The sequence below is a fragment of the Lathyrus oleraceus genome, chromosome 1 (assembly GCF_024323335.1).
Source record: "Lathyrus oleraceus cultivar Zhongwan6 chromosome 1, CAAS_Psat_ZW6_1.0, whole genome shotgun sequence".
Lineage (NCBI taxonomy): Eukaryota > Viridiplantae > Streptophyta > Magnoliopsida > Fabales > Fabaceae > Lathyrus > Lathyrus oleraceus.
In genome coordinates, this window is record NC_066579.1 from 302,463,450 (window position 1) to 302,535,538 (window position 72,089).

Sequence of the window (72,089 nt, forward strand, 5' to 3'; positions counted from 1 at the left end):
AACCTCAGCAGAAGCTTCCAAGACATTTACTTGTTTCAAAAGTTTTTTAAGGTCAAGGTGAGCAAGGGAGTTCTCTTCCAAAATCTTGAACAAATCGACATCAAGGATTTTTGTTTTAATTTTGTTCAAGATGTGGCCAAGTGATGGTGCTTCAGAAGTGGCCCCAGAAGTGGTCGAACTGCTCTGAGAAGAATCTTGGAAGTTAAAACGGGCGCTAAGCATAGCCTTCAGATACTCTAAGGGCCTTTGCACTTTGAGATTTTCAAGCTCCTCGCGAGAGAAACTAGTCGAACCAGTTGATTTGCCACTCCCTCGGGTCTGGCCAGGAGCGGGTTGAATGTTTCGTTCTAAGGTTTGCTCAGCCTCTGTATGTTTCGACGGGTCATCCCCATCTTTGGCAGCTTCGTCTTCATGATCATCTTCGACCCTAGCCCCCATGTCAGCATCATCACCATGAGTGGCAACATCTAATCCCGGATGAGGAGGAGATTCATCCTCAGAGGTTTCACCCACTGTAGTATCGAATTCTGCTATAGTTTGCCTGACAGGATCACCTGCGAGGATATCTTCTTCTGGGATTGTTTCCTCCAGAATTTTCTCAGGTGTCCTTTCGACAACCACGTGTTCCTAAAAACAATTCTAAGATTTAGAAGAAGAAAAGATGCAAGGAAGGTAAATAGATACTGTCGAAATAGGAAGCTCACCTCAGGAATCTCAGTATTAAAGCTGGATCTCCCACTTTCCGTGTCTTTCGATTGAAATTTAAGAGTGGGGGTACTCGCGAGATCTTTCCTGGTCGATTTAACTATAGATCTCTGAGAAGAGACCTTTGTAAGTTTCTTTTTCTTCTGAGGAGGGGGGATTAGTTCTGGAGATTCGTCACCAGATTCTTCAGCAGGAACATTATCTTTTTCTTTCTCCTCTTCACTTTTTCTCTTTTGGACTATCGCGGGTTTTTGACTTACCTAGTCGTGCAGACCATAGTCAGTTAGTATCAGAAGGGAGAAAACGAATAAGGAGAATAAAAGTTTTGTACCTTTGTCGATTGTTTCCTGGCAACACTGGGTGAGGCTTCGACAGAAGCTTTCTTGGCAGGGATCTTCACAGCTAAGGAAAGAAAGAAGATTCAGAAACAAGTATAAGAGATACATGATAATACAGTTAGAATAACAAAAGAAAAAATCGTGTTTTCTGTGAACACCTTCAAGAATGGGATCCTCCACGCGAACGTGTTCTATTCCAATATGAAGGTGTCCTGGGTATTCGCCCAGATGATACTTAGTCGGAACCACACGCTCAGCAGGTTTTTTATACTGTTGACGGAGAATTTTCATAAAGTCCCCACAAACAAACCAATCTGAAAATGGAGGGCTGAAGGCCACCCCAAATTCAGCAGTTGGCAGAGGAGGAAACTTTGGTGGATGGCAATTGAAAGCCAGGTCATAGCGCGCCTCTGGTCGAAGATTTGAAGGCAATGACAGTTTTTCAAACTTCTCCGTCAGTTTACGTTTTAATTCAGCTGCTGCTTCGTGTATGGTTCGACTAAGATCATCAGGTCTATACGCAGTTTCAAAATATTTTTGAAATCTCTGTATCTCCCTAATGTGTCTTTGAATACCTTTTTTGGTCCGATCCTGCACAAAAGCGAAAGCATTTGTCAAATGTGTAGCAAAGGCAGTTACGTCGAAAAATCTGTTGGAGTAGTAATCTTTCCACCATTCGTCAAACTCAGGAGTGCATAGGAATGATGGTCGAAATATAACTGGTCGAATGTCGAGAGAACCATCAGCTAGTTTCTTTGACAGCTCTTTGCCTTCATCTTCAGTATGAAGTGAATTATAAAAGATGATGGACCCTTTCTTGGGGAATATAGGTCGAGGTTTGATTTGGATTAGACCAAACTGTCTAGAAACAAGGTTGGGTTGATAAACTATCAAAGCAACTTGAGTTTTAGTGGTGTTACGGTAAGAAAAAAGGAGCCTAGGGGTTAAGAATGATTCCCAAACATTCAGAAATGTATTTTCATCTTTCTGCATTTCCAAAGGCAGTTGTTGGGTAAACCACTTAGGTCCAATTTTCCTATCAGCAAAAGGCGCCATGGTCGAAGTGAACTGATACCTCTTGGCGAACATCATGACATAGCTTTTGAAAGCTTGTCGAAGGCTGATCCCTTCGTCAGTTGGTGTTAGTTGCACCAACCTTGGCCATTCGACAGTCCTGTTTTTTACTTCCTCTTCGTCTATCTCTGGCTCTATAGGGAGAGAAGCCTCAAAAGTGGCATTAAGCCATAGTTGCAAGAGCCAGAAAGGTCCTGATAAGTTAATTTTACCCTGGGTTTTGGCGTTTTTCAAAAAATGTACACTCTCACTCGGAGATTCGTAAAGGTTCGCTAGGATCATTTCGCTCAAACGTAGTTTCGTGCCTGCATGAAGCTGATTGGCCATGGTGATAAATCTCTTGGCAACTTGAAGAGAGCGAGAGCAGAACACATATTTGGATAACCATAAAGTCAGAAAAGCTATGTGTTCGACGTCTGAAACTTCAGCGGTGCTCTTGTCATGAAAATGAGACGTAAATAAGGAATAGGGAGCAAGGCTAGTTTCGAAAGCAATGGTATCCCCACTGAGGACAGTAGGGTCGAAATCTACACCATTGGGATGAAGGCCAACAATGGCTGCTGCGTCGAAAAGGGTCGGCGTAACCATCCCACAAGGGAGGTGAAAAGTGTTGTAAGTACTATCCCAAAAGTAGAGAGCAGCCAAAAGCATATTTGGACAGATATTGGGTCCTACTCTCGACAATTGAATAAGGTCGAAAATGCCTACTTCTTTCCAAAAAGCCCCTTTAACCTTTTCGACTTTATCTAACCAAGATACGTAGTCAGAAGGGTCTTTCGACCATGGACAGGTTCTAAATATCCTATTGTAATTTAAATAAGCTAAGTCCAACTCTCCAGTGTCCGATGGGTCATTTTGTTCTGCAACGTCCACACTAGGTTGAGGTTTTCTTCCAGCGCCTATGGGTTTTGTGTGGAAGTAAGATGGGAAAAATTCTCTTAAACGCTCTGGTTTAATCTCTGGATTTGGAAGGGGACCTAACATAGCATGACAATTCCCAGAAATAAGAACAGGGATTAGTACCTGAGATTTATAGATGCATTCTTTTTCTTTCTCATTTGGAGGTTCTGGAACATACTGTTGGTTTCCAATCGTCATTGGTCCTTTTAAATCATGCACAGGAGAGAAAGCTGAGTCTTGTTTCTTCTTGGAATGTTTGCTGCTTGAAGGTTTTTGAGGCGCCATTGCTAGGAAAAACTTAGGAAGATTTCTCAGAAAAATGTGAAAAGCTTGAGAAATGGGTATGAAGAAAGGAAATCTGAAGCGGAAAAGGGTTTAAAGAAAAGGTTTATGGGTATTTATAGGAAGAAGATGTTGAAACGTTTTAGGATGGTAATGATGTTAGTGGGACACGTGGCCATTTCTGATGGGAATGATAAAGAGGTGGAAGTTGAAAAGAGACCATGATGTGAGGAAATGATGGTAGTAGGCTGTGAACGTGGGCTAGACGTGACATTGTGAAGAAAGTGTAATGATGGATCTGCATTGGAAATTGAGATTATCAGACTTGGATTTAATAAAGATTAAATGACATGGCATCAAAACATTGGTTGACAACAAATGACTGTTTCTCCAGAAAACACAGTCGAAACGTCTTTGCTGGGGGGCAATTTGTATACATGCGTTTTCGACGCCATGAGATTTGGTGTACAAAATGTTTCTTCCGACAAATAACAACATGGGATAAAAGTTTGGCTAATAAGTATGGTTCGACACTTCGACAAAATGGAGGTTTCGACATTTCGACAAGATATCTGCAGCTAGACACCTTTGACAGACATGGAGAACATTGTAGTATATCGACAATTCGACAAAAAGCCTGAAGGAAGACGTCATTTCGACTTAAAGTACAAATTCAAATTCAAAAGAGTTGTGACGTTTGGCAGAAGACGCGTGGAAGCATCTGGCGAAAGGAAGAAAGCCATGTGTCACAGTTTTAGGATTTGGTCGTTAGTAACAGTTATGTTATTTGTATATAAATAGGGTAGTTGTTATTGGAAAAAGGGTGTGAAAAATTACTTGTACAGAATTCCTGAAAACACTCAAAGTACCCGTGTGAGAGAAAAGAGTCATATTTGGAACATGTATGTGTAACAAACACCAATTTCTTTCAAAGTTATATTTCATAGAAAACAAAGTTCTTTATATTTTCCCTTTACGCTTTCCAGTTTGTTACCTTTCTACGCTTTATTTTCGACACTTTACATTTCGTCAGTTTATTTTCTGCCATTTTACCTTATTTCGTCAAATTTACATCTCTTTAAACGCTTTAATCAACATTTCTTCGACGTAAAACACTTAGAGAACAAAAAATGAAAGATATGAAAGTGGTTCTAGACATCTTCAAGACCATCTAGATCTGCACATGTCCTAGGATTTGTATGGTTGATCCTGCAAGTAACCCAATTCTACAAGTTTTGGTAAACCAGAGGTTGTTCGCCAAAATTCACAGCGAACACAAAGTCGCCATCAAACGTTATTTATTCCCGGAGGAAAGGGAAAACATTGATAAAACCTGGGGGAAAGAGATATGCTGGGTAAGGAAGTCAGTTATGCAAGAGGAATGTATTAGCACCCCAAATATTCATGGTACTCCATGGGAACCGTTTTGATTGTTCTCGCTCGAATATGTGTTATATATAAATATTACTCGCAAAAGAATGGGAAATGGAAAAGAAATAGATAAAGTGCTCGGTGAGGATTTATGCCCTCATGCCTACGTATCCTCATAGTGCAATGAGGAATTCAGAGCTCCGTAGTTCAAAGAACTAGTGGTGGGAGATGAAAAGGATTGTGATAATAGTATGGTCTGAACCAAAGGATAATGTTTTGAACTCCAACAAGGGTGAAAACAAGAACCCAAGAGTAAGGTGGTTATCCCCAGTACGTGGGATAACATGGTTGCCGTTATAGGGTAATGCCGAAAATACGAAGAAATAAGTGTTTGAGGGTATGACCCAACCACCTCTTGGTTCACAAGGGGACGCAAGAAGGAGCACAAAAAGGTAGTGTATTTGGCTAAAAGATTACTGATATAACACGTGGAGTGAATGACAGTAGAATATGAATGCTTCCATAGAGATGAGTGAAGTGAAGTGACCAAAGTCACAAAAATGGGTTTTGGTAACAAGTGACTGAAGAGGTATAGTTTGAAACCAAATGTCAGAAATACGTCGGAATCCACAATAGAAATGGAATTTGTACCATAGAGGGAAGGTGGCACAAACCACAAGTGAGGGCCTACAACACAGTATCACTGTATGGTTGAACCGAAAAAAGGAGAATTAAATGTTTGGGGACAATCCAAACAACTCTAGGCACAATGGCAGACTGTCACTACATCGTCCTAAAAGGGTATATATTGAATTCCAAAGAAAACTGTATTTTGGTGTCAAAGAAATAGTATGTCATTGGGGTGAACAATTCATGATCGAATGTTTAACACCTTACAAGGCAAATAATATGCGAATGTTTAACACCTTACAAGGCAAAGAATTGATTAGAAGAGGGTGTACAACCACAAGTTACTGATAGCAAAAGGTGCTCCAATATTGGGGTGTTGAAAGATTGAGATTTGCTTGAAGAAGACTTGTCAATTGCATGATTCAAATTACACTAGAGTTTAGGAACAAGGGCAACTGCTTTGAATAGCTAGGGCTTACGCCCCGTACGTAAAGTCACTCTAGACAAGGATAGGAGAAACTCCGTCTCATCATTCCTTATTACTTAAGGCTCATAGTTTGCAACTTGAATCAAAATTAACAAGTTGCTGACAGGAGATCCTGCGTTGATCCTATTGATGTTGTGTCATTTGTTGTAGTAGGAGACTTGAAAATCATGTAATTCAAATTGTGCTAAAGTCTATGAATATGGGTGAATACGATGAGCCACGGCCCAAACCTCCCGTACCAAAAAGATATCTAGAATGGGTGTAGGAAAACTCCAGTCCCATCCCTTCTCTATTGCTTAAAGCTCGTGCCACGCACTTTGAATTATGATCGGCAAATGTTGATTATTGATCTTGGTGATGCCATGTTGTCTGTTGCGTTGAAAAGGCTTGACAATTGTTTGATAAGAATTATGCTAAATTCTATGAATTAGGCTTGGGGCTTACAACACGATTACAAAGGATTTGGATGACCAAAGTGTCATTTGATCAACGCTATTCACTGAGATTAAAATAAGTTGAATTATGTACAATAATAAACATGATTGAATTAATCATAAAATTGATTAAGACCCTAAACTAGGGGAACATACATTAAAAATCAAGATTTTAAGTACTAAGGACAAAATGGTCATTATGTCCAAAAGAATTAATTAGGAAAATAATTTCTAATAACCATCATTTAATGAAAACTAAATTAGGCCTAATTATCTGATTACAATCTAACAATTTTAGTCAATCTTAGAATCTAGTTATCACTAATCAAATTCTAAAATCCTAATCAAACTCTAAACTAATAAAGTTCTAATCCATTCTGTAAGCTTAATGAACCTAACTTCAATTCCATATTACTAAACATTTATAGAAATCTATTATTTCCAACGAACCTAATATTCTAAATCAACCTTTAATAAAAAACTAAAAATTCTAATCTAAATTTAACATCCTAGTTAGCCTAAAAATTCTACAAATTCTAAGGATTCTACTCAAAATAAATCTAAAAAAAGGGAGAAAACAGAAATAAATTAGGATAGGGCCAGGAGTGCAGGCCCAATGTGTGGGGTGCAGTGGCCAAAGGTGGTGTATAGTACAAAACGGTTTGGGCCTTAGGCCCAAACCGGATTCAGAGCCTCATTTTACCAAAGACTGCGTTCACAACAAGGAAAAGGTGAAAATCGATTATGCAAAAGCTGAAACGAAAGGAAGGCAAGCAAATCGCTTGTGCAGAAAAGCAAACACGTTCTTCCTCTGGTCGTCATCAATGCGTTTGTGCATTCTGGAATCAAATCCATCATCGTCGCTCCACGCCTCACGTCTTGAACACATCGTACGAATTCTCCATCAACGCATCTTCAGAGTTCTGATTCCTACTCAAAATTGACGTGGATTCGTGTTCGCCTCAGGGATTCAACCTTATGTTTCATCGCAACGTCGCACTTCCAATTTCCACTCGCGCTCATAGATTTGTGATTCCCTCAATTGGACATCATTCATGGCACCTTTTTGGATTGGGTTACCGTGCTCGCGGATTCCTGCGTGGTAATATGGAATTTCATCATCGCGTTCGACTCACAACCTTCGTGTCACCATGAAATCAACAACGACGAAATGCGGACTAAAACAAAAACTTACCGGCTTTGATGCGACAGCGAAAGCAGGTGCGAGATCCTCTGTGATTGACGTGTTTCTACTGCTTCTGTTTTGCTCTATGTTTCCATATACGCTTCTGTTATCTTTTTCTGTGAAATGTTTTTCTTCTTTTCTTATGGTATTTCTGTTTGCTTTTGTTGTGGTGAATTCAGTTCGGAGAAGATGGTTGAAGCTTGAAGAACAAGAAGGTTGAAGCTTGAAGAACAAGAAGGTTGAATGAAGAAGAGATTGAAGGCTGAAGAAAATCTCAGAAGATTGGTATGTGAAGTATCATTTATAGCATTCCCAAAATCGGTTAGAAATGTAGCTCAAATGCAATCTGAAATTCATCTTAAATCCATGTTAAAGTTAGAGCTAGTTAGAAAAAATTCATTTGAGTTAGTTCATACTGTTAAAAATAATCTGTTAGTTAGTTATGACGTGAGTTAATGTTAGTTATATTATTTAGAAATGAAATTCCAGTTGAAATGCAAAGTTAGTTAGAAACTCAACTTAGAATGAAATGAAAATTCACATGAACTTACCTCTAGAAATCAGTTTGTTAGTTGATGGTTTTATAGCAGTCCCCTGATTATACCGAAATTCCGTTAGTTGAAATGTCGAGAAGGGCCATAGTTCTGAAACTTATTAATTGTGATGGATGTTAATTATTAATTTTGGTTGTGAATTCTTGCCTACTTACTTGCAGGTGCAGTTCTGTCATGTTAGGTTAGGGCTGAAAATTTAGTTTCTTTTACTAGTTAGAGAACTTAGAGGTTAATGTCAAACTTATTAAATGGATTAGGATTAGATTGATTGCAATTACTTGGTTTTCATTTCTGTTTATTGATACTCTGTTTAGTGATGTGTAGGAATTGATGTGAGTTTCTTGTGAAAATGACGTTAAGGTATTAACTCTGGTCCGACGTTACACCTCCCCCTGTTAATCGAAAGAATGTCGGGTTATTTGTTTTTTTATTTCCATTAGTTTTAATTGAGGATTGTGAGTGTAAGCCAAATTTGAAAATGGATTGTTAGAAGTTATTCAAATTGTTAATATGCTTATGGAATTTGTTGGTTATGAAATTCAATGAATGAAGACGAAATTGGTTTGAATTTGCTGCATTGCATTGGTTACAAAGGATCAGTTGAAAATAGCTTTAATAGTTGGTCCTTTATTTGTGCAGGATGTGATGCAGGAACCTTCACTTTTAGAACATGGTTATTGCTGCATTGGCATTGACAGTATCTGATTCAAGAGTATTCGGTGCTAAACCGACAATACTGACAGCAGTAATTGGGTCGATCGAGCTCCATTTTGAGTCAGAAACCCCACCCGATTGGAAAGAGTGGACTCACCAATAGTAGCCGAAGAGGACGTGAATGACACTTGCGAAATATTTTGGTTGAAACTGGGCTTAACAGACGTAGCTTCATCGTTTGTTTTATTTAATGGAGCCGCTTAGTTAATTTAATCAATTTGCTGTTAGTTCTTAAGTAAATGTGAATTGGTTAGTTTTGACCTTGTTATTAATGCATTTTCGGTTTACCAAATGAGATTAAATGAGGCTTCATTGTATTGAATGAATATTATCCAATTTGTATTGATTTGAAAAGTTGGGATTAATGGTGATGAAGATTGAATTTAAATATGTATTGATTTGAATTATATTATATTAAATGTGATGCATTTTGAATAGTTATGAAAAAGAAATTGGTTGTTTGGAATTTGTGAATGGGATTGGTTATTGAGATTGAAAATGGATGGACAATTGGTTATTAAAATGGATATGGATTATTAAAATGGATATTGATTATAACAATGAATATTGGATTGTAAAAAGAGCATTGGATTATAAAATGGACATTGGATTTCTAAAATAATCCAACGCAAATCTAAAGATCAGTTAAAAAAAATCCAATTAAAATAATAATTAATTAAAACCAATTTAAAATTAGAATCCATTTGAAATTAAAATCAAATTATTAGAACCAATTTTGATATACAAATCGATTTAAAAATAAATCTAAAATCAAATTAGAATTTCACTTGAAATTAAAGATCAATTAAAGTCCAATTAAAAAATCCAAAATCTTCTTAAAATTACTTAAGATTAATTTCAAATTAGAAACACTTTTGAAATAAAAACAAAATGGATATAACAATGAAATGAGTCGAACGGGCATAGATGATGGTCGGTGTTACTAAAGTCGAGACAAAATAGATTTAGAAATGGATGGTTGACTTTGATCAACTAGTTTATCAAAAAGCCAACAATTGACATCAATCAAGAGGTGTGAGTCAGGTATTTCTCGTGTAAAAATGGGCTAGTAACCAATGCACCAAAATCCCGAATCAAAGACCAAAGACTAATGATTTTAAACCCTGAACCATAAGCAGGAAGACATGTAAGCCAGGAGCGTCTTCCTCAATGAATTAGAGTTTCATACATACTCAAGGCGGAATGAACATCCAAAGTCAAGAACTAGGGTTTTGAATCCATATAATAAGAAATCCTCAATCACCATCTTTGAATCTATAGATTGACCAATGTCATCATGAATGCATATGAATGAAGCATGACTATGTGCAGATGAATCTCAAGTCATAGGTCAAATGAAAAGTGAAAAGGGGAGGGCAAATTTTAGGGTACGACATCTGCCCCTATTTAATCAGCTTAGACCTGAATGGTCGAATTGCGAGAACTTTTCGGGTTTCAAGGTATGAGTGGATTAAATATTGAAGTATCCAAAAATTTACCTGTTGAGGACGGTTATATGGGATGTAGGGATGTCAGCTTGACTTTACAGGTTCATCTGCTGATGAGTTTTTTGATGTACTGTGGGGATATGGTTAAATGAGGGTCATAATATGCATGATATATGTATGTTTGATCATTTTTGTGAAACATGAGGCCACATATGTGTCGCATCCGCGAAAAAACAACCGGCGGGCTAAAAACAAAAACAGACAGAGCCGCCACCGTGCGTTATTTATCCCAAAAGAGGGAAAGGAAACGCTCAGAGTAAACCTGGGAAAAGCATGGTCTCGCGACCAAAGAGAATGGGATCGGGAGTCGGTTATGCGAAGGGAAGGTATTAGCACCCCTACGCATCCGTCGTACTCGACGGGATCCACGCTCTACAAGAAAGAAAAGGTTGCTAAAACAAACATCACACACACACACACTGAAAACAACACAGGTGAAGGAAGAGGGGAGAGGGCTCGCTAGGATATCGCATCCTATGTCTACGTATCTCATCTGGAATGAGAATCAGAGCTACCGTAGTTCGGCTCACGCACGTCGAAACAAAACACACGCACCGACGCTGAGACGTCAAAACAGACAGGCAAACATGAAACCCGAACGCCACTCGATGGACTTACATCAACTTCCGAACCAAACAAACCCACACTGGAAACCAGATGCCACTTGATGGACTTATACCGGACTCCAAGCACACAACAAGAGGATATGGAATGCCAATCGCTGGGCTTACATCCATCTTCTACACACGCAAGAACAAACAAGCAACAAGTTACTAAGGAGTCGGGAACTCGAGCCTAGCAACTGTCAAGCCAACACAAAAAAAAAAAGAAAAAGGGTGAACACACAGACTAACAGGGAGTCGGGAACTCGAGCCTGATAGCTGTCAAGCACAACACACTAAAAAAAAGAAAAGGGTGAACACACAGACTAACAGGGAGTCGGGAACTCGAGCCTGATAGCTGTCAAGCACAACACACTAAGAAAAAGAAAAGGGTGCCCGGAGAGATCTCGCACGACCTCCTGCCTACGTACCTCATCTGGTATGAGGATCAGGGCAACGTAGTTCCCCTTAACAGGGGAGAAACTTTCTCCTAACCAGAGACCGGGAAATGACCAACTAAAAGGGAGACTGACTCGAGCCTAATAGTTATCATGTATTCCACAATGGTCCTAGGTTGAGTTTTCTATCTACTTGCACAGCAGCAAGCTAATCCTAACCAGGCAAAGCAAGCATGCAAGCATAATCAAAACAAAGCAAACATACACAATTAGCACACACTATATCCAGACAAAGTGGGCTCAAATAAGGGTTAGACTGTCAAAGCAAGTCAACTGTATCAGGTGATGTTAGCTCTTAACCCTGACATTGAGAGTCAGGGTGAAGCAGATGAAAGGTGAGTGAAGATGAGACTTCACAGCTCTTATCCCTGGCCAGGGAGAGCTTCAGACAAAGAAGTGTGGGTCCAGAAAATGGGAACCCTTCTACACTTATGACTCTGACTCAACTGTACAACTGTACAAGATCTTGGGTTAATATCCCAATGCATCAACACAGCGGTGTGAGCAGATGGATGACACAACAGAATATCGGGAGATAGATTGCATATCTCTTTTATCCTCCAATTGCCTTATTCAAGGTCTTTTCCTGCTTGGGGACAAAAATAAACAAGCACAAACATCGCCTCTTAAGAAGGACTTCAGACAGGTGCCTGGCCAAGTAACAGGCCAGGTCTTCCAGACTACATGGAGAAGAGATCATTATACTTCAATGCTTAAGTTACCAAGCAAAGCAAAAGCAAGTTCTCAAAGGAACTATAGCAACTAAGGTACCTGAAATCAATCCAATATAATCAGTACTCAGCTCAAACAAAAAGCAAACAGACAATGGTCAACAGTTAACTATACAGTCAAACAACAGTCAATGCACAAAGGTGCAAGACATAAGGCACAAACTCAAGTTTCAAAGCCTACAAAACAAACTCAAAGTTAGTCATAAACAAGCTATAAACCAACTTCAATTGAGTGCACATCATCAAGCATAAGCAATTGTGCTTTTAACCTGAAACAAAGCTCAAATGTGAGAGCACAAACCACTAGTACAAGACTAGGGTCAAAATGGGATGAAAAACCCAAAACAGAACATGAAACTTATAAAAACTCAAGATTAATCAAATGAGAAACAAATCCAAGTGGTTTCACATTCATATCATTAACCATTATCATTTCATGAGGCAAAGAGTACAAAACATGCAATTTAGAACCTCAAAGGACCAAACAGAATGGTTCAACTCAAACCAATTCACAAACATTTCAATAAATCATCAAAAAATTCATGGTTAAACAGAATCCACAACATGACCTACAAACCAAATTTCAATCCATTTGGACCAAGGGAAGCAAGCTAATGAAATTCATCAAGTCAACACAAGTTTAAACAAGCTCATACAAGGCACCCAAACATGCATCCACTTCAAGCAATCATAAAACAGATACCAAACATGATAACTGAATGAAACCAAAGCCATGGCAAACTTCAATGTGTCTATAATCACTCCACAAAATTTCAAGTCCATCCAATACATATCCAGAATTTCACAAAACATCTAAAATCATGACTCACAAAAGGTCCACATTTGGTCAAACAGAAAGGAAATTCTCAATCAATTGGGAAACACATCCAAAAAATCCACAAAAATACACAAGTGAATCTAACATCCCTAAGCATCAACATGCCAAATTTCAGCTCATTTAAAATTCAATAGGCATGGCAAAAAAAATCAGGAAGTTGGACATGAAATGGTGTGACACAAATTGTCTCACCTCTAAAGATCATAGCATATCTCACAATCCAGAAAGTCAAAAATCACAAACCACATATCAAAATGCTCCTTAAGGTGTCTAGAATATGCATACAAAATTTCAGCTCCATCCAGTTAAGAATCATCATTTCATGATCAAAATACCAAGCATTATGCAAGAAAGAACATACCTAAACAAACCCTAGGCCATTCCAAAAACCACACGTGCACAATTTCCACAAAAATATTCATTAAATTGTAGAGATCACAAGGATTATGGCACAAAAACTTTCATTCAATTTGGACAAGTGGTTTAGGAGATATGATTTTTTCATGTGGAAGAAAAAATAAAACAAATGTAATGAAGGCATGGTGAAATCATGAAGCATATGAAAAATTAATTGCCAAGCCAAAATGTGAAATGCGCTACAGCGGAATCGAAGCAGGTACATGTTTGAATTTGGAGCGCGCGCAAACACACAATTGCATGTACAGTAACATAAACACGGATCAAACGCTACTTTTCTGGAAATTATCACGTGTTCATCATGCGTTCATCACCTTCATCACTCAAGAACTTTTTGTCACCAAATCACACTAACCTTATATCAATGGAAAGGTCTCACAACGTACATCATGAATCTATAATTATTTTGACCTAACTCTTCCTAGATTAAAAAAATCGAAGACAAACATTATCATGTATGAAACTTCAAATCCATATATCTCTCTCATTTCTCAACCAAAATCAGTGAAACGAATTGCAGAATTATCTACTAAGTACGATCTATCCAAATCATCAATCAATTTCATGAATCATTGAATTCGAAAACTGACCTTAATTTGAAGACAACTGTGAATTCGTGTGTATCAAGCTTGGAAAAGGCAAAACATAAACTCTATGATGCATGGATGATTGAATGAAGCAAGGTTTGTGTGTTGATTGTGCACGATTTGCTCAGAAATTCAATTTGCCATTGTTGGAACTTCTTGCTACAGTCCTTGATTTGCTCGAATGTGGATGAATCCTTGCTTGCAAAAGCTTCTACAATGCTTGGAGGTGATGAAACAATGAAGATCTTGGATAGGCTTGTGAAGAAATTGCAAAAAAGTGAAGATGAAAAGTTGAGAGAATTGTGCAATTTTGGATCTAGATCTGAGATGAATGAATGTTAATTTGAAAAACAGTTATGATTAACCATTTATATGATGCACTAATCCATTTTGTTAATCAAGTTTAGCCAAATGTGAGTGATTAGTGAAAATGCACTTTTATGCTAAATGGTAATTAGCCAATCCACCCTCACTTATGCAAATCCAATGTAACAGTAGAATTTTCTGGTTTGAGCAAGTTTCAAATGGCATTTGTGAGCTAGTGCAAAAGGAATCATGTGAAAACAATGCTTATTTCTCAAAATGCACTTTTCCCTCCATTTTTTCAAATTGGTCCACTTGAAAAATGGGCTTTTTATGTGATGATTTTTGATGAAATTTAATGATGGATCATGATAAAGCATGTCAAATGGAGTTTGCTCAAAAAAACCTCACTCAATTTGGCCTTGTGAATCAAAAGTTATGCCCCCTTTGAAAATCAACTTTTTTGGACAATGATCAATCCATAACTTGCCAACCACACATGAGAAATTCATGTTCTTGGACTTTTTGGAAAGGTGAGAGCAAGATCTTCAACTTTCATGTTGAACAAAATTTCATTTGAAGCATTTTTGGACATGTAATTTTGAGGTGAAAACCTTTCCATTTTTGGCAATTTTGAATTACAAGTCACTTTCTATTTTTGGAAAGTTTCCATCTGACTTTATTTTCTTCATTCTTGATGTCTGAAATGTCAAATGAAACTTGTTTGGACATGAATGAAGTGTCTCTAACTCTCTCCCACCTCCAAATCCATCAGTTCAGGCACAGTTGACCACAATTGACTTTTCTGACTGATAGATGAATTGGCCATGCACTGATCAACTTGAGCCTCAAACTCCTGATGAAATGGCTCAATGATGAAACCCTAGCTTCCATAAGCTCAATATAATCATATGGTGATCCCCATAACCATTGAAAACCCCATCTCCTTCACAAGCCCTGATTGGCCCAATACAGATGATTAGGGTTGACCAGAGGTCAAAACCCTAATCCCAAGGCATCTGATCAAGCATAATGAATCTCTTGGTGATGATAATACCATGATGATGATGATGTACCATTTCAACAAAGATGATGCTCAACCTCCTTGAGGAACCATGAAACCCTAATTTGAAGCACACATCCTCAGATGATTAGTGATCAGTCCAATGAAACCCTCAGCTTGAATCTCAACCTCTTATCTTCTGACCAAGACCTAGGAGGATGACTTGCTTGATGTAGCCACATGATATGCAAAGATGCAATGACTAATGTCCTAAAAATGAAATGCAATGTGTTAAGCTAGTCCCAAGAGAGGAGGGCAAATTTTGAGGTGTTACAATATGCTAATCATGGAGCCCATGATTTTAGATATGAAAGTTCCAGAATATCCTTGCGGACAAGGAGTTTAAAAAATGAATCATCATTTCATCAACTGGAAACAAAGTCAACTACGGAGGTTTGAAAAAAAGAAGATCATCAACCTTACAGGTTGGGAAAAAAATTTCAATCATATAAATAGAAAAAGTTGATCAACCATGAAGTTTCAGCAACCGCGAGAGTAGGAAACAAAGGTCATCAACTCTAAAGGTCGGAAAAAATTCTATCATCACCCTAATGGTGGGAAAAAGGTTCAACAACCATGAAGGTTGGAAACAAAGATCGTCAACCCTAAAGATTGGAAAAAGATCATCAACCCTAAAGGTTGGAAAAGGTTTATCAACCACGAAGGTTGGAAAAAGATTCAACAACCATGAAGGTTGGAAACAAAGGTCATCAACCCTAAAGGTCGGGAAAAGGATTCAACAACCACGAAGGGTTGGAACAAGAGGATCATCAATCCAAAAGGTCGGAAACAAAGTCAATCATCGCCTTAATGGTGGGAAAAAATTTCAACAACCATGAGGGTTAGAAGAGAAGATCGTCAACCCTCAAGATTGAAAAACGTTATCCATCCTGAAGATTGAAAAAAGGTTATTCGACCCTGAAGGTTGGAAAAGAGGATCATCAGCCCTAAAGGTTGGAAAACGATACCATGCTGACTGTTCTCTAAAAGATGCCAAGGAAGTTGGATTTTCGGAAGAATCGTCAAACTAGCCGATTTTAAAAGGTACCAAGCAGGTCTGGGTTTTGAAGATGCCAATAAAATACTGGGTTTTGATTCCTCTGATTCACACATATGGCTTCATGCTATGCTAGATGAATGATATGCATGAGTGAAGCGACATGATTTATACATGATGATGATTTATGAAATGGTTAAGCCAGATGCTCATATAGAGGGAGGTGGGAATTTTGGGCTAAACTGTTATTGTCATACCTCTGGATTATATCTAAAATATGGAGAGAGCTTGTACCTGCATAACCTGCCTTTACTCCAATGTACTAGGTATTTGTACCAATTGCCCCAGTCACAAGTTGTGAAGTCATCTCATCATATAAGGATTTCATCTGGCTTGCCCCAGCATCTTGAAACTACATTCCCTTGATTAACCATCTTGGGAGTGGTTGACTTCTCGTGGTCTTAGGGTGGCATACCCCAATATGAGCTTTGAAGTAACTTTGCCCCTATCCGGCTGATTCATAGAGATTTGTAGAATCTCGACGTGGTTGCCCCATATTGACTGACTCTTGAAGAGATTTGAGCTATGAGATATCACAAATTTGATTAACCTTCACAATATGTAAGCTTCCTTGATGTCAAACGGTTGTTCGCATGTAAAATGCTCATTTTGAAAATGATAATTTTAATGTCGTTTTCTTGCAAGTTTTGAAAACTCAAGTGTGTTCACTAAGATTATGGAATATAATGAACGAATCACTGTTTAGAATGCCATATCAGTATCAATACGAATGACAAGCAAATCTTTAGGAGTCGGCTTAACGCGATCTTACCATAGTATGCTTTTGAAATAAACCATGCTTCAATTAGGTCTTTTGAGGGTTGTAACGTGACCTAGTTCACAGCTTCAGAAAGAAAGGATATATGGCTCAAAACCTATTCTAACCCGCCCATTCTCCGTGATGTTCTCCAGTCCTACGTTCATTTAACTTAAAACAAGCGTCCATCTTTCAGAAAAGGATTTTGGATATCAGTAATGATGGTTAAGGAACCCAATGAGAGTTTAGAGTGGATGTCATTCACCTTTTTCTTTTGTTTGCAGTCACATGGATTTATTCGTATTGAGAATTTTGGTATTGATCTTCTGATTCTTTGTTTTATTTACCCTGATTTTTGCCTGGGCTGATCCTTTGGGGCTGCAGCCCACCGGGATACCCTAAATTTTGCCTAATTCAATCTTTTTTCAGGCTTTAGACTTAGCGGGCTTTTCATTTGCTTTTGATTTTTTTATTTTATCATCTTGTCTTTTGGAGCAAATCCTGTGACACTGCTTTTTTTGATTAATTGCACAGTTTGTGACTATCTCACTCCTTTTATTGGTAAGGGGTAACCATTATGGATTTGTGATTACATCCTCTTGAGATGGATATGATATGATTGATCACTTGATGGGACATTCTCCTTCTGAAATTTGAATGCCAGTTTAAACTAACTGAAGACTACCCTGCCCCTGGTTTAACATGAGGGTTTTATGTGGAAAAGAAAGAAACTCCTACTTCAAGGCCCAAAGGGGTTGACTAGGGATTAACTTCCTTATATCTCCGATGTTTAGGGATTTAACAATGCCTTACATCATCAACACGATATTATTCAAAAGCATATAGATAACGATCTTGCGTATTTTAGTTGCATCATTCTCCTTTGGTTTTATTCAACAAACAATTTGATACTGATAAATAAAATATGAGTGAACAGGAATGGATTTAAGCAAAACATGCATATTTATTTCATTATTATTATTATCTGAAAACCAGACAAGTTTTACAAATGAACAACAATTAACAAACAAGAGAAGATTACAAATGAGCCATGACTGAATCAATATGATATTGCTAGCCTTGATACTCCTCTGAAGAAGCAACTGAATATGAGCAATCTTCACCATTAACTGCATTCACAATCTGTCCACAGTGGTCTGGCAACAGGTTGGTTATGACGATGGGTCCTGCCTCAGATAATTAAAAAACCTTATGGTCAATAAGCTCTTGTACTCTTGACTGGAGAGGCCAACAATCCTCGGTATAATGTCCTATATGCCCGACTAGGTAGGCACACAAAGCATTAGGATTGTGCTTTGCATGATACGAGAATGTAGCAGGCGGAATCTCCTTTGGCAAGATTGCCCCTTGCTGAATAAGGTAAGAGAGTAATTGAGCATATGACACAAGGATCGGGTCACGATGATAACGCTTTATATCAAACCGCCTGCGCTGACTTTGACTCTGGTTTCTGTTATCTTGTTGATTTTGAGAGACTGGGACCCGTGGAGGCTGTTGATACTGCGGCTGGTATGCAGGTTGCTGATACTGAGCAGCGGCAATGTATGGATAAAGGTAGTATGGAATATGATCCATAGGTGCTTGAACTGAAGGGTAAACATTTGTTATCATATCACTTGCCTTAACCTCTTTCTTCTTAGCAAAACCCTTAGATTTCTTGGCCACTGACTGGCTGTCAATATTAGCAATCTTTCCGGTTTTCAGCCTATTCTCGATGCGTTTTCCAATGGTTACTATGTCGTCAAAGTTGGACGACGAACTACCAAACATCTTCTCGTAGTACAAACCTTGGAGTGTGCTCATGAAGATATCAACCAATTTGGCATTTGTCAATGCAGGTTTAACTCTAGAAGCCATCTCGTGCCATTTCTGAGCGTATTTTTTGAATGTTTCGTTGCCCTTGCAAGCTTGATTTTGTAGTTGTAACCTGGTGGGAGCCATGTCCAGGTTATATTTGTATTGATTGAGAAAGGATTCAGACAATTCCTTCCAAGATCTAATCTTATTGCGTACCAGGCCCATGTACCAATCTAAGGATTTCCCAACTAAGTTGTCTTGGAAGCAATGAATAAGAAGATCATCATTATCAATGTAGGATGCCATCTTCCTACAGTACATGATGACATGCCTTTTTGGACATCTTAAACCCGTGTATTTTGGTAGGTATGGGGCTTTGAACTTAGGAGGAAGGACCATATTGGGAACTAGGCACAAGTCCTTAGCATTTATACCATAAGCAGAGAAGCCTTCAATGGCTCTGATCTTTTCATCTAGTAACCGAAATTCTGCTTGTCTATTATGATCTGAACCAAAAGCAATTTGATTCGCAGTCTGAGGATTAATTTGATGATTGAGAAGTTGAACACCCCGAGGAGCCTCCTGAGCAATAACTGGAGTAGAAGCAAACTGGGGATACCCTTGAGGATACATCAATCCCTGATTTACCATCTGACCAACATTCTAACCATACTGACCCTGATATGGAGCATAAGGTGCCCTAGGATACACAAATGAAGGTGCAACAACAGAAGATGCCCCAGGATAAGGAGGAGGTATTTGAACACCTTGATTCAGATTCTGAACAGCAGGTTGAGCAACTCGAGAAGGAAGACGAAAGTGAAGGGTATGGCCTCTATACTCATCTTCATTATCATTATGAGTTTCAACAATCACTAGTGTAGAAGTTTGAAGAGCCTGTTCTGGGTTGATCTCGCGGTTATCAACATTAACCATCTAAGGAGAGTGAATGGTCATGCCCCAAGGATGGGCGATAGAATTCCCGTTGGTAGGACATACAACGAACGATTGATATGGCACAAAAGCATTCCCATTAGCAACTTGGGGAGTAAAATTTGGAGGCAAACCCCAGGGATATGCGACATCATGCCTACTAGGACCCGACTGACATATAGGTTGACTCACCACAGGTTGAATCACAGTGTCTACAATAACATCAACAGAAGTGGTGACAACAATGGCATCAATAACTACAACAATAGCATGATTGGAAATAAAGGTAGAGGTAGTAGCCTTCTGAGCTTGAAGGTACTCCAATATGGTGTTCATATTACCTTGGAAGGAGTTTAACTCGCCTCAGAACTGAGCCAAGGTTTCCTTGTACGTAGCATTCTCTTGTTCCAGATCTGCCATGATTCTCGACTTGTTAGCTCTTGTGAAGTACTGGTGTCGAACAATCGTCGTCTTTTTGTTTGGAGAAAGGGCAAGGTGAGCTCTTTCTGGTTGATAGGTATGAAATGCAAATGCATGAATGCACATGTTAGGGATGGAATGCAAATAATTATGCAACACCCATAGATTCAAAGCATTGATGGTGTAATAATTCAGGGTCAAAACTCCGACATATATACAACAATGTAATAACATAGGTTAACAACACCAATAGTCTGGTTAGTCTGTGTATACTGCTTGATGCAGGATCAAAGGTTTGATGTCCATGAGAATAAGGTATGTAGAGGCTATAGTTTCCTGCAGAAAAATCTCATATCCCCCCTCACAAGTAGGTTCTAGTCTTCAAAGGCAACCTAGAAGGTTCCTAGAGTCAATGACCCATTCCGAGATACCATTTCCTTAGACGAATGACTCGTCAGATAATGATGCTCCCCAAAGGATCTACTCTAGGTGTGACGTCTCGTGTCAACCATAATCGCGGAATAACTGGACAAAGGTCAAACATGACTCTAGTCACATTGATATCTTGTGTATGTACTCAAGCTCAGGTATATAACTTTTTTATCACATAATCCATCCCAACCCAACAGAGAGTATAACAGATAATATCCATTATAAAGAATATGTCAAGTGATAAATAATGCGATAAGTAAAGCATAAAGGTAAACACCTATAACAAGCGGAAACAACCTAAACTAGGCTCGAATCCCTTTAGCGACTAAGAAATGCTCCAAGAAGAAAATCCCTAGCAGAGTCACCAACTGAAGCTAGCGGAAATATACCCGAACATATCGCACACTCGAACATACAATATAATCACCATCAAACTTTATTTATTCTCGAAGGAAAGAGAAAACATCTATAAAACCCGGGGGAAAGAGATATGTTGGGTAAGGAAGTCGGTTATGCAAGGGGAAGGTATTAGCACCACAAACATCCATGGTACTTCATGGGGACCATTTTGACTGTTCTTGCTCGAGTAGGTGTTATATCTAAAGATTACTCAGAAAAGAATAGGAAAAGGAAAAGAAATAGATAAAGTTCCCGGTGAAGATTGGGGCCCTCATGCCTACGTGTCCTCATAGTGCAATGAAGAATTCAGAGCTCTGTAGTTCAAAGAACTAGTGGCGGGAGATGAAAAGGATTGTGATAATAGTATGGTCTGAACCAAAAGATAATGCTTTTAACTCCAACAAGGGTGAAAACATGAACCCAAGAGTAAGGTGGCTATCACCAGTACGTGGGCTAGCATGGCTGCCGTTATAGGGTAATGCCGAAAATACGAAGAAATAAGTGTTTGAGGGTATAACCCAAACACCTATTAGTTCACAAGGGGACGCAATAATGAGCACAAAGAAGTAGTATATTTGGCTCAAAGGTTACTGATATATCACATGGAGTGAATGACAATAGAATATGTATGCTTCCATCGAGATGAGTGGAGTGAAGTGACCAAAGTCACAAAAATGGGTTTTGTTAACAAGTGACTGAAGAGGTATAGTTTGAAACCAAAGATCATAAATATGTTTGAATCCATAATAGAAATGGAATTTGTACCATAGAGGGAAGGTGGCACGAACCACAAGTGAGGGCCTACATCACGATATCACTATATCGTTGAACCAAAAAAAGGATAATTAAATGTCCGAGGATAATCCAAACAACTCTAGGCACAAAGGCGAACTGTCACTACATTGTCCTAAAAGGGTATATATGGAATTCCAAAGAAAACTGTATTTTGGTGTCAAAGAAATAGTATGTCACTGGGGTGAACGATTCATGATCGAAGGTAGGTAACAGATCATGAAAGATATGAATGATGCCTTAAGGCGGAAGAAAGAATAATAAATAAGTATGCTCACAGAGGATTCGAACCCTCGTTCCTACGTACTCTCATCATGCAATGAGAAAATAAGAGCAATCGTAGTTCAACCTACTACGGCTGAAACAAAAGGGAACGAGATTGATTTGCCAGGGTACAATACCCGTCAAGGCTGAAGAAGGAGTGTCACACCCTAAATTTTGCCTCGCCTAATTCATATGCATCAATTCATCAACAATCATTCATCTGCATTCACTCATTTGTGTCCATTCATTTGCATTCATGATTAACTAGCATTTCATTTTGCATCATGATCATTTCATCTTATTATAAGATCCTATCTTCACGCATAGTTTAAAATTCAATAATCAAGGATTAAATATCTTTGTTCCTGTTTAGTTTGATAAACTCAGTTCATTATATTTTATCATAAATCATTTAAGTTATTAGGATTATTGATTTGGGTGATTCATGACCTTTCTGGATGCCACTTGTGGTTGACTAAAAATCTTGATTTTCTAATCATAATTACTCGTAAATTTGTGATTCTCTCATACAAACATCTATCATATATTATATCATTCATGCATATGTTCTTCCAAGCATTTATTTTATCATACATCCAGAATTTACACTTGTTGCATTATATTTAGTGTTTGAATATATAGAGGTTTTGGCTTGGATTGCATTAAGGTTTAGCTTTACCTATTTAAAGTTATATCTTGGTATTCCTAAAAATTAGGTTCTAATGGTTTTATCATGATATTGTTCTAAGGTTAGCAAGAGGTTTTTTTTATGTTGAGTAGAAGTAATAATAATAATAATTAAAACTTGTTTTACAATTTAAAATTGAGCCAATAATTTAAAAAGGGATAATCATAATCATGATAATTTATTTGATTCTATTAATTGGGTTTAAGTAAAATATTTGGTCACATTTTATAAATAGATATCATTGCTCTATCTTAAAATTGAAAAAAATAGTTACATTTAATTTCACTTTGTCTTCTACATCCTAAATATAAAAAAAAGATTTCAGAAAATATAAAAATAAGTTTTTACATTATAATAAGGTACAAATTTTTACAGTAACAAAATTACATTAAAAAAGGCTTGAATTGACTAGGTCATGCTACCATGTCTACACCTCAACCACAGTGCCCCTCTGCACTTGTGGAGCAGAAATTTGTCTTATACATGCAGTAAAACAGAGTATCAAGTTAACATCATTTCAGAATAAGACACAAAGCATAAGAGTCAAACTAAGAAAGACAATACAGATTAGTAGCAAGTTTTAGCATAGCAGACCCTTTTTCACAAGAATGTGAAAGCATATCTGAACATCAAAAAGTTGGTCATTCCCGTTACTATCAAAGGACCATAATTTAAATATAACAGGGATATTTTTTTTCACAGAGAGGAGGGAACCACAAAAATTTAACACAAAAACCTAGCAGATATATTCATTCACATACAAAACCAGAACCACCATATTCACTGATCAGAAATATATATCAGAAAAATTCTAACAGCCATTGCAATACGCGTTGAGAGAAACTGAGAAAAACACACATAACTAAACACATCCACATAACAGTAACATCACAAAAGGCAACAACACATAGAGTTTTACACAACAAATATCAAAGAGAAGAAAGAGACACTGCAGAAAGAGAAAGTTAAAGGAACTCACCTTCAGGCGTTTATCACCTTATTCGGTAGTGTATCTTACTCCATTTTCTTCATATCTCGAGCTCATTCGCATTCTTCTTTCATACTGTATAGAAACCGATTTCGTTTCTTTTCTATTCGATCCTCATCTATTTTGTGCATCATTGTTTGTTTGCAATAGGTAACGAAAATCAAAAGGTATTGGGGACGGTTTGGGAATAAGGTATCTGCTCGATTCATGTTTGTGACTGATATTTGAGTACAAATGCTTTCCTATGTCTTCTTCATTTACGATTGCACTGCTCGAGGATTGTAGCCCATTTACCTCATTCATGATAACTCTTTTGTTCTGGATATGAATGATTGTCGAATTTGTTAGGTTGGGCGAAATAGAATGAAACCATGGAAACAAGTGGAGAGTGTTTTTTTTATCGTTGTTTTTGCTGGTTCATCATTCTGGTCACGCTGATTTTTCTGCGTTTGAATTGGAAAGAGACTAGCTGATACAAAGGAAATTTAGGGTTAGGGTTTTGATCCCTTTTTCCATTGTCCACTTAGATTTAAAACGTGATGGGTCGGTCCGACCCGGATCTAGGCAGCAAGGTCACTAGGGCAGAATTCATTTGTTTGTTTGGGCTTGTCTTGAATCTTGGGTTCAATTTGTTTCACCTCTTTTTCTATTTTTTTAAATTTTAATTTCTTATTAGGTAGTTACTAAATATTTGGGATTTTAATGATTAAAATATATTATGTTTTAATAAGAAATATTTAATTTGTTTTAAATCAATCAAATTCCTTTAAAATCATTAAAAATCGGAAAAGATAGATTAGATATTTTTGTTAAAAATAATTTATTTATTTTCTTATTTTGTTTTATTCTTTAAATTATTTAATAATAAAAATAATTAGAAGAGTTAGGTTTTTATGTACAAATATTAATTGTGTTTTCTCTTTCTTTTATTTTGCAAAATATTGAGTATTTGTTTAGGTATTTGAAATAAGTTTCAAAAATAATTTGAGAAGATATATGGTTTTAACTCATGATTGACTTAATTTGTTGGACCTTTGTTTGAGTATGAGTATCCTTGCATGACTTATTTACTATTAGAAGTTGTGGGTATTTGCATGTCATGTTTGGTTTTGAGATTTATCTAACCTTGCGTGTAGACCATTTGATTGTTTAGATAAGACAATAAGTAGATACATAATTAATCTTGCAAGATAAGTTTCAAATACTTAAGATCAAATTAATCTCTTCAAAATCTTACCAACTCAAACCCATTTCTCACTTATACTAATCAAACCTCAAGCAACGTCGAGTGATTTCTCTTTAAAAAATCAAATGTAATATTAAATCTATTCTAAACAAATGCGAAAGAAGAGGACCATTGGAATCTATCATTCCGATGGGAACTCTCGAATGATCAGTCTCTAACCACGCATTTTGGGTTAAACCGTTCATTTTCTTCTTTCGTTTCTTAAAACATTTAAACCAACTTATTGTCTCTCTTTATTTTTATTTTTTTTATTTTAATCCTAATTTTTTTAAAGAATAAAAAAGGGAGAACAAACATAGAAAATAAATAAAAATAGAAACAACTTTTTCTTTAAAACTATAATTTTGAGTTTCTTTTTCTTAAAACACCAAATAATATAAATATTAGTAGAAACTTAGACCTTTTTCTTTATATCTATTTTAATTTTATTTATATTTTTTTAGTGGATTTTTAGAAATTCTCTTTATTTCTTTCTTTAAAAAATAAATAAAAATACATAGAAATCATAATCAGAAAAAGAGTTTTCCATTTATTTTCTTGTATTTTAGATTATGTTATAATTTTTTTTAAAAAAAGTTAATTTAGTTATTTTCATTATGTAATTTTAGATTATACCATAAAATATTCCAAAAAAGAGTTTACCATTTATTTTCTTTTAATTTTTGATTATATCATAAAATATTCCAAAAAAGAGGTTTACCATTTATTTTCTTTTAATTTTATATTATATCATAATAATATTTCAAAAAAAATGTTACCATTTATTTTCTTTTAATTTTAGATTATGTCATAAAAATATTCCAAAAAAGAGGTTACCATTTATTTTCTTTTAATTTTAGATCATGTCATAAGAATATTCCAAAAAAGAGTTTACCATTTTTATTTTAATTTTAGATCATGTCATAAGAACTCCAAAAAAGAGGTTACAATTTATTTTCTTTTAATTTTAGATCGTCTCATAAAAATTCCAAAAAAAGAGCTTACCATTTATTTTCTTTTAATTTTATATCATGTCATAAAATCTCAAAAAAAAAACTCACCATTTATTTTCTTTTAATTTTAAATCATGTCATAAAATTCCAAAAGATAAGTTCAATATTTATTTTCTTTTAATTTTAGATCATGTTATAAAAAATTTCAAAAAAATAAGTTTACCATTTATTTTAGTTTTAGATCATGTCATAAAAATCATTAAAAATGATTAATTTAGTTATTTTCATCATTATTTTTAGATTGTGATATAAAAATATTTAAAAAGTTAGTTTAGTTGTGTTTATTATTATTTTTAGATTGTGTTATAAAAATATTAAAAAAAATTAATTTAGTTATTTTCATTATTATTTTTAGATTCTGTTATAAGAATATTTTAAAAAAAAGTTATTTTAGTTATTTTAGTTATTATTTTTTAGATTATGGTAGAAAAAATAAATAAAAGAGAGTACGTTTAATTTATTTTCTTTTGTTATTATTTTAGTTAGATTTTAAAGAGAACAAAAAAAGTATTTATTTGTTTTATCATCAGACTTTAAAAAAAATAAGTAATATGCATATGTCTAATATTAAGTTGGTCTTATTTTCTCACTTTATTTTATTAGACATAAAAAGAATATAATTGTATTTTTCTCCAATTTAATTTCTTGCTATTTTCTCTAAATATTTGAATAAGTATAGAATTATTATTTTTAAATGATATCGTTTTATTTGTAGTTTTATTTATTATTGTTAGTATATGACGAATAAATAATTAAATATATATCTAGTAATGATGTTGATTAATTAATAGAATAAAATATTTATGACTAATTTCTTAAATTTTGGTTCTATCCCAAGTTATATCTTTTAATCTGATTAATTTATTTCTTTATCCCAATTCAAACGCTTTATTATTTAAGTTAAAATATTAAAATCATTTTTTCAAATAACTCGAAAGAAGAGGACCATTGGAATCTAGCATTCCGGTGGGAACCCTCGAATGATCGGTCCTGAGCCTTGCACTTTGGGTTAACCGTTCATTCTTTTCTTTTGTCCCTAAAACACTTTAATTAACTTGGACAAAATAAGGACCGTTGGGATCAAGCATTCTGGCGCAACTCTTTGAACAATTGATTCTTATCAAACGTTCGTTGTCCATCAAATAATTTTCTCAATTAACTCGAATTAAAAAGGACCATTGGAATCTAGCATTTCTGTGGAACCCCGAATGATTGATCCCGAGGCTTATGTCTCGTTCTCATCAAATGTTCGTCATTCACCTATAAAAAATATTCAACCAATCAAACTATTTTTTCTCCTCCGTGTGATCTCAAAAACCTTTTCAAAACGAAAGACATCTTGTCTTAAGATGATGCAAAATAATGCTTCATCAATAATTTTTGAGTTGAGATAAGTGACGTTTTTCCGAATGTTGATTTGTAAATCCATTTGATGTGATGTATATGTCCGCTCCTCATCTATTTTGGGTAGAACAATGTCTCTCGTCGATTAATACAAGATAGATTTGGCTAAAATCGACCAACAAACAAACATTTTCCACCTAGAACTACGTAAGCCTTGAATTCTCTATTTCACCTAGAGATACGTTGGAGCATGATTGCGAAATCTTGTCAGGCCCGTTAATAAAAAATTTAGGTTTAGTTCCTTTCTGCCCCCTAATAATGGAAATATTTTTAGGTCCTTTCTCATTAATAAAAAGTTCAAAAGCATTTCTCTTCTCTCTTTTCCTATTCCAAATAATTAGAAGATTAAAAACTAACATAAGCTAACATTCATTCTATACTAACTAAATAGTTCCCATTGAGTACAATGGACATGAGGGGTGCTAATATCTTCCCCTTGTGTAACCGACTCCTGAACCCTGATATTGGTTGCGATGACCATATCGTATCCTTTCTCTTAGAGGTTTTATCGATATTTTCCCTTTCCCTCTATGGGAATAAATAATGTTCGGTGGAGAATCTATTCAGTCCATCCCGCGAGCATGCGGTTGCGCTTAGCGAGCGTCGCGTTCTCATTTTTCGAGGTATGACAGATGGCGACTCTGCTGGGGAAAACAAATCCCCAAGTGAGTCAACCCTAGTTTAGTTAGGCTTTCGTATGTGTGTTAGTTTTGTTTATTTACTTTTTTCTGCTTTGTTATATGTTTTCTTTATCTCTGCTTTATCACATTGTTATATTTGTATATATATTCATATATATATTCATATATGGGCTTTGGAATTTTGATATCATGAATAAAACTCTACACCCTAGCTTTGTGAAATTCTGGTGTAGTCAGATTTCAGATGTTCTACTCCAAGTCATGACATCTGATCCAACATTGTAATTAATACAACAAGGCATTTATACACATTAAAACCCAATACTGATATACACACATTCACAAATGTCACGACATCTGCTACTATATCACCATAGTATGGAAGAACACCCAGTTCTGTCCATTTGGTACAAAGACACAGCAGAGATCAACCATAGCACTTACTTCTGTTGAGCCTGCACAGTTATCAGCATGATGTCTCAACATTGATTTGAACATCACCTGTTACAGCATTACAAGTTTACCTTATTTTATAACAGACAAAATTATAACATGCAGAAGGTAAAAACACAAGTAATTGTTAACCCAGTTTGGTGCAACATCACCTACGTCTGGGGGCATACCAAGCCAGGAAGAAGATCCACTATCAGCAGTATTAATTCAGAGTTAAACTCCCCCGTTTACAACTCTTCACTTAATCCCTACCCAATGCAATCTATACCTAGGAACTCCTAGATAGAAACCTCCAGTTTCCATTCCTATCACAACAATTACAATGTAATGCAAAACATCTTGAACTTGCTTCACAGCTTCACTCAAGAACATAATCACTCTTGCCTACAGGCTTTGAGTTACAAATACTCTCAGCTTTGAACACTGAGAAACACATGGTAACCTTCCCACAGATTGGGAGGTTTACCTCACACACACCCCTAAATTTTCATTCTATGAGGCTTACAAAAACTAGGTTACAACATGCTATTTATAACCTAATCACCCAACTGGATTTGGGCCTCCAGAAAATCGCAGCAAACATGTTCTTTGCTGTTCCAAATACAGCAGAACATTTCTGCTACAATCAAGATCTTCCTAAAATTAAGGTTAAGCAAGTTAACCTAATTTCCACATATTATGGTGCTAACAAATAGGCTATTTGTTAGGGCTCTTGAATTTAGCTCTTCTGTTAGTTTCCTGGATTTTAGCACAGCTGTTAGATTCCTGAAAAACAGCCTGAGAAAAATCCTGAAACAGAAAAACTAACCATCCTACAATTTAGCATATACTGTCAGGAATGAATGTCACAACATTCAGTTTGACGTCCAGAACATAGACCATATGCTAAGTCTGTTATTTTTCTGAAAACAGACTGTACAAAATGTTGTACTGTAAAAGACCAACCAGTCTATACTTCAGTATCAACTTACAGTAATAAATGTCAAAACATCCAGTTTGACATTTATACAATTAGCCTTATGCCAGGTCTGTTATCCTCCTGAAGAACAGACTGAGATACATACTGAACTGTGGTAGAAAACCAACCTGCCTATTATTCAGTATATGCTGTCAATGATGAATGTCATAACATCCAGTTTGACATTTAGACAGTAGGCCTTATGCCAGGTCTGTTACTCTCCTGAAAAACAGCCTGAAATAAATACTGAACTATAACAGAAAAACCAACTAGCCTATAGTTCAATATCTGCTGTCAGGAATAAATGTCATAACATTCAGTTTGACATTCAGTAAATCCTGTATTGAATGACTGTCATAACAGAACAGAAAGTCAGCCTGCTGTTAGTTTCCTGAAAATCAGCCTGTGATAAATAGCAGAAAACTAACTGGCCTGTCAGGAATGAATGTCATAACATTCAGTTTGACATTCAGAGACTGCTGTTATGAATGACTATCATAACAGAAAATCAGCCTAGACTAAATACTGAACTATAACAGAAAAACTGATTAGTCTATAATTCAGTATCTGTTGTTAGAGATGAATGTCATAACATCCAGTTTGACATTCAGTAGATCCTGTATTAGCTAAACCTGCAGCATACAACTCAAGTATGTCATGACATCAGTCAAGACATCAGAGTACAGTTAGATATTCTAACATACAATGCAGTCAAACAGTCATCTCCACAGCATGTCATGACATCAGTCAAGACATTAGAATCCAGCTAGTGTTTTACCATACAATGCAGCCAATCAAACATCTACAAACTCCCCCTTTGGATTTTTTTTGGCTAAAACACTTTGGCCTCACAACAGAGTACACAGCAGCGGAAAACACACATCTTAGCAGGAAATTAACCTAGCTAATAGACTCAGAGTAGCAGCAAACTCACACAAATGGAAGTTAAATAAAAACTTCTAATTGCAGCACACATACACACACTCACACTCATAGAAGTGGAACCTCAGCTGCAGCACTACCTTTGGATTAGAGGATCTTCAATATCTATTTAGCAAAACACTCTGTTGTCCTGGGGCATCACAGGTGTTACCCCCCCTTTTTGTCAAAAATGTTGCCAAAGCAACACTTTAAATTACAGACCAACATAAACAGAATTACACACAAATGACAGATACACAATCTTGATTTTACTTCACAGTTTCAATCAAGAAAACCCCCTCTTGATCTTGCTTTACAGCTTTGATCAAGACACTACCCACTTGATCTTGCTTCACAACTTTGATCAAGTAGTCACACACTGTCTTCACAACAACTATATCAGGTGCCATACCTTGTTATCTGAGAACACATAGACCACAAGCTTGATGATTACTTGCAGCACAAAGACAGAACTCCCCCTGTCATGAACAACCATCTCTCTTCTTGAAACCTGGAGATCACACATGAACATATCCAACACCTCAAAGTTGGACCTTCACATACTTCCTGATTCAAAGAGAACCCAGACCACTTGATGAATGGAAAACATAAGACTCATCTTCATGTCTTCAAGAGCACACCCTCTGTTCAACCCTCTTGGCTGAACACATCCACACTCTGTGTCAATCTCTCTTCTAACCAGAACAGAAACCCACTTCACAAAATGTTCTAACATTCGTTAGGACATCCTTCACAACATAACAAGGGACACCGTTTGATAATCTTCAGATATCACTGAGTCACCAGCTTGATCCAAAAGAACCCAGACATAAATTGGGACATATACATTCTCATCCCATTACGAGAGATAATCTTCCATAGATAGCTCAGAACTCCTACCACAAGCTCCAAGAGATGAATAGAAAACACCTCCTTTTGTCTTCAACTTACTACTTTTCTGCTCAAAAGTAATTTGTCTCAGACTTTCCTCAAGAATAATCAGCTGCCATATGTGGATTATCTTGATTCTTCGAACTCACTTCTGAGATAGACCAAATGCCACTGGTTGATTACCTCCTTCATGAATCCTCATAAGAAAAAGTCAAAAATGCCACTTTTTGACCTCTCCAAGTTTATCAGACTTCTCCCAAAGATATGTTGACCTTCCAAGTGAGACTTGAACTTTAAGTTACATGTTAAACAAAGCTTAGGTTCTCTAAGACATGACATGTAACATCTTCTCCAACCAGCAACTCCAAAGAACTGCAATGAGAACGATCCTTTTGAAGTACCCAATCTACAACTCTATAGACCCTTCTATCTTAAGTTGATGTGCCACTTCACCAACTACGAATCTGATGTTGAACCAAATGTCACAACATTGTGTTTTGACATCTAGCTGTTGAATTCAGCTCCTTCTTCTGCCACTTGAAAGAACTTTCTCCCTTCACAGAACAAGAGTTCAATGTTCTCATAGACTTGATTGTGGAACCAAGTTTGAGTAAACAACCTCCATCCTGCAGGTTTACAATTAAGTCATCTAGGCTCACACCTTGATGAATCCCTGCTTCTTCTCCAAAGACATCAGACACTCTGATGCATGAGTCTTCAGAAGGACCAGTTAGAAACTAACCCTTCAGCTATACCAAAGATTCCACTTCCTAAAGCAAGGCTGTTTCCATGATGTTAAGAATGCTGCCACTTGTTCTTAACTCCATAGTGTGCATTAGCCAATGCACTTCCTTACCTAGATCAGAAGTAAACTGATCCAAGTAACCACCATCAAGACTATGATGTCTTCTTCTTCTTGTACACACCAAGGCTGAACATGTTTCTTGCCAGGAAACCTTTTCAGAGATCATATGCTTTTGCTGCCACCAAAGTGATAGATCATAAACCAATGTACTATCCTTCCTGTGATTCTGCACAGGGTCTTGAAGAAGGGATGTTACAACATCTTTAAGAACATCAGTTATCTTGAGCTCCAAGGATAATCAATTAAATACTTGTACTTGGCACAAGTAGACATTGATCTTAAATCCTTTCCCAATTATCCTTTCAGATACTTCCACCATAAGAATACTTTGAAAATACTCTTCTTGTGTCAACATCTTCTGCTTGCAAGCACCTCAACAGTTTTGAGACTCTTTCCAGATTAGATTCACCCTTAGGAATGAGAGAGATGAATCCTTCCTTGCAAATGTGTCACACAACAACCAGAACCCATGTGACACAGGTCAACAGCCAACCAGACCCTAGGCTGACCAAACGTGAGGAGGTTAACCAAAACTCCCCCTCAAATTAACAATCATGGAAACTCCACACCGATATCCATGCATTGTACACAAATGTCTCAACATGACATACACCATCCCTACCAGTGGCACCTAACTCTAAGAGTTATACTTATACATACTCCAATCACACCAATCAGACTTTAGCTGACCATAAGTACTAGTGAAAAACAACACCAGTCAATAATAGATATGCATTGCCAGAGCATACTACCTCAACCAACCTCTGAATCTTCATATTCTCACTCCTTGAAGGAACTACCACTTCTGAGCGAGGTGTTTGAATAATAAGATTCATGGTCCCAATCTTCTTAAATGAAATAGCAACCAGGTTACCCCATTATTGACTTCTAACATCCAGAGGACTTGTCTTCCAACACAACATAGTACTTCAGGGAACAACTATCCAACCTTGATCAATCTACAGGAATAAGACAATCGGTAGGAAATCGGTAGGAAGAAGAGCTAAATTCAAGAGCCCTAACAAATAGCCTATTTGTTAGCACCATAATATGTGGAAATTAGGTTAACTTGCTTAACCTTAATTTTAGGAAGATCTTGATTGTAGCAGAAATTTTCTGTTAGTTTCCTGGATTTTAGCACAACTGTTAGATTCCTGAAAAACAGCCTGAGAAAAATCCTGAAACAGAAAAACTAACCATCCTACAATTTAGCATATGCTGTCAGGAATGAATGTCACAACATTCAGTTTGACGTCCAGAACATAGAACATATGCTAAGTCTGTTATTTTTCTGAAAACAGACTGTACAAAATGTTGTACTGTAAAAGACCAACCAGTCTATACTTCAGTATCAACTTACAGTAATAAATGTCAAAACATCCAGTTTGACATTTATACAATTAGCCTTATGCCAGGTCTGTTATCCTCCTAAAGAACAGACTGAGATACATACTGAACTGTGGTAGAAAACCAACCTGCCTATTATTCAGTATATGCTGTCAATGATGAATGTCATAACATCCAGTTTGACATTTAGACAGTAGGCCTTATGCCAGGTCTGTTACTCTCCTGAAAAACAGCCTGAAATAAATACTGAACTATAACAGAAAAACCAACTAGCCTATAGTTCAGTATCTGCTGTCAGGAATGAATGTCATAACATTCAGTTTGACATTCAGTAAATCCTGTATTGAATGACTGTCATAACAGAACAGAAAGTCAGCCTGCTGTTAGTTTCCTGAAAATCAGCCTGTGATAAATAGCAGAAAACTAACTGGCCTGTCAGGAATGAATGTCATAACATTCAGTTTGACATTCAGAGACTGCTGTTATGAATGACTGTCATAACAGAAAATCAGCCTGGACTAAATACTGAACTATAACAGAAAAACTGATTAGTCTATAATTCAGTATCTGTTGTTAGAGATGAATGTCATAACATCCAGTTTGACATTCAGTAGATCCTGTATTAGCTAAACCTGCAGCATACAACTCAAGTATGTCATGACATCAGTCAAGACATCAGAGTACAGTTAGATATTCTAACATACAATGCAGTCAAACAGTCATCTCCACAGCATGTCATGACATCAGTCAAGACATTAGAATCCAGCTAGTGTTTTACCATACAATGCAGCCAATCAAACATCTACACTTTGGAAAAAGAAGAGAAAACACATAAGCTTAGAATTGGAAGTTATGTAGTGTTAGTCCCCAAGGGCCATTCCTTGCGTGCCTAACATGAAGACTCCCATAGAGTATACCTGTTTGTAGATCTTGTTATAAGACAACTAGCCTGTTGCATGACGCTGATTCATGAAGGGTCCATGACTCTAAGAGCCCCTCTTAGAACCAGTTTCCGCTTTGGTGATTGCATAATTTTGAACTCCAAAGACCTCTCCTTGTTGCACCCAATATGAAAACCCCACTCAGAAGAGACCTTTCGTCACTCTTGTCATAAAACGACTAGCCTATTGCATGATATTGATACGATTATGGTCCATGACTCTGGGAACCTTATCAAAAACGTAGAAACTGTCCCATGAGTGGGTTTATGGGTAACCAACTTAGAACTATCTAGTAAGAAGCCTACCAAATAGGGTGTTTTGAGTTACCTTATGATATCCCAAAACCAAATACCATGCATTCATGATCATTTGCATAACATCATGACACTCATACAAATTTTGTTTTCAGAGAATTTTTGAACACGCAGTTGCTAGCACAAAAAGTTTGTAATGGGTTCAAAAAGAAGGAAACCATTACCATTCAAAGCCAAAATGCCAGATATTGCCAACATATCAAGACTTTTGAATGAACTTTCCACATGCTTCAGGGTTACTTTGCAAGGAAAGTTTAGCCAAATTTTGGATCTCCTCTCAGTAGATGTTCAAACACCAGCCATCACCGCTTTGGCTCAGTTCCATGATCCTCCACTTCGAAGTTTCCTATTCCAAGACTTTCAGTTAACTCCAACCTTGGAGAAATTTGACTGACTCTTGGGATTTTCTATGAAAGGAAAGACATCGTATAATAGGATCGGTAAGGTACCTGAGGTAGAGAAGCTAGCCCTTGCACTCCACATCCCCATATCTGATGCATTGGCTAATTGGAAGAAAATGGACAATCTCTTTGGTTTTTGGAGGGTTGATCAGTGCATTTTGGATGCACGTTCTTCCATGTTTGTACTTAAGTGTTTCTTCGGTTTGCTTTGATTATTTTTATGTTTTAATGTGTTTTCATAATTTATGTTATTTTTGCACTTATTTAGTTTTCGTATTTAATTTTCAGCATTAGCAGCTTTCGCGAGAAAAATTATATCTTGAGCTAGGAGTATCGGATTGAGACGTGCTACCAGTCGATGGAAAGCTAAGAAAAAGATCTACAACTTTTGTTCAGAAGTCGAGAGCTGAATCAGATTGTAGCAGGGCCAGAAAATTCGTTGAAGTTGCAGCATTAGTTTTATTTAAATTTTGGGTCATTAGTTTTGGGCTTGGGTTATGTTTTCGATCCAGTTGGGTTGTAAACCAAATTCCTTGTTTTCCATATACATAGCATCCGCATAACATTAGGAGGACGACTATTCACAAAATACTTGAAAGCTTTGGCCAGAATTCTCATGAAGGACTAACCGATCCAAACAATTTGCTGTATTCGGGTTCCGATACCTTGAGATTTTAGTAATTCTTATTCAGGTTTTTTATTCCTTTCAATATTAATATATGTATTTTGTTTGCTTAATCCGATTTACATATCCTATATTGATTTAATCCGATTGATTGTATGATCCTAACTATAGTCACGATTTCGTTTGCTTAATTCGTTATCGAGTCCGTTTAATTCATGTTTGCTTAATTCATGAAACTTAATCCCGTTTGCTTAATTCGGATAATAGGAACATACAACTTATACTATCAACTGCACTTGTCAGTTGATATTATAATCGAATAGGAATAGTTAATTTGCGGTTGGAATTACGATAGTCGATGATAGGCAAAGACCGAATCAGTAAATTGTTGCTACAACTTATTTCAATAATCACTTATTTTAATCTATTTTTTTAATTGAATCCTAAACCAACCAAAACCCCATTAATCGTTACTATCATTGGTTAATTCATTCAAGAATCCTTGTGAGAACAATAATCCGAGTCAATTTGTCGCTAACTATGTTTTGTCAAAAATACTCGTTTTTTATCCGCGCGCGATAGCGGATCAAATTGGCGCCGTTGCCGGGGATTCTTGTCGAATTAGCCAATAGTTTAGTTTTAAGTATTGTGTGTTTTGTTGTTCTGCAATTTCCTGTTATTTTTCCGAATTTTTCTACAGTTTCGTGTTCGGAGTTGCGTCTAAAGTCAGAAAAACCGGTTTTTGGAAAATTTGTGTTTGATTGTATAAGTTTTTTGCCTACTAGAAGAAGAAAAATCATGCGATAAATACTCCCATACTCTAGAAGAGTAAGAGACTTTGACTTCAAATTTGCCAAATTCCTTATTTTTCTATTTTTAATTAATTTTTTACTATTTTCATAGTGTCGAAAAAATCCAAAAAAAATCTCAAATTTTTTATTTCACGTCATTAGATTAAGTTTGGTGCTTTTGTATTTTTCTGAATTTATGTTAATAATTTTTCTTCTTTCTATTTGTTTTTGTCTATTTCGGACATAGTTGGTATTTTTGTGTTTTTTTTATTACATGGATGATCAAAGAACATTAAGGCAGTTTGCTGCTCCTGATGTTAATTATAATGACTTTTGTATTGAATATTCTGATGTTTCGATTCCTTTTGAATTGAAATCTGGTTTAATACACTTGTTTCCAAGGTTTAGTGGTCTTGTAGGTGAGGATCCGCATGAGCATCTGAAGGAATTTGAGGTTGTGTGCTCTGCACCTTCTGGACCTTCACTAGAAGATATTATCAAACAAATGGCTGCAAATAATCTCCAGTTTCAACAACAAGTAGATTCTACTTTAAATACTTTGCAAACACAGATTGGACAGCTTGCCACTTTGGTGAATGCCATGCAGCAAGCTCAAGGATCAAACCAACAACCCTTGGAAGAACATTCTGTTTTTCAAATAGATTTGATTTCTGAAATTGTTGATGATACTTGTAGTGATTTATTTGCATCTGATTTTCCATCATTGTCTGGTTTTGATGATGTTTATTCTTGTGATATTTGTACTGAAACTAAAATTTGCTTTGTTTGTGCTGAAATTGAGGCTGCCTTGCAAATTGATATTCTTACTGCAGATGAGGTTGCAAATAAAGTTGTTCATGTAGATAAAGCTCTTGACATCCCGGCTGCCCCAAACACTCCTTCTATTGAGCAACCACCTTTCCTCAAGCTGAAGCAACTTCCTGAAAATATGAAATACGCTTATTTAGAGATGAATGAAAAACTACCGGCTATAATTTATTCTAACCTTGATTTCGATCAAGAAAATAAGCTTTTGCAGGTTTTAAGGAAGCATAAAAAGGCATTTGGTTGGACATTGGCTGACATTCCAGATCAGATCACCTTCACGTGTCCATTTGACACTTTTACTTTTAGAACATTCTTTGATTGTGGAATAAAAGACGAAGATACTAATAAAAATTTCAAGTTCAATGGACATTACCCAAAGCTATTCCATGACAGCCCCACTTTGGAAGAAGAAAATGTAGAATATATCTCTTTGGGAAAGGCTGCTTATGTGATCACCTATCCTCCTTGACTACTCGGGTGTGTTCTTTCCTCTCTCTTCTCTCTCTTATTTTATATTTGTTTCTTTCATTGAGGACAATGCATATTTTAAGTGTGGGGGAGGGAATACTTTATTTTCTTTGTTTTTGTTCTTTGTTTTGTTTTGTTTTTGTTTTCTTTCTAAAACAATGCATCTTCTTGAAAGTTTTAGGCTATAGGTTACTTTGAGTCGAGTTTGCGGAGACTTGGGAAAAATTCACAAGATCGGTATTGTTTTAACACCGTAAGTCTCCTGCATATGGAAATTGAGTTGAATTTATATTATGTTTTAGCCTTACATTCTCATCCTCTGACAGCTCTTGAGTAGTTTATTTCAGCAGTCAGCACCATCTCACACACACTCTACGCAGGGAAGCCGATGAATATAAGTGAGTGCTCCGAAAAAAAAAACAAGGAATGCACCTTCTAAGTTTGGTGACCTTCACCCGGTCACTTAACCCAACGGATGTAGAACCTTCAATTGTTTTTTGAAAATAAGACTATTTGTCAGTTGGTTCAGCGGTTTCTAGTACTGAACTTGGTAGGACGGATTACGGTCCGATCCCCCGCAACTACAACTGAATAAGCAAAGGGTTATGCCACGTAGGTACTAGAATCCCATGTAAAAAGGATCAGAGCCACTAACCGGTCGCCTTGCTATGGGTGTGTGGAGATAACGGACTTAATGTGATTGCGCCTGAATGAAAAAGAGCAAAAAGAAGGAGGAGTAAGTTAGGCTTTAACATAATAACATGATTCGAGTTGATTTGTGTATTCAGGAGGTTTATGACTGCACAATTGTGGATTAGTGTTCCTACGATATCCTTAGTGTGCAAGATTAGTACCTATCGATGCAAACTTAACCGAGAGATGACTTGTAGCCTAGAATGAGTAACCATTGATGTGTTTGTGTTTTGTTTTGTTTTTCATTTTGCTCGGAGTGCAAAAGTTCAAGTGTGGGGGAATTTGATCAGTGCATTTTGGATGCACGTTCTTCCATGTTTGTACTTAAGCATTTCTTCGGTTTGCTTTGATTATTTTTATGTTTTAATGTGTTTTCATAATTTATGTTATTTTTGCACTTATTTAATTTTCGTATTTAATTTTCAGCATTAGCAGCTTTCGTGAGAAAAATCATATCTTGAGCTAGGAGTATCGGATTGAGACGTACTACCAGTCGATGGAAAGCTAAGAAAAAGACCTACAACTTTTATTCAGAAGTCGAGATCTGAATCAGAATGTAGCAGGGCCAGAAAATTCGTTGAAGTTGCATCATTAGTTTTATTTAAATTTTGGGTCATTAGTTTTGGGCTTGGGTTATGTTTTCGATCCAGTTGGGTTGTAAACCAAATTCCTTGTTTTCCATATACCTAGCAGCCGCATAACATTAGGAGGATGACTATTCACGAAATACTTGAAAGCTTTGGCAAAAATTCTCATGAAGGACTAATCGATCCAAACAATTTGCTGTATTCGGGTTCCGATACCTTGAGATTTTAGTAATTCTTATTCAGGTTTTTTATTCCTTTCAATATTAATATATGTATTTTGTTTGCTTAATCCGATTTACATATGCTATATTGATTTAATCCGATTGATTGTGTGATCCTAACTATAGTCACGATTTCATTTGCTTAATTCGTTATCGAGTCTGTTTAATTCATGTTTGCTTAATTCATGAAACTTAATCCCGTTTGCTTAATTCGGATAATAGGAACATACAACTTATACTATCAATTGCGCTTGTCAGTTGATATTATAATCGAATATGAATAGTTAATCTACGGTTGGAATTACGATAGTCGATGATAGGCAAAGACCGAATCAGTAAATTGTTGCTACAGCTTATTTCAATAATCACTTATTTTAATCTATTTTTTTAATTGAATCCTAAACCAACCAAAACCCCATTAATTGTTACTATCATTGGTTAATTCATTCAAGAATCCTTGTGAGAACGATAATCCGAGTCAATTTGTCGTTAAACTATATTTTTGAAAAACTACTCGTTTTGATCCGTGTGCGACAGTGGATCAAGGGCTTACCTAGAAGAAGAAGAAGCAGAAAGGCTGTTAGTGATACATCATTGGGATACATTGGCAAATATATTAGCTCTTCTCATATATGGGCTAGTATTGTTCCCAACCCATGAAGGTTTCATAGATCTAGCTGCCATAAGCGTCTTTTGAGCCGTTTGGAAGGATAAACAAAGTTTGGTTCCTCCACTACTTTGCATACTCGACATGAAAAGAAGAATGGAATGTTGATATGTTGCCTTCCATTGCTCTATGATTGGCTTATCTCATATGTGTTCAAGCCTAATGCTCACATCAGTGAAATATCCAATGGGGATTGAGCAAGAACTCTGGTGTCTTTGTCTAGTAAGGATGTACTGACACAAGCTGAATGTTAAAGAAATCATTATCAGTTGTGGTAGTTTCCCAAATGTACCACTAATAGGATCTAAAGGTTGCATCAGCTACAACCCCATGTTAGCTCTGTGACAATTTGGGTACCCTATGCGTGGGAAGCCCGGTGATAAATAGTTAGAAGAGATGGTTTTGAATGATATGGGAACCAATGATCCAGTTCTACTCCATAAGATCATCCGATCTTGGGAAAATGTGCATACCAAAGGAACATAATTAGCAAATAAGAATGGTGCAGTAAGGGTTCCTTATTAGCAATGGGTCTAGGAGAGGATCAAAGTGGTGAAGCTCCCTTTTTCTATAGAGATTCCTCTAAAGTCTACTTCACCAGAACCATTACCCGTTTCTCTTGAAGAGGTGAAAGAACTTCGAGCCATGGTAGCTAGAAGTTGGAAAGGAGAAGGAGGATCTGCAATCTGAACTCTACAAAGAAACTGGGGAAAATATGATTCTCAAGAGGAAGAGTAACCAAAGGAAGGAACTTTTGGAGGAGAGTTGTAAGAAGAACAAAATTGAGCAAGATCTCAAGGAAAGAGTCTTGGAGTGCCTAGATCAGGCGGATAGTGGATTAGGTTCACTCCATGATCAGTTAGCTAAGGCCAAAAGAGATGGACAAGAGTGGAAGCGTTTGTGGGACCTAGCCACTAAGCAAAAGAAGGAGGTAAGGGAGGAGCTTGAAGCCCAAATACAAGAACTGAAGGAGCAACTTCGAAGCTCCGAAGCTGAAGTGGTGCATGAAAAACGCCTTAAGGAATGAGCCCAAAGAGCCTCTTAAATATGTTCTAAAGCATGGGAAGAGAAGTGTGATGAGCTGAATACCAATAAGGAGCTAGCTAGTTATTGGAAGGAACATTATGAGTCTCTAAAGAGCCAAAGCATGGGTTGGCTAAATCATAGGAAGCATTTGAATGAGATATTGGATGAGTATGAATGCACCATCAACCTTCTGCAGCCAAGTGTTGTTGCATACCGTACGAAGTTGGATAATCTCATAGAGTTTTTTAATGGCGTGTCCATAGACTTACCATGGAAATTAGAAAATGCTCTAGAGGACATGGATGAAAACAACACTCATCCTTCGGCTCGTACCTTGTTTTGCTTTGTGAAAGGATGATGCGAAGATTCAAAGAAGAATTGAAGGCCCACAAAGAGCGAGTTGCTAAGAAGACTCTTTAAGTTGTTTGCTTTGTGTTATTTCCAATTTTTGTATTTGGCTTAATATTTTTTACCCACTTTGACTATATACTCCATACTTTTTGGCTTCATGGAATGAATGGGTATTGAATTTTTGCATCAGCTTCTGACTGTTGTCTTTTGTTTCTGTTCACATTACTTTCAAAGTCCATGCTCACCAACTACAAAGTTTATAAGAATCGCTAAAAATAAATAAACATAAAACTTCATAATGCATTCATACATACATTCATGTATTATACAAAATAAATAAATAAAAACTCATTCTGTTTTCTCTATCCAATTGTTGCACACTGAGTATTCAACACCAATATAACACCAGAGCAAGCGCTCATCAAAGAATGGAAGATCAAGAACAAGAATTGGAGAGAGTAAGCTCAAAACTTGAGGACCTACGAGGAAATATAGGTCAAGTCATGGAGATACTACAAGTTGTAGCACCTCAAATTTGCACCTATCATTGTGCATACATTTCCATATTAGGTCATAGCATATCATGGTCCATTGCATAGCATTGCATTGCCTCTTTTGCCTCAAGTGCAAGCCAATCAAGAAATTAGGTCAAACTGATCAGGAGATCAGTTAACCAAGCAAGCAAGCACAATTTTCATTGAGCCAAGGCCTTAGGGTTTGTCCAACAAGTTCACATGACTTGGAGGTCCATTTGAAGTGTTCAAGTCAAGGGTTGAAGGCTCAGAGGTCATCAGTTAATGCACAGACAGTCAAAAACCCTAGAAAGTCAATAGTCAGTCAAAGCAGTGGATGGTGGCCATTCTTGTGGAATTTGGGCACCATGATCAATAATCAAGAGTTCATACAACTTGGGACATCATTTGAAGTCAAATTCTCAAGGAATTAGGGTTTGGAAGTCATCAGTCAATGAGCAGTCAGGCAGAAACCCTAAAAGTCAACTGTTGGTCAACTGTCCATTTAATCAGTGATTTGATGATGGAAATTGGTTTGAGAGGTCTCATTCATGTCCAAATAGTCCTCATATATCATGTCAAACACCATCATGGAAGAATTTGAAGCCAGATCAAAAATTTCCCAAAATGGAAACTGGACCTGTAACTGAAACTTACCAAAAATGGAAAGTCTTGATCCTCAAAATTACATCATGATACAAGCTTCAAATGAATTTTTGCCCAACATGAAAGTTGAAGATCTTGTTCTCCCATTTCCAAAAAGTCCAAGAACTCTCAATTCCCATGTGTGGTTGGCAAGTTATGATCGAATCGATTTCAGAAAATCTTGAACTTCAAAAGGCCATATCTCCCAAACCATTTGGCCAATTTTGGTGGGGTTTTTTCCTACAAGTCACATTTGTTCCCCTCTTTCCAAAAATGTAAATTTCATGAGCCAAAACCTTGCCAATCAAAATGGCATTTTTGAACCTAGCATATGTGAAATCCAAGTTTGACCAATGGTTGACTTTTTGAATTATGCATTTTTAACACTTGGGGCCAATTGAAATAGCTCAGAAATGTCATTTAAAATGTGTTTGCAAGCTCAATTATGCAGTACATATGGCCATTCTTTAACTTGCTTGAAATTTGGACAAAAGGACATTTTCACCCATGTCTATCCATGCTATCCACCATACCATGCTTTGTACTCTAAAAACAGAAAATTAAGAGACCATTTGCTGTCATTATGAACACCATTTAGCAGCCTCAAAACAACAGAAAAAAGGCCATACTTACTTGCTTGAAATTTGGAAAAAGAAAAGTACTTTGCAACCATTCCACTCCATACTTCCATGCCATGCCTTGTACTAGCAAGCAGCAGATGTTATGGTCATGTTTCTGTCATTGGAAAACCGGCTGCAGCCATATTGGACAGCAGACACAAACCAAATTCACTCATGCTCAAAAACCACATTTTGGCCATTTTCTAAAGAGGAGTCCAAAAACTTCCAAAGAGTTTTGACATGGCCTTGCAAAAAGCAACATCAAACAGCATATCAAAGCATGATTTCCTGCCACTGTAAACAGAAGTAGCAGCCATAACACAAAAAAATCCATTCCCTCAAGAATTGACTTTGCTTGGCATTTATCAAAAACCTGTCCAAAACTCTCAATGAACTGAGCATGGCCTTGCTTTAAACACTATCCAAGCACCACTTTGAGACTAATAGCAGACACATAAAACCAGATGGGATAGCAGACAAACCTTGTTTCTCTCATTGGCTCAAAAACTCATTTCTTGCACTTTTCAAAACTCTGTCCAAAACACCACAGAACCTGAGCCTGGCCTTGATGTTTCACTACACATTTTCATCATTTTGAAAGAAGCTTGCAGCCATAACACAACCAACTTCACTGAGGCAAAAGACTAAATTCTTGGCATTTTCACAAAAACTGAAAATTCTGTCCAAAAACAAAACCACAAAAGCAACTTCTCAACAGCAGATTTGAGGGATAATTTTCTGTCATTTATGGACCTGATTTGGAGCCTCTAACCACAGAGGTCCTTACTCCCTCTCATTAGGCATTCTTTTCTCCAAAAGGCAAAGGCAGTTCAAAACAGCATAGCAAAATCTTAATATCATCTTCTGTCAAAGATGAAACCAGTAGCAGCAGCATCAATTGCATCCACATCACAGCAAGAACCTTGGTTAACTCACTCTTGCTAAAAGCTTCATTTTGGCCATCTTCCAAAAACAGTCCAAGAACTTCCAAAAGTTACCAAGCCTTGCATTGTATTTTGACAATCCATTCATCATTGCCAAACCTTGCTAACAGCCACAAGACAGCAGACCAACCTTTGTGCTTTCACTCTCTCAAGCTTCATCTTTCTGCACTTTTCAAAACAGTCCAAACTTCATAATGAACTGAGCCTGGCTATTGTGTTCTCACCATCCAAGCATCATTTTAGACTCATGGCAAGCATCATTCTCCATCTGTAAGCTCCCCTCCTAGCACTTTTCTCAAAGAGCTCAACCATGGCAGATGGGATTTCAATCAAAACCAAGCATCCACAAGCCAAAGCCAACTTCACACTCATCATTTGAAGGCCTAAGGTGCAACTGTTTCACTTCAAAACAACCAAACAACATCAAGAACACAACTGTCCTTCAATTTTTGGTATGGATTCGACCCCTCCCTTTTGTTAAACCAATATATGCTTTCAAAAGATCCTTTTATGCTGAGCTCAACAGTGTTTGTGGTTTTTAAAATGGTGGTGTATGTTGAGAGAAATGTTGAAATGAATATTGATGTTTCAAACTTGTTTTGCTTATTTCTCTTTGCCCAGCTTGATTTAATGAAAACCAATGTTGGATTCATGTTGTATGTTGTTTGATGATCACAATGGTATAGTCAATTGCAATTTCTGGGCATTTCGAAAATTTCATGATTGAAGGAAAGGGATGAAGCACTGTTCACTAAAACCCTAATTGCCCAGAACTTCATTTTCACGTGCATGGCATGATCCAATTCCAACAGCCAATGAAAACATTTCCTTTTAATGCCCAAAACGACTGTGCTTCAATTAGTGGCTCCCAGAATTACAAAAATGCCATTCTTGCTTTATTAATTCATTTTATTTCTTCATTTTATTTCACTTTGATATCCAATCTTACAAAAATCATTGTGCATCCAATTTTAATCCAAAAATCATGGGGTTTTTTGCATCATCTTCATCATGATCCCTAGTTTTTTATCATTATTTTTCCAGAATTTTTGGATGAGTGGTTTTTAAATGGCCTTAGGGTTTGTGACATGTGACCAAATTTTGTACACTTTGCCAAATCAATTGTGAAATGATGAGAATGTGTCCAATGGCTCCCAAATTTTTTGTGCTTAAACTAGACACATTCATGGTGATTTTGGTGTAGAGTTTGTGAATTTATCATTTGTGGTTTGTGAGTTATGATGTTTTGAATTAGGGTGTGACAATTTGTGTCACACCATTGATGTCCAACTTCATGATTTTCATAGCCATGCTTCTTGACCTCCAATTGATCTGATTTTTTGCATGAACCTACTCTTGTATGTCTAGTTTACATGTGAATTTTCTTGGAATTATTTGTGGCATTTCCTAATTGTTTGAGATTTTCGCCCCTGCCTAGTCAAATGTTGACCTTGTGTGACACATGTTCCCATTTCATTTGTGAAATTCTCATACTTTATTAGATGGACATGAAATTTTACATGAGATAACTAGACATCCTCATCTTTGCCATGGTTTTAGTCCCATTCATTTATCTTACACCATTTCTGACTTATGATTTTTCTAAGTTGATGCATGTTTGGTTGACTTCTTTGAGCATGTTCAAAATTGCTTTGACTTTCTGATTTTCATTGACTGCCTTCCACTTGTCCAAATGAGATGAAATTTGACATGCATACCATGCTATGGGTTGTGATTGATCATGATTTATTTGGTGATTTTTGGAAATGTTTAGGATTGCTTTTGATTCAAGTCTTGCTGTTGACTTCTATGAGCTTCTAAATGCCATGTTTTGACCTAAACTGTTCATGAAATGATGATAGTGATTGATATGAATGTGGACCCAATTGGTTTTGTTTCTTGATTGTGTGAACATGATTTTGGATACTTAACCCTTGCTGTTTTGGCTTTCTTATTCTCTTTTGACCCTAGGCTTGCCCTAGTGGTCCTGTCACTCACCTTTGAGCTTATGTTTTCAGGTTGACCAACAAAGGACCTATGAGACCAATTCTTTTGATTGAGCTTGCTTAAATATCATTGTCTAACCTCTTTGTTTTGTAGGTAGCTTGGCTCACATGCCTTAAGCTTTGTGCCTTGCACATCCATGTGCCTCTAATTGACTATTGGTGTCTGTTTCTGTTTGTTTTGTTTGAAGTTGCATACTGACATCTGCTTGACTGTTTCAGGTGCTTTTAGTTGCTTAGTTCCTTGTGAACTTTTTGCTTTGCTTTGCTTGTATAAGCAATTTGCATTGAGGTATGTCTCCTTTTCTTCATGTAGTCTGGAAGACCTGGCCTGTTACTTGGTCAGGCAACTGTCTGAAGTCCTCCTTAAGAGGCAATGTTTGTGGATGTTTAATTTTGTCCTTGCATAGAGTCAAAGACCTCCTAAGTGAAGAGGCAATTGGTGGAAGGTAGGGATATGCAATCTATCCCCCACTATTCAGTGTGTCATCTGCTTTGCTCACACCACTGTGTTGATGCATTGCAGATACAAACCCAAGATCTTGTACAATTGTACAGTCGAGTCAGTTTTAAATGTGTAGAAGGGTTCCCACTTTCTGAACCCACACATTCTTGTCTTGAGCTCTCCCGGGCCAGGGATAAGAGCTGTGAAGTCTTACCTTCACTCACCTTTCATCTGCTTCACCTTAGCCCCTCAATGGCAAGGTTAAGAGCAACCTTTGACCCCATTCCAGTTGGCCTCAGTGCCTAACCCTTGTGTGAGCCTCTTGTGTGCATATAGTGTGTGCTACCTGTGCTTGTGTTTGCTTGGCTTGCTTCCTGTGCAAGTTAGGTTTTGCTTGGCTTGCTTCCTGTGCAAGTTAAGTGTGTGTGGCTTGCTTCCTGTGTGAGCCATGCTTAGGATAGGTTGGCCCTTGTGCCATTTAGCTAGAAACCTTAACTTAGGGATGATTTGCATGATAACATCTAGGCTCGAGTCGTAGTCTCCCTAGTTGTGTCTCCCTCTGTTATCTGGTTAGGCTAGTCCTTTATCCCTCTGTAGGGGAACTACATCGCCCTGATCTTCATACCAGATGAAGTATGTAGGCAGGAGATTGAGCCGATCTCTCCGGGCGCCCTTTTTCTTTTTTGTGTGTGCTTGACAGTTATAGGCTGAGTCCCCGACTCCCTATCAACCTGTTGTGTTGTTGTGTGCTTGGAAGCAGATGTAAGTCCATCGAGTGGCAGTTAGGTTCCAGTGTGCGTGTGTTTGGTTCGGATGCTGATGTAAGTCCAGTGATTGGCAGTCGGGCTCCATGTTTGCCTTTTTGTGTGTGTTTTGGTTCGGATGCTGATGTAAGTCCAGTGATTGGCATTCAGACTCCACGTTTGCCTTTGCCAGTATTTGTTTGTGTGTGTGTCAGCCGAGCTACGAATGCTCTGATTCTTCTCTCGTCCGAGAAGATACGTATGCATAGGATGCGATATCCTAGCGAGCATGTGTCGTTTCCCCAGTCCGAACTACTTCGACTCTGATGTCTATGCCTGATAGACTAAGTAGGCCCAGGATGCGATATCTTGCCGAGTCAGTTTCAGTCAGTTTCTTTTGTCTCTTTCAGCCAGTGTGTGTGAATATTTGAGCAGTGTTTAGCAACCAATTTATCCTTCCTTTTGTGCGTGGATCCCGTAGAGTACTACGGATGCGTAGGGGTGCTAATACCTTCCCTCCGCATAACCGACTCCCGAACCCATACTCTTTGGTCGCGAGACCACATGTCTTTCCTAGGTTTACTCTGAGCGTTTCCTTTCCCTCTTTTGGGATAAATAACGCACGATGGCGGCTCTGTTGTTCTTGTTTTCCCGCCGGTTTTTCGCGTGATGCGACAGCTGGCGACTCTGCTGGGGACATAGAGAAGTTGACCTATGCTGGTCCATCTTCCCTAAGCGAGTCTCTCCTAGCGCTCTCTAGGTTAGGGTTTGGTTGCTTTGTGCTGTGTTTATTTATTGCATTCATTATTTACTGTTTGCATTCATTGTCTATTGTTTGCATTTATGTTTGTAATTATGTTTGCATTCATATTCATCTGTTCACCCCTGGCTGGTTGTCTGTTTCTCTCTGTTGGGGGCGGGAGTTCTATGAGGTAAAAGGCCCAATACCCAGGCTATGAGTGAAATCTAGGATACTTAGGAATAGAGTGATTCATGGGAAGCGGGTGGTATTGCGCCACTGAGCGGAACATTGATATCACGAGCAGTTCAGACCCTGGTGGGATGTTATCGTTACATACTTCGGGTGTGTATATGATGATTGTCATACCCCAAAAATTACCCATCATTTTTCCTAAAAAAAAAAAAAAAAAAAAAAACGAAAAAAAAACGAAAAAAAAAACGAAAAAAAAAAAAAGGAAAAAAAAAAGAAAAAAAAAAAAAAATTTAATTAATTAATTAATTAATTAATTAATTAATTAATTAATTAAATAATTAAAATAAATAAATAAATAAAATATAACATTCCAAGCCCATTACCCACGAAATTAGTCTATAAATACTGAAGCTTCACACTTGGAGTTTACACTGAGAGATTCACTTGAGAAAAAGGGAGAGAAGCAAAATGCTCTGAGGTTTCCTTGGAACAAAACACTGGACAAAACCTGAAGGGAAACCTACAAGCTACTCTGCAGCAACCCCCAGGCAACTCTGAAAGGTTCATTCTGACTCACAGACTTTCAGCTCAAGCAAACCCTGCCATTTGATTTTTCTTCTCCAATCAGGTTTGCCCTATATCCATCATCTTTATGCCTTTAATTTGAATGCTCTAAATATATGAGGTATTATGGGTGAATTTGATACCCTTTTGATGCATGTGTTTGACAAGAGGTTTAGGCCTCCTACCTTTGGTTGCTTTTATGAGCTTTTAGTGAATTGAAAGGGCATGATTTATGTGATTACATTTTGATTTGAGGGCAACTCTTGGTTACCCTATTTTGCTTCACTAACCCTTTTGTTGAGTTTTTGTGAAGGCACCTAACTTTTGCAGGGATAACTTGCGTGGTTTCCCACTTTATTTGTGGGATACCCCCTGGAGGTTTCATTCCGATTACCTGTACTGACTCACTTTCTTTGATGGTGTTTAGCTTGGAAGGATCCCTGGGTTTCCCATTCCTTTAATTGCTGTAACTTCGGATCTTTATCCGTGTGATAATTTTTTTCCCTCTCTCATACTTTATCGCTTTCTTAGCTGGAAGACCTCGATAGGAGGCAATGTTTGAGCCCCTTGGTGGCATTTTACTCTGAGATACATGTTTTGTGTTTTGTATTCATATCCCTGCAGGTAGCGCGGTTCCTTCGTCGAGGACTGCCTTTTTGCCCTTGTTGTGATATTTCTCCGGTGTAATCTTCGATTGCACCCTGATTTGGTGTTCTGACATGCTTCTTTTTTTGAGTTTCGTAAAGGTTCACATATCCCAGGAAAAGGTTATTGGCTAGGTATTCCACTTTATTTGTGGGATACCCTTGTGGAATTTCACCCTAAATTATTTTTAATGTATTAATTTCTAATGTATTAATTTTTTAATGTATTATTTTTAATAATTTTAATGTGGAGTTTCATCCTAATTATATAATTAATTGTAAAACTTTGCCTTTGAATAAGTGATCTTGGACCTCTCTTTGTTGCCTTACGATTACGATATTACGGTCATGTCCCGCGAACGTGGGGATACCCTTAGCAAAGACCCTTCGGTTAAATCATCATAAAATAAATTATAGTCCCTCGGATGTTGCCTTCGAATATACAACTTTGTCCCTCGATGACCCTCCGATGTTGCCTACGGTTAAAAGATGATAGTCCCTTCGAATGCTAAGGTATCCTCGTAACTGTTGCCTTCAATGACCAATCGATGACCCTACGATGACCCTTTTACATCCAAAGGATAAAACTACTTATTTCTCAATAATAAGGACAGTTTTACCCTCATAAGGATAGGAAATACTCATAAAGACCTTGGGTCGGTATAACTCTTAATTGCTGGCTCACAACCTAAAACATTTTTTCACACCTCACACCTTTCAAAATACCTTCAGAAAATCACCACTTGGTATACATTCATACTAGAATCATTACCGAGTTATATTTTTCTAAACAATTTTCAAAACTAAAACGGGATAACCACTTTGTATACATTCATACAAGAATCATTACAAAGTTAAATTCTCTTTTCAAAACAATTTTCCAAACAATTCACAAACACTTTTTTAGACAAAAATAATATAAGTGATCGAGCAATTAAGAGCCCATGGATAACCATGGATACAAAGGGTGCTAACACCTTCCCTTTGTATAATGTACCTCCCGAACCCAAAATCTAAATTAAGGTCTTTCCTGTTCTTTTCCACCTTTCCTTATTGGATAAAAGAAAAGTCGGTGGCGACTCTTGCTAACCGCGACATTGCGATAAAAAACACAAAAAAGTCCAGTTCACCGTATGACAGAACTGGCGACTCTGCTGGGGACCCTAAATATTTAAAAAGAGAGGTTACCTTAAAAACAAGATCACTTATTCAATTTGTCTGATTTATTTTTAAGGGATTTCTTGGGTATGTTATGCTTGAGTGAAAGATCCTACACCCGGATCTAGTGTACCTTAGGTAAGTAGCAAGAGATCATCGCGACTGTCCGGCGTATACTGGAATGGTCAAAATGATGGCTACGGTTAATGTGGCACTTTGGATGTCCTGATGTTCCTCATGTTAGTTGAGGAAATATTTGGCATTCGCGTGGTGTCATAAAAGCATTAACCAGACCTTTAGAACCCTAATTGACTCATCCTGGCCATTAGAAAGTAGTGAGATAACTGGCTTCGGTTCCGACTGGAGTTGGTTGAGACTCGATACTACACTCTTTGAGATTGGACTTTAGGGAAGCTTCGGTCAACCACTTGGTGTTGCACTGAAGTGGACTTAAGGAAAGGTCAATGATTTGAGATCCTTCTAGAACCCGGTTACTATTCTAAGACAGGTTGAACCAACCAAACTTCAGTGGGGAGGGTACTTACCTATGAAACTCATGCAAGCCTTAAAACCTAGGACTGATGGTTGTGTGACTTGCTTGTGCTTGTTGTTTACTTAACATCATAACATCATAACATCATAACATCATAACATCATGGCATTGTACTAACCATTTCAAGGATTTAGGGATTTAACTCTGCTAAAAAAAAAACAGAAAACAAAAGCAAAAACAAAAGAGAAAAAAAAAGCTCTTTTTGTTAGTTTATGCAAAGTCAAATCCCGAAAGTCCTTGAAAACATTTCATACATTGCATTGCATCGCATAACAGGTATTCTAAAGGATCAGTGTTCTCACGATTTTCCTATCAAACAGATTCCAGCAGATTCAAACAGATTGAAAAATGGACCTCGAACAAGCTGTCAGAGATCTCCAGGCTCAAAATGCTCAACTCCAGGAGATGATCTTGAACTTATCCAAGGGGCAGGAGGAACTGAAGGCTCTCTTGCTCGAGAAAAAGAAAGACCAGAAACCTGTGAGTTACATTAACACGGGAAGAAGGCTTAAAGGACAGGCTGCGGGTGTCAAAATCAGAATTCCGAAGGATCAAGAAGAGGAAACAGAGACAGATTCAGAAGATGAGAATGTCGATCTCTTCAACCCTGAGGACGACAATGAAGATTATGAGAATGAACAGTACTCTCCAAGAGATGGCAAGTACAAGTTACTGGAAGAACGTATGCTAGCTATGGAGGCTCAGAAGGCGCCCGGTCTGGATTTCGAAAGTTTGGGTCTGGTCTCCGATGTGACCATTCCCCGCAAATTCAAAGTCCCCGCTTTCACTAAGTATGATGGGGCATCTTGTCCTCAGATGCATCTGAGAGCTTATGTGAGAAAGATTCAGCCGCATACCACTGACAGGAAGCTATGGATCCATTTCTTCCAAGAGAGCCTGTCTGGCACACAGTTGGAATGGTATTATCAGCTCGAGAGCTCTGACATCCGCACGTGGACTGATTTAGCAACAGCTTTCTACAGGCACTACCAGTATAACTCTGAACTAGCGCCTACCCGGCTACAGTTGCAGAATATGACTATGGGATCTAAAGAAAGCTTCAAAGAATACGCTCAAAAATGGAGAGATTTGGCTGGCAGAGTCAAACCCCCTATGACTGATCGAGAATTAGTGGACATGTTCATGAGTACACTGACTGGCCCATTCTACGGCCATCTATTAAGGAGTTCCTCATTGGGTTTCACTGAACTTATATTAACAGGTGAACATGTTGAAAGCGGCATTCGAAGCGGAAAGATACAGGCAACTACCTCTGATCCTCCGGAGACTCCTAATGTCATCACTGCTCCTCTGTCTAATCATGACGAGACTGTTAATGCTGTGGAAGATGCCGATAACGATTATGACTTGGATAGCTGGATTTTTTCCAACAATTGGTGACGGACTCAATAATTGGAAGGCTGAGGACACTATCCCGATTTCCTTTAGTCAGGAGTAATTGTTATTGCTATTTGGTGTTTTAAAGCATTGTGTCTATACCCGGGGCACAATAGCTAATTTTTCAAGGGTTTTGTCATTTTCATAAGCATATTCATATTCAATAAATCAATGGACTTTTTGCATTCAAATATTGCGCTCTTTATCTTTCCTGTCATTTTTCAAACAAGCTATGTTTTCTTGCACACACTCACGTAACAATTTGCCGATCCATATCCACTCTGGATCCTGTTGGTAATGACTCTGCTACTGTTCATTATGACTTTGAAAATCCGATCTACCAAGCCGAGGATGGAAGTGAGGAAGATTGTGAAGTCCCTAGAGAACTTACCAGACTGGTACTACAAAAGACTATACAGCCGCATGAGGAATCAATTGAAATTGTAAATCTGGGTACTGAAATAAACAAGAGAGAAGTCAGAGGTTTCTTGGGGCGCTCGAATTACATTGCCCGATTCATTCCACACTTGACTGCTACCTGCAAACCCATCTTCAAATTACTAAAAAAGAAAAATCAAGAGATGGTATGGAATGATGAATGACAAAATCAAGAAGTATCCCCAAGAACCTCCAATTTTGATGCTACCAGTTGAAGGAAGACTTCTAACTATGTATTTGACCGTGTTATAAAATTCAATAGGGTGTGCTGGGGCAACATGACGAGTCTGGTCGAAAAGAGCATGTCATACACTGCCTTAGCAAAAGGTACCGACTGTGAAACAAGATACTCACAGCTCGAGAAAGCTTGCTGCGCTTTGGCTTGGGCTGCTCGCCGACTAAGACAGTATATGTTGAATCATACCACTTTATTGATTTCTAAGATGGATCTTATCAAATATACATTCGAGAAACCTGCTGTCTCCTAAAAGAGTTATCACTGATAATGGTACTAAATTGAACTCTGCATGCAGTTCAAAATAAAACACCATAACTCTTCTCCGTACCGGCCAAAGACGAACGGCGCCGTGGAGGCTGCTAACAATATCAAGAATATGATAGTAACATACAAAGACTGGCATGAGATGCTACCTTTTGCTCTTCATGGTTACCGCACTTCGACAGGGGCAACTCCGTTCTCTTTAGTCTACGGAATGGAAGCCGTTTTACCAGTAGAGGTTCAGATTCCCTCTCTAAGGATCATGAAAGAGGCGGGCTTAGACGAGGACGAATGGATTCAGACTCGACTCGATCAGATACATTTGATTGATGAGAAGAGACTTGCGGCTGTATGTCACGGGCAAATATATCAGAAGCGCATGACCAGGGCATTCAACAAAAAGGTCAAGAGACAAGTGTATCAAATTGGCGACTTGGTAATCAAACGCATCATCCTACCACAAACTGACCCCAGAGGCAAATGGACTCCCACATACGAAGGGCCATTTGTAGTTAAGAAGGTATTCTCAGGTGGAGCCATGATACTCGCTACAATGGATGGTGAAGACTTCCCACATCCCGTGAACGCGGACATAGTTAAAAAATACTACGCATGAAAGAGACCCGCTAGATCGACGTATCTAGGCAAAAGTAAGGGCATCCCGGCGAACCAAAAGGGTTCGGGCAAAAATTAGGGATATATAAAAAAATGTACACCCGGCAAGTCGAAAACCTGAAAAGGCGGCTTGGGCAAAAAAGGGTATCCTGGTGGACTGAAAACCTGAAAAGGCGGTCCAGGCAAAAATTAGGGATTAAAGCGTATGACTATGTCCCGTTCTCAGTCAACTTTATCCAAGTTCAAGGGACTGACCAAGCCAATCACTTCTATCCGACAGCAAGGGATGAGATGCTCGAAGACATAATGACAGTAGTAGGCTTAAAATCAATAGGACTTCTTCCGCATAGCTTTCTCTTTGTTTTTGACAATTTCCTCTTACTAGGACTTCTGTCTCCTTGTACACAAATTGCCTGTTCATAGGCCTCCTTTCAAAATCAATGCAATTCATTTCAAAAAAGATGCTTTTGTTTTACTTTTTCTGTTTTGTTTGCGTAAATGTCCATTGATTTAATTTGAATTAATATGTGCATTTGAATATGATAAATGTTTACCAAAATATATGCGTAGAATAGCAATAGCAATTACTACCCGACTTCAGGATCGAGGAGAAGGTCTAACCATGCTTCCAATGAATCCGCTACCAATTCTATTCCCCCAGCAAGTCTGTTATTCCTCAGAAGAAATTAGCAGTATTCCCCGGCACAGCCAGTTACTCCCCAACAGAGGTTGGCATCATCAGACAGATTGATCATCTCATCCATCCTCAGCCAAGATCTGTGGAATATTTCTACCATCAGACAGAATCAAGAACCCCCTGCCGAGAAAGGGTCATCGTTACAAATATCTCCAATCAGTAGATGGGGATTTATTTTCCCCAGTGGAGTCCCCAAGCAGAACTTCTCATACGCATGACTCATTCATTACATCATTTCACAGCATACGCATGCATACAACATTCGCATTTATTTTAGCATAACACGAAACATCTCATACATCATGACATAGCATGAAGCTAACTTTCCTTTGCAGGTTATTTATCCTCCTGATATAGTCAAAATAAAAGGTTCATTCAGACAGACACCTTTATCAATCACATTCAAGATTCAGATACATATTTCAAATACAGTTCATGGGAACATTCATTCTGACAACACTTCGATATCCTCCTAACGATGGCATCTTTAAGCCCATCCCAGACATTTATTGCAAGTACAACATATACAGGTTATCAGATACAGCCTAACGTACGGTTCATTCTGATTCAGCCCAACATATGACTTCTTCAGCAACTCCAATGCGGTCTAACGTACGACCCATTTGGACCTTCAAATCCTCAGATGCTGCCTAGCGTACGGTACATTCAGGGGTGTAGTCTAGCGTACGACTACTTTCTTCTTCGGATACAGCCTAACGTACGGCTCATTCTGCAACTCAGATACGATCTAGCGTACGATCCATTCTGAACTCCAGCAACTCCAACGCGGTCTAACGTACGACCCGTTTGGATCTTACAATCCTCAGATGCTACCTAACGTACGGTACATTTCTGAAGTGTAGTCTGGCGTACGACTACCGCTTTCATCATCAGATGCGGCCTAACAGACGACTCATCCTGCGACGGTCTAACGTACGACCCGTTCGGATGTCCATCCCCTCAAATGCTACCTAACATACGGTACATTTCTGAAGTGTAGTCTAACGTACGACTACCCCTTTCGTCATCAGATTCAGCCTAACGTACGACTCATTCTGCAACTCAGATACGATCTAGCGTATGGTCCATTCTGATCCTTTATCCCCAACAGCATATGACACACTCCGACTCCCCAGCGAAGTCGGCAGCCTAATGGATGACTCATTATTCGGTCTAATGTACGACCCAGTGTGGCACCCATGTCTTCAAATTGGCCTAATGTACGGCTCGATCTGAAGCTTTCGTCATCAAACCTCCCGGATGGCATCTTTAAGCCCATCTCCATCAAGACCAACTGTCGATTCTCAAGTGCAAATTTTTGGGGCATTCTAGTGTTCAATAATCTTCCACCTCCAGACTACGAATGGCATACACGCCATCCTAACTCTCTCGGTTCAAGAATATTGAACAGGGGCAGCTGTCATACCCCAAAAATTACCCATCATTTTTCCTAAAAAAAAAAAAAAAAAAAAAAAAAAAAACGAAAAAAAAAAACGAAAAAAAAAGGAAAAAAAAAAGAAAAAAGAAAATTTAATTAATTAATTAATTAATTAATTAATTAATTAATTAATTAAATAACTAAAATAAATAAATAAATAAAATATAACATTCCAAGCCCATTACCCACGAAATTAGTCTATAAATACTGAAGCTTCACACTTGGAGTTTACACTGGGAGATTCACTTGAGAAAAAGGGAGAGAAGCAAAATGCTCTGAGGTTTCCTTGGAACAAAACACTGGACAAAACCTGAAGGGAAACCTACAAGCTACTCTGCAGCAACCCCCAGGCAACTCTGAAAGGTTCATTCTGACTCACAGACTTTCAGCTCAAGCAAACCCTGCCATTTGATTTTTCTTCTCCAATCAGGTTTGCCCTATATCCATCATCTTTATGCCTTTAATTTGAATGCTCTAAATATATGAGGTATTATGGGTGAATTTGATACCCTTTTGATGCATGTGTTTGACAAGAGGTTTAGGCCTCCTACCTTTGGTTGCTTTTATGAGCTTTTAGTGAATTGAAAGGGCATGATTTATGTGATTACATTTTGATTTGAGGGCAACTCTTGGTTACCCTATTTTGCTTCACTAACCCTTTTGTTGAGTTTTTGTGAAGGCACCTAACTTTTGCAGGGATAACTTGCGTGGTTTCCCACTTTATTTGTGGGATACCCCCTGGAGGTTTCATTCCGATTACCTGTACTGACTCACTTTCTTTGATGGTGTTTAGCTTGGAAGGATCTCTGGGTTTCCCATTCCTTTAATTGCTGTAACTTCGGATCTTTATCCGTGTGATAATTTTTTTCCCTCTCTCATACTTTATCGCTTTCTTAGCTGGAAGACCTCGATAGGAGGCAATGTTTGAGCCCCTTGGTGGCATTTTACTCTGAGATACATGTTTTGTGTTTTGTATTCATATCCCTGCAGGTAGCGCGGTTCCTTCGTCGAGGACTGCCTTTTTGCCCTTGTTGTGATATTTCTCCGGTGTAATCTTCGATTGCACCCTGATTTGGTGTTCTGACATGTTTCTTTTTTTGAGTTTCGTAAAGGTTCACATATCCCAGGAAAAGGTTATTGGCTAGGTATTCCACTTTATTTGTGGGATACCCTTGTGGAATTTCACCCTAAATTATTTTTAATGTATTAATTTCTAATGTATTAATTTTTTAATGTATTATTTTTAATAATTTTAATGTGGAGTTTCATCCTAATTATATAATTAATTGTAAAACTTTGCCTTTGAATAAGTGATCTTGGACCTCTCTTTGTTGCCTTACGATTACGATATTACGGTCATGTCCCGCGAACGTGGGGATACCCTTAGCAAAGACCCTTCGGTTAAATCATCATAAAATAAATTATAGTCCCTCGGATGTTGCCTTCGAATATACAACTTTGTCCCTCGATGACCCTCCGATGTTGCCTACGGTTAAAAGATGATAGTCCCTTCGAATGCTAAGGTATCCTCGTAACTGTTGCCTTCAATGACCAATCGATGACCCTACGATGACCCTTTTACATCCAAAGGATAAAACTACTTATTTCTCAATAATAAGGACAGTTTTACCCTCATAAGGATAGGAAATACTCATAAAGACCTTGGGTCGGTATAACTCTTAATTGCTGGCTCACAACCTAAAACATTTTTTCACACCTCACACCTTTCAAAATACCTTCAGAAAATCACCACTTGGTATACATTCATACTAGAATCATTACCGAGTTATATTTTTCTAAACAATTTTCAAAACTAAAACGGGATAACCACTTTGTATACATTCATACAAGAATCATTACAAAGTTAAATTCTCTTTTCAAAACAATTTTCCAAACAATTCACAAACACTTTTTTAGACAAAAATAATATAAGTGATCGAGCAATTAAGAGCCCATGGATAACCATGGATACAAAGGGTGCTAACACCTTCCCTTTGTATAATGTACCTCCCGAACCCAAAATCTAAATTAAGGTCTTTCCTGTTCTTTTCCACCTTTCCTTATTGGATAAAAGAAAAGTCGGTGGCGACTCTTGCTAACCGCGACATTGCGATAAAAAACACAAAAAAGTCCAGTTCACCGTATGACAATGATGTTCTGCGAAAGGTTATTTATGCTGCGTTTCTCTCGACCTTACCCTGGCCTAGATGACACCCGTGAGTGGGGAGGGAATGATCATTATTACAGGTACAGTTGGTGACTTGTTGGTGACTTGTTGGTGACTTGTGATCCTGTTGGTGACTATTGGTTCAGAATTTTGGGGTCTCAGATGACTTTGGGTTTCAGATGAATTTGTGGTTCCGAGTTCAAGCCGAAGTTTTGATCCTGTGTTCTGAGAGACACAGCCAACCAGTCGTGTCTGCATCATTTGCATCATAGCATATTTATTTTTCAAAAGAAACGCAATGAAAAAATTGAAAAAAAAAATCAAAAAAAAGGGGAAAAAAAAAACTAATCCCTGCATGCATATCATTTCTCAGGTACATTCCAGAGCTTGTTCACTGATAGAGATGGCAACAGTCCCAGAGTTGAAGCGGAAGACTTGTTCCTACAGCTTTCACCGTGAACCTTTGACGTCTCTGATTGAGTTGAGCAACCTTATGACCAGTGGTAACCAGAAGGGGTTTGTTGACCAGCATGGAGATATTCTGACACTGTTGAAGACGGTAGTCGATCCGGTGCCGTTGCAGACTCTTCTACAGTTCTACGACCCAGAGCTTCATTGTTTCACCTTTCAAGATTATCAGTTAGCGCCTACTCTTGAGGAGTACTCCATTCTGCTGAGTGTCCCGGTCCGGTATCAGGTTCCTTTCTTGGATGTCCCCAAGGAGGTTGATTTCAGAGTTGTTGCCAGAGCTCTCCATTTGGGTGTCAAGGAAGTCAGTGATAGTTGGAAGTCCAGTGGGGATGTTGTAGGATTGCCTTTGAAGTTTCTGTTGAGGGTAGCTAGAGAAGAAGCGGAGAAGGGAAGTTGGGAAGCCTTTCGTGCTCAGTTGGCCGTCATGATCTATGGGATCGTCTTGTTTCCGAGTATGCCAAATTTTGTTGACTATGCTGCAATCAGTATCTTCATTGGAGGAAATCCAGTTCCTACTCTATTAGCTGACACTTACTATGCTATTCACAGCAGGCATGGTAAGGGTGGAGTTATCAGGTGTTGTCTCCCGCTTTTGCTCAGATGGTTCTTGTCTCTCTTGCCAGTCAGTGGACCTTTTGTGGATGCTCAGAGCACGCATAAGTGGACTCAGAGGGTTATGTCTCTTACCTCCTATGATATCAGGTGGCAATCTTACCGGATGGATGTGCGTAACGTCATTATGAGCTGTGGAGGATTCCGTAATGTGCCACTCGTAGGGACTAGGGGTTGCATCAATTACAACCCGGTTCTTTCTCTTCGCTAGTTGGGGTTTGTGATGAAAGGAAGACCACTTGAGGCTGAGGTAGTTGAAAGTGTGTATTTTGAGAAGCAGAGTGACCCGGCTAGATTGGAGCAGATAGGGAGAGCTTGGAAGTCTATTGGTGTGAAGGATGGATCTGTCTTAGGGAAGAAGTTTGCCGTTGCCATGCCTGATTACACTAATTGGGTCAAGAAGAGAGTAGAAACTTTGTTGTTACCCTACGATAGGATGGAGCCGTTGCAGGAGCAACCACCTTTGATCCTTGCTGAGAGTGTGCCTGCGGAGCACTACAAGCAAGCCCTGATGGAGAATCGCCGTTTGAGAGGGAAGGAGCAAGATACCCAGATGGAGCTGTACAAAGCCAAAGCTGATAGGTTGAACTTGGCTCATCAACTCAGAGGAGTGCGAGAAGAAGATGCTAGCAGACTGAGAAGCAAGAAGAGATCCTACGAGGAGATGGAGAGTATGTTAGACGCAGAACACCGGGAGTGCCTGAGGCTGCAGAGGGTTGAGGCCAGTTATCAGAAGAAGATCAGAGACTTGGAGAAGCAACTCATAGATAAAGACATCCAGTTGAAGAAGGAAGTAGACTTGAGACAGGCATCAGAGAACCACCTTGGAGGAGAAGTGGTAGAGCTGAGAAGACAATTGAAGGAGAAGATTACCCCTCTACCAGAATGCTCAGAATGCTCACTGTTGATAGACCAGTGCCATTACCTGAAGACCCTCATTCCGGAAGACCGTCTGTCTTAGTTTGTATCTCTGATTGTATTTTGTTGAGAATCACCTCCAGGCTTGTTGGATGGGATTCATTTGCGTGTAAGCCATCTCTTGGATCTTTTGTTAAGAATCACCTCCAGGCTTGTTGGATGGGATTCTTTTTCTTTGTACGTTGTTTATTCAGATATTCTGTTGACATTGGTTGTATGCCTTTTTACCCTTATGTATATATAAGGATGTCAGCATTTCCTTGTATCTGTTTGTTCTCTTGTTGCTGCAGGTTGCCATCTTTTCAGGATGGGTCAGGCTCTTTGAATGCCTGAGAAATGAGCATATCATGTGCATCATACGCATCATTAGCATCATACTCATATCATTTTGCATAACAGGTGTTCTTGGTCGTGACTTCTCACTCTTGGTTCCTGTTCAGGCAGGATAGCTGATCAACGTCCGCACCGCTACTCAACAAGACTGAATCAACAGAGAAGTATGGATCAATTTCAAGCTGAGTTGGCTGAGATGAAGGCTAGCATGGCCCAGTTTATGAATATGATGCAAGGGGTTGCGCAAGGTCAAGAAGAGCTTCGAGCCATGGTTCAGAGACAAGAGGCTGCAAATCCACCTGTCAACCATGCTCCGCCAGAGGGAGGCCCGGTCAATGATAACAATGTTGCTGCTGCTGTACCCATCAACAACTATGCTGTAGGTGATGAGTTGGGGGGTATTCGAATCAACGGTCAACCTATTGCTCCAGATGCCGCTAATGCCAGAGTAGTCCGTGCTCCGGCCCGTAATCCTGTTCCGATCGTTGACAGACAAGAGGATATGTTCTCTCTGCTCAGTGAAGACGAAGACGTTCTGGGAAGGGTTAATGAGAGAGATCGCAAAGTTGAGGCTCTTGCTGAGAAGATCCGTGCTATGGAATGTCAAAACTCCCTTGGTTTTGATGTTACTAATATGGGATTGGTTGAAGGTTTGAGAATCCCTCACAAGTTCAAAGCACCGTCCTTCGACAAATACAACGGTACTTCTTGCCCTCGCACCCATGTGCAGGCTTATTATCGGAAAATCTCTGCGTATACCGATGATGAAAAGATGTGGATGTATTTTTTCCAAGATAGTCTATCTGGGGCTTCTTTGGACTGGTACATGGAATTGAAGAGAGATTCGATCCGATGCTGGAGAGATCTGGGTGAGGCCTTCTTGAGGCAATATAAACACAACATGGACATGGCGCCTAGCCGGACTCAGCTGCAGAGTCTATGTCAGAAATCCGGAGAGAGCTTCAAGGAGTATGCCCAGAGGTGGCGTGAACTGGCTGCTAGAGTTCAACCCCCTATGCTGGAGAGGGAGTTGACAGACATGTTTATCGGTACTCTTCAAGGTGTGTTTATGGACCGGATGGGGAGCTGCCCGTTCGGTAGTTTTTCTGATGTTGTCATTTGTGGAGAGAGGACTGGGAGCTTGATCAAAACTGGGAAGATTCAAGATGCTAGTTCCTCTTCTTCTAAGAAGCCATTTGTTGGGGCACCTCGTCGAAGAGAGGGTGAAACTAATGCTGTTCAACACCGCAGAGATCAGAACAGAAGTAAATACCGTCAAGCCGCTGCAGTAACCATTCCGACACCTCAACCTCGTCAGCAACAACAACAAAGAGTTCAACAACCGCAACAACAACAACAACAACAGCAACGTCCTTTCCAGCCTAGGCAGAGATTACAGGCTGATAGAAGATTTGATCCTCTGCCCATGTCTTACGCAGAGCTACTACCCGAACTACTCCGGTTAGGGTTTGTAGAGTTGCGTACGATGGCCACTCCAACAGTGCTGCCTCCTGGCTATGATGCTAATGTTAGATGTGACTTTCACTCTGGGGCACCAGGGCATCATACTGAGAAGTGTCGGGCTCTCCAGCACAAGGTTCAAGATTTGATCGATGCCGAGGCGATCAACTTCACTCCAGTACCTAACGTCGTAAACAACCCTATGCCTCAGCATGGTGGGCATAGAGTGAACAATATTGAGGGGAAAGAAGCTGAAGATCTGGTTGTTAATGTTGATGATGTTCAGACTTCTCTGCTAGTTGTGAAGGGCCGTCTGTTGAATGGGGGTGTCTACTCGGGTTGTGATGAAGATTGTTTGGGCTTGCAGAATCTGAGAATGGTTGCGACCAGTTAAGGGCCGGTATCCAGGGTATGATGGATGAGGGTTGTTTGCAATTCAGTAGGGCTGTAAAAGATCGTGGAACAGTGTCAACTATCACCATTTACTTTAAACCAACTGAAGAACATGGACAAAGGGTTGTTAGCGCACCTGCAGCAAATGGTACCCCAGTTACCATTCCCGTGCCTGTAACCATCAGTGTTCCAACTACTACCGTTGCGTCTGGAAGAAGGGCTGTTGAGAATAGTAAAGCCGTGCCGTGGAAGTATGACAATGCTCACCGCAGTTACAGAAGGGCTGAAAGTCAGACGAAACCAGTGAATCAAACTCCAGTAACAATTGGTTTACCGAATAGAGTTCCTGCAACTGTTGGTCCGGCTGTGGATAATGTAGGGGGTCCAGGAGGTTTTACCAGAAGCGGTCGTCTGTTCGCACCGCAGCCTTTGAGGGACAATAATGCTGAAGCTCTCGCCAAAGCAAAGGGTAAGCAAGTTGTGGTTGAGGAAGAGCCTGTCCAGAAGGAAGCGCCCGAGGGGTCGTTTGAGAAGGACGTGGAGGAGTTTATGAAGATAATCAAGAAGAGTGACTACAAGATTGTGGATCAGTTGAATCAAACTCCGTCCAAGATTTCCATACTTTCACTGTTGTTGTGCTCTGAGGCACACCGTAATGCCTTGCTGAAGATGTTAAATCTAGCTTACGTACCTCAGGAGATTTCTGTCAATCAACTGGAGGGTGTGATGGCCAATGTGAGCACCAGACATGGTGTAGGTTTCACCAACCTGGACTTACCGCCTGAAGGGCGAAACCATAACAAAGCCTTGCACATCACCATGGAGTGCAAGGGGGCAGTGTTGTCTCACGTATTGGTAGACACCGGGTCGTCGCTGAATGTGTTGCCTAAGCAGATTCTGAGGAAGATTGATGCGGAAGGGTCTGTGCTTAATCCCAGTGACCTGATTGTTCGTGCTTTCGAAGGCTCCAAACGTTCTGTGTGTGGGGAAGTTACCTTGCCTGTGAAGATAGGCCCTGAGGTATTCGATATCATCTTCTATGTTATGGACATCCAGCCCGCCTATAGTTGTTTGTTGGGGCGTCCATGGATTCATGCAGCAGGGGCAGTCTCGTCGACTCTCCATCAAAAGCTCAAGTATGTCTGGAACGGTCAGATTGTGACTGTGTGCGGCGAAGAGGAGATTCTGGTGAGTCATCTATCCTCGTTCAAATATGTTGAGGTGGATGGCGAGATCCACGAAACCTTATGCCAGGCATTTGAGACTGTGGCTCTTGAGAAAGTGGCGTACGCTGAGCAGAGGAAGCCGGGTGTTTCAATTACTTCTTACAAGCAGGCTAAGGAGGTTGTTGATTCTGGAAAAGCTGAAGGCTGGGGCGAGATGGTGGATTTGCCGGTTAAAGAAGACAAATTTGGTGTTGGTTATGAGCCTCTCCAGGCAGAGCAGAATGGTCGAGCGGGTCCGAGTACCTTTACCAGCGCTGGGCTGATGAATCATGGTGATGTCTCTGCAACCGGTAGTGAAGACTGTGACAGTGATTGTGATTTGGACAACTGGGTTCGCCCGTGTGCACCAGGGGGGTCTATCAACAACTGGACGGCTGAAGAAGTGGTTCAAGTTACTCTTCTGACAGAGTAATTTTCTGTTGTTTTGTCATTTTGCATGAAAATCCTACGATCTGCCCAAGGCGTAGTGATTCATTGTAGGGCCTCATCATGTTTTAATGATTATCATTAATGAAGGACATTTTTTGCAATCAAACTTTGTGATCCCTGTCTTTCTGTTTTCTGTTTTCACCTTTTTTTTCAAAACAATAAAAATGGCAATGTTTTTTGTTTTTGTGACTTTTTTTGAACTCTTTTTCTAAAACAAAGCATTAAACATGCAGAAGCGATCTTATGGCATTCACTATGAACAGTTCTGTTATGGCTCAGTATGATTTCGACAATCCCATCTACCAAGCTGAAGAGGAGAGTGAGGAAGACTGTGAACTCCCTGCAGAATTGGTCAGATTACTGAAGCAGGAGGAAAGGGTCATCCAACCTCATCAGGAGGAGTTGGAAACTATTAATTTGGGTACTGAGGACGCCAAAAGAGAAATCAAGATTGGGGCTGTTTTAGAGGACTCTGTCAAGAGGAGGCTGATTGAGATGCTGAGAGAATATGTGGAAGTATTCGCCTGGTCATATCAAGATATGCCTGGTTTAGATACAGACATTGTGGTGCATCGATTACCTCTTAGGGAAGGATGTCCTTCGGTCAAGCAGAAGCTTCGTAGAACGAGTCCTGACATGGCAACTAAGATCAAGGAAGAGGTTCAGAAGCAGTGGGACGCAGGTTTTCTGGCTGTTACAAGTTATCCACCGTGGGTGGCCAACATCGTTCCTGTGCCGAAGAAGGATGGCAAAGTCAGAATGTGTGTCGATTACCGGGATTTGAATAGAGCGAGTCCGAAAGATGATTTCCCATTACCTCACATTGATGTATTGGTTGATAATACGGCTCAATCCTCGGTGTTCTCTTTCATGGATGGTTTCTCTGGATATAATCAGATCAAGATGGCGCCAGAAGACATGGAAAAGACGACATTCATTACACCTTGGGGCACGTTCTGCTATAAGGTGATGCCATTTGGTCTAAAGAATGCTGGTGCTACCTATCAGAGGGCAATGACGACTCTTTTTCACGACATGATGCACAAAGAAATTGAAGTGTACGTAGATGATATGATTGCAAAGTCGCAGACAGAAGAGGAGCACCTGGTTAATTTGCAGAAGCTGTTTGACCGGTTGAGAAAGTTTAAACTGAGGTTGAATCCGAACAAGTGTACGTTTGGGGTGAGATCAGGGAAGCTTTTAGGCTTCATTGTCAGTGAGAAAGGGATTGAGGTTGATCCAGCGAAAGTCAAAGCTATTCAGGAGATGCCTGAACCAAAAATGGAGAAGCAAGTCCGTGGGTTTTTAGGGAGATTGAACTACATTGCAAGGTTCATATCTCATCTAACTGCTACATGTGAACCAATTTTCAAACTGCTTAGAAAGAATCAAGCGATCAAGTGGAATGATGACTGTCAGAAAGCTTTTGACAAGATTAAAGAGTATTTACAGAAACCTCCGATCCTGATTCCTCCAGTTCCAGGGAGACCTCTGATAATGTACCTGTCAGTGACTGAGAACTCGATGGGGTGTGTATTGGGACAGCATGACGAGTCTGGTCGAAAAGAGCATGCCATATACTACCTTAGCAAAAAGTTTACCGACTGTGAAACAAGATATTCACTGCTCGAGAAAACTTGCTGTGCTTTGGCCTGGGCTGCTCGCCGACTGAGGCAGTATATGTTGAACCATACTACCTTATTGATTTCTAAGATGGATCCAGTGAAATACATCTTTGAGAAACCGGCTCTCACCGGACGTGTTGCCCGTTGGCAGATAATTTTAACAGAATATGACATTCAGTACACGTCGCAGAAAGCAATCAAAGGTAGTATTCTGTCAGACTATCTCGCCGAACAACCGATTGAAGATTATCAGCCTATGATGTTTGAATTCCCTGATGAAGACATCATGTATCTTAAGATGAAAGATTGCGAAGAGCCTCTTGTCGAGGAAGGACCGGACCCAGATGACAAATGGGCACTGATGTTTGATGGGGCTGTGAATATGAACGGTAACGGTGTTGGGGCAGTATTGATCAATCCTAAAGGTGCTCATATACCTTTTTCTGCCAGACTGACGTTTGACGTCACCAACAATGAAGCTGAGTATGAGGCTTGTATCATGGGGATAGAAGAAGCCATTGATCTGAGGATCAAAACTCTTGATATATTTGGAGATTCCGCTCTAGTGGTCAATCAAGTCAATGGAGATTGGAATACGAATCAGCCGCATTTGATTCCGTATAGAGATTACACCAGAAGAATACTGACGTTCTTCAAGAAGGTGAAGTTGTATCATGTCCCCCGGGATGAGAATCAAATGGCTGATGCCTTGGCTACTTTGTCGTCTATGATCAAAGTTCATTGGTGGAATCATGTGCCACATGTTGCGGTGAATCGACTTGAGAGGCCTGCGTATGTGTTTGCAGCCGAGTCTGTTGTGATTGATGAGAAGCCGTGGTATTATGACATCAAGAATTTCCTCAAGGCTCAGGAGTATCCTGAAGGTGCGTCGAAGAATGACAAGAAAACCCTGAGAAGGCTAGCTGGAAGCTTCTATTTGAATCAGGATGATGTGCTGTACAAGAGAAACTTTGACATGGTCTTGCTCAGATGCGTGGACAGACCCGAGGCAGACATGTTAATGCAGGAAGTTCACGAAGGTTCCTTCGGTACTCATGCCGGCGGACATGCAATGGCTAAGAAATTATTGAGAGCGGGTTATTACTGGATGACTATGGAATCCGATTGTTTCAAGTATGCTCGGAAGTGCCATAAGTGTCAAATCTATGCTGATAAGGTGCATGTACCACCAAGCCCTCTGAATGTCATGAATTCACCTTGGCCGTTTGCCATGTGGGGCATTGATATGATTGGAAAGATTGAGCCTACTGCTTCGAATGGACATCGCTTCATCTTGGTTGCAATTGACTATTTCACCAAATGGGTAGAAGCAGCTTCTTATGCTAACGTTACCAAACAAGTGGTTACCCGGTTCATCAAGAAAGAAATCATCTGTCGTTATGGAGTTCCTGAGAGAATCATCACTGACAACGGTTCGAATCTCAACAACAAGATGATGAAAGAGCTTTGTAAAGATTTCAAGATTGAACATCACAATTCTTCTCCTTACAGACCGAAGATGAATGGTGCTGTAGAAGCAGCGAACAAGAATATCAAGAAGATTGTGCAGAAGATGGTCGTTACGTACAAGGATTGGCATGAGATGCTGCATTTCGCTTTGCATGGGTACCGTACCTCAGTACGCACGTCGACCGGGGCAACCCCTTACTCCCTTGTGTATGGTATGGAAGCTGTTCTACCTGTTGAAGTGGAGATTCCTTCTCTGAGAGTTTTATTGGATGTCAAGTTGGACGAAGCCGAGTGGATTCGAACAAGGTTTAACGAGTTGAGCCTTATCGAGGAGAGACGGTTAGCAGCTGTATGTCATGGACAGTTGTATCAGAGAAGGATGAAGCGAGCCTTTGATCAGAAAGTGCGTCCTCGAAGCTATCAGATCGGTGATCTAGTTTTGAAGAGGATCCTCCCTCCCGGTGCAGATAACAGGGGCAAGTGGACTCCTAATTATGAAGGTCCATATGTTGTGAAAAAGGTATTCTCCGGTGGAGCCTTGATGCTTACAACTATGGATGGTGAAGATTTTCCGTCTCCTGTTAACTCAGATGTAGTCAAAAAATACTTCGCATAAATTGACCCGCTGGACAAAAAGAAAAAAGAGTCCAGGCAAAAATGGGCATCCCGGCGAACCAAAAAACAGAAAGAAAAGGTTCGGGCAAAAATTAAGGATAAAATGAAAAGAATTTGTACACCCGGTAAGTCGAAAACCCGCAAGGGCGGCTTAGGCAAAAATGGGTATCCCGATGGATTGAAAACCCGAAAGGGCGATCCAGCCAAAAGAGGGATTAAAGCGAAGACTACAGTCTGAGTTGTCTGTACTTCATCAAGCTTTGTCGTCTGCCATCTCGAAAGATGTGATCGGTCCAGTCAGTCTTCTCAGAAAGCAAGGAATTGGGAGGAAACTGATGATCTGTGAGTTATAACAGAATTGGGAAATAGTGGATGCCGTGTTCACATTGCCATTAGGATAGATTTTTCCTTTTGTGTGCAATTACCTCTTTCTAGGAATTGCTTCCCAATGTATTTGCCTCTTCAGGCACATTTTCAATCAATAAAAGTCGTTATTCAGATAAATAGCTTTTCTGTTTTTATTTTTACTGTTTTGTTTGCAAAATGTCCGAATTTTTGATAAGCATTGCATATAAGAACATGGAGGCTACACAACAATGTGCAGAAAGATGAAACATTTGAAAATCATTTTGAATGTTGAGGACACTTGAGCGTATCTTGTCCATGTATCCCCTGGGGGCATTTTGTTGTGCTATTTTTCAGATTGACATCTGTGAGGACGTTTCCTCAACAGATATTTTTCCCCAAACAAGTTTGGAAGCTATCAGAGCTATGTTCCCTTGCGAAGACGTCTGTGGATAGTGCCTTCTATTCCCTAACAGATCTAAGGATTGCCTATCCCCAACAGGCCTGTATTTGCCGATTTCCTCCCCGAGTGAGGCAGGTTCATTGAATTTTATCTCCAGCATTTATCCTATCTGTGGACTGAAGGATGTCCCCAGCGGAGTTTACCTTTCCCCAGCAGCAGTGCTATTCTTCAAACATGGGTGTGAAGTCGCTTTACCATTCCCCAAGCAGAGTTCCCCGCAGAGTATTTCCCCGAGAGGAGTCTCCCCACAGAGTCAGAGTATCTGATCATTTCGGCTCCCTAGCCAGGGTTCATTTGCATTTTGCATGTAGTAATCATTGCATCCTCAAAAATCGCGTAGCATTTCCATTCATATGGAGCATTACGCCATAGAAAAATTCAAACATATGCATTCATGTGTTAACCCCATCAGACTGTATCCCCGGCAGAGGCGGATCATTTTGGTTCAACATCAGCACAGCAAGTCTGCTACAGTTGCTCTTGACAGCATTCAGGATTGATATCCTCACAAAGGTTTATTACCTCACCCGTTGGTGACAGAAAGTTTGTTTCTCCTCAGTGAGACTCCCAACAAGTGGTCAACCTTGCCTTGACATATCTAAGAAGTCGTTCTTGTGATACCGGTAAGTGTCATACCAGCACCCGCGTGTGTTCCTTTATTTGGTGTCAGTAAACACCATTGTTTCGGTGTCTGTAAACATCGGATTTTCTCTCCAGTCATCAGTAAATGTCTGGTCATCATTTTCGGCGTCGGTAAACACCATTGTTTCGGTGTCTGTAAACATCGGGTTTTCTCCCCAGTCATCGGTAAATGTCTGGTCATTTTTGATGTCTGTAAACATCATCTTTCGATGTCTGTAAACGTCGAGTATTCCCATTCATCAGTAAATGTCTGGTCAATCTTTTTGGTGTCTGTAAACATCATCTTTCGATGTCTGTAAACGTCGAGTTTTATCCCATTCATCCGTTGATGTCTGGTCGAGTCCTCCCAGTCATTCATTAATGTCTGGTCATTTTTGATGTCGGTAAACATCATCTTTCGATGTCTGTAAACATCGAGTCTCACCCCAGTCATCGGTAAATGTCTGGTCATTTTTTGATGTCGGTAAACATCATCTTTCGATGTCGGTAAACATCGAGTCTTTTCTGCAGTCATCGGTAAATGTCTGATAATCCCCAGTTAGAAATCCCCAGTAGAGTCAGCTGTAAATGTCCTGTCTGGTTTCCGGTTGCGAATATTTGTTTGTATCTCCCCAATTAATTTCTCATTCCCAGTCATCGGTAAATGTCTGGTCATTTTTTGTGATGTCGGTAAACATCATCTTTCGATGTCGGTAAACGTCGAGTCTCATCCCAGTCATCGGTAAATGTCTGGTCATGCCTTGTTTCCTTGTTAATAAAATCAAGATCCCCAGAAGTCGTCGGCAAACGTCTTGTCTGATTACACCACAAAGATTTTGTTCCTCCCCAAGTGGAGACGCCATCGGTAAATGGCCCCGTATGCTTCGATATCGGTAAATATCGGATCCCCAGTTGCAGTAGCCATCGGTAAATGGTTTTGCTGAAGTTGATATCGGTAAATATCAAGTTTCCAAGCTTTCTAACCATCGGTAAATGGTTTCGCCTTTCTGAAGTTGTCAATCGCAGGCGTCATCGGTAAATGACGTGGTTCTTTTTGTATCATATCCAGTTGGTGCAAATTTCTACGGTTCTTTGGTATTCAATCCCTGTTTACCCTGAAAGTCTGACAGCCGTTGCTATCATCCGTTCGGGTTCCCAGCTGATTGAATAGGGGCAGCTGTAGCACCTCAAATTTGCACCTATCATTGTGCATACATTTCCATATTAGGTCATAGCATATCATGGTCCATTGCATAGCATTGCATTGCCTCTTTTGCCTCAAGTGCAAGCCAATCAAGAAATTAGGTCAAACTGATCAGGAGATCAGTTAACCAAGCAAGCAAGCACAATTTTCATTGAGCCAAGGCCTTAGGGTTTGTCCAACAAGTTCACATGACTTGGAGGTCCATTTGAAGTGTTCAAGTCAAGGGTTGAAGGCTCAGAGGTCATCAGTTAATGCACAGACAGTCAAAAACCCTAGAAAGTCAATAGTCAGTCAAAGCAGTGGATGGTGGCCATTCTTGTGGAATTTGGGCACCATGATCAATAATCAAGAGTTCATACAACTTGGGACATCATTTGAAGTCAAATTCTCAAGGAATTAGGGTTTGGAAGTCATCAGTCAATGAGCAATCAGGCAGAAACCCTAAAAGTCAACTATTGGTCAACTGTCCATTTAATCAGTGATTTGATGATGGAAATTGGTTTGAGAGGTCTCATTCATGTCCAAATAGTCCTCATATATCATGTCAAACACCATCATGGAAGAATTTGAAGCCAGATCAAAAATTTCCCAAAATGGAAACTGGACCTGTAACTGAAACTTACCAAAAATGGAAAGTCTTGATCCTCAAAATTACATCATGATACAAGCTTCAAATGAATTTTTGCCCAACATGAAAGTTGAAGATCTTGTTCTCCCATTTCCAAAAAGTCCAAGAACTCTCAATTCCCATGTGTGGTTGGCAAGTTATGATCGAATCGATTTCAGAAAATCTTGAACTTCAAAAGGCCATATCTCCCAAACCATTTGGCCAATTTTGGTGGGGTTTTTTCCTACAAGTCACATTTGTTCCCCTCTTTCCAAAAATGTAAATTTCATGAGCCAAAACCTTGCCAATCAAAATGGCATTTTTGAACCTAGCATATGTGAAATCCAAGTTTGACCAATGGTTGACTTTTTGAATTATGCATTTTTAACACTTGGGGCCAATTGAAATAGCTCAGAAATGTCATTTAAAATGTGTTTGCAAGCTCAATTATGCAGTACATATGGCCATTCTTTAACTTGCTTGAAATTTGGACAAAAGGACATTTTCACCCATGTCTATCCATGCTATCCACCATACCATGCTTTGTACTCTAAAAACAGAAAATTAAGAGACCATTTGCTGTCATTATGAACACCATTTAGCAGCCTCAAAACAACAGAAAAAAGGCCATACTTACTTGCTTGAAATTTGGAAAAAGAAAAGTACTTTGCAACCATTCCACTCCATACTTCCATGCCATGCCTTGTACTAGCAAGCAGCAGATGTTATGGTCATGTTTCTGTCATTGGAAAACCGGCTGCAGCCATATTGGACAGCAGACACAAACCAAATTCACTCATGCTCAAAAACCACATTTTGGCCATTTTCTAAAGAGGAGTCCAAAAACTTCCAAAGAGTTTTGACATGGCCTTGCAAAAAGCAACATCAAACAGCATATCAAAGCATGATTTCCTGCCA

The 72,089-nt window shown here is 38.8% G+C and overlaps 1 protein-coding gene and 1 long non-coding RNA gene across 2 annotated transcripts; one reads left to right on the forward strand and one right to left on the reverse strand.

Moving 5' to 3' along the window:
• The first annotated feature begins 6,928 nt into the window (after window positions 1-6,928).
• Window positions 6,929-9,065, forward strand: LOC127131818 (uncharacterized). The gene is made up of 3 exons (XR_007806522.1): window positions 6,929-7,442; window positions 7,587-7,692; window positions 8,601-9,065. It is a non-coding gene; the product is annotated as an uncharacterized LOC127131818 (long non-coding RNA).
• A 9,131-nt stretch (window positions 9,066-18,196) lies between these two features.
• Window positions 18,197-19,465, reverse strand: LOC127104154 (uncharacterized). The gene has a single exon (XM_051041358.1). It carries the CDS (start codon window positions 19,463-19,465, stop codon window positions 18,197-18,199), a length of 1,269 nt encoding a protein of 422 aa, XP_050897315.1.
• Window positions 19,466-72,089: the final 52,624 nt, after the last annotated feature.

What these genes read in the sequence shown, in the direction of transcription:
- LOC127104154 (XM_051041358.1), bottom strand. Translation starts at nt 19,465, where the DNA reads ATGGTAAATCAGGGATTGATGTATCCTCAAGGGTATCCCCAGTTTGCT.